Here is a 67,963-nt window from a genome sequence, read left to right as displayed (position 1 = left end):
CCACGGGGCAAGCTCTTTCTTTCCCCTTAGTTCCTTGTGCCCCTGCAGGGGAGCCCCAGGCCTGGGAGAGCCTGAGATCCTGAGGGCTGGGGAGAAGGGCCTGTCCCCCGCTTCCCCCACAAGCCTGAGGCTGACTGTGATGGGGGAATCCCCCAGCAGCCGCGCGGAGGCCTGAGCAAACGGAGGGTCTGCGGCTGGATCACACGACAGGATAACGCAATTTAGGAAGATTTTCCGAGTGGCTTCAGCTTGGCCACTTCCTCTTGCTTTTGCAGTACTGGGCCTCAAAGGTAGCCTCTTAGGCCAGGTTGGGAGAGAGGAGCTGGCAGGGCTCTGTGGACAACTCCCCGGCCCCCGTGGAGTACGCCCTCCTCCCCATCTCTGGGCCCTGGATCCCTTTCGCCCACCGAGAATAAACAGATTCCGTTATGTATGAAAAATACCAAAACCCCACCTCACGGAAAACACCGCACGGCCCTCCTGCTTCCCATTCCCCTCACAGCCACGTCCCAGGCACACAAACTGCAGCCACGCGAAGAACGTGAAACACTGTTTATTCTTTGTGGAAAGGTTGAACAAGGTCGAAAATGTCCTTAGAGGGCACTGACCCAGCCCCGCCCTGCAGGTTCCTGGGGTCGGACGCCTCTGCCCCACCCCCACCCCTCCCCATGCCCCTTGTTAACAAAAAGGAACGATTTGAAGGGAATTCATATATAATAATTATAATAAAAATATACATTAAACAAAACAAAAAACCCAAACAAGACAACTTTAGCCGAACTGCCAGCACCGTTCACCGCACTCCCCCCACCCCTGACATCCCTCTCCGCTCACTGCCCCCACGTCGTGGTCTCTCACTCTCCCAGGTCTCCGGGTACCAGGACCACCTTTGGCGGCCCAAGGAGACCTCAAATGGGTGGGCCGGGTGGGGAGGGGAGGGCAGGACACCTGTAGGAAGGGCTGGGGGGGCGTCGGGAAGCGAGGGGCTAACCTGACAAAACGCCCAGGCGCCCACCCCTTCCCGGAGGCTGGCGGAGGCAGGCTGATCCTTGGCTCCCTAGCTAGGTGGCTGCTCCCATCAAGGTCCCCGGTCGCCAGTCCCCCATGCGTGCCCTCTCTGCTCCTTTCTCTGGCTCCCTGCCTTCCCCTCCGTGCGGTCTGACTGAAGCCAGGGCACAAAATGGGAGCAGGTGCGCCCTTCTCGGGCCCTTCCTGAGAGCTCCAATAAAACGTGCCCTCCCCCGGGTACCACAGCCCACCATGTGGCGTCCCTGCCGGCCTGGCCTGCCCGGCCCCACCCCCGCCATCCACTCCTGCTGCACCTCCCTGGTTTGCCTTTTGGTCCTGTCCTGTCCTCTCTGACTGCTCTGCCCCTGGGTCCCTACCCCAGCTGCCTGCATTTGAGTGAGGTTCTTTCTCTGTGGCCCCCAGGCTCACCCCCAGGACTCCTGGGGCCCACCCCGGTAGCTGCACCCCCTGGTCTCAGCTCTTCCAACCTTGACATCCCCATCCGAGGCTAACGTTTGGGGGGGTAGGGCTGTCAAGGGTTTCTGCAGCCCCAGGTTAGTCCTTAATGGCTCAGGCTCCTTCCGTGGAAGTTCTCGGGGGCAGGTGGGGCAGAGGCGGATCTTGGTGGAGAGGACTGACCCTCTCTGAGCTTTCCTCCCAAGGTCTTAGGGTAGCTGAGCGGCCCTCGCCCCCTCACTCTCTCAGGGTCTCCCCCTCACAACAAGATTAGATTTCTTTCAGCCAGAAAGAGTGGTGGGAGGCTGCCAATTGGATACCCCCGGGGGCTCGCGGGGCTAGTGTGCCCAGAGACCCCTGAGGTCAGAGTTCAGAGGTTAAAGGTATGTCAGGGAATGGAAAAGGAGCAGATGACCCCATTTGACCTTTACCAGCGAGGTCTGAGGGTCCTGCCTTCAAGTGCAGAGCCCGGACATTCAGATGGGGCTGAACACACACCAAGCCGCAGGGGCCCCTGAGGGGCAGGGGCTGGGAGGCCGGCCCCTGCTCAGCCTCCGGGGGACCCATCTAGGGAAGAAGCAATGCCAGCGCGGAGTGGGGGGAGAGGCCAGTCATGGGACAGAGAAGAAGGGACGTGGGGGGGGGGGCTGGGGAGGGGGCTCGGGACCGGCGGGAGCAGCCCACCCACCACCACCTGCTGCCACTGGCCTTCAGAGGCAAAGTCCTCGTGGGAGGAGTGGGCGGGCGGCAGTGGGGGTCAGACCTTGTCCAGCAGGGAGCGCTGGCAATAGAGCAGCCGCTTGGGGGTCCCGTGGCGTCGGAAGAAGAAGACGGCGAGGCCCACCGCCAGCACCAGGAGCAGCAGCAGCACAGGCAGCACCACGGCGGCCGCGCTCACTGCTCCGCTGCCTTCCTCGTCTACCTCGATGATGATCACCTCCGTCTCCTCCTCAGTCCCCTCATCCGGCCGGCCCCCCGACGACGGGCAGCCCATCCAGTCCCGCAGGGCTGACTTGGGGTAGCCCGGCTCGACCTTCAGCTTCTGGTTGTTGAATTTCCAGTATTTGTTCCCCTTGTAGAAGTAAGTGAAGACTGCAAGGGTCGGCAAGAAGGCGGCGTGGCAGATGAGAGGCGCGCAGGCGGCAGCGTCCGGAGAAGAGCCAGAGAGAGAAGAAGAGCGGGAGAGAATCCGTCAGTGTGCGCGCCAGCTGAGGTAATCGCTTCGCTTTTCTGAGCGGCAGTTTCCTCAGCTGTCAAACCAGGTAACTCTAGCACCGGGTTGAGAGAGTGGTGGGTATTAAGGGGTCTGAAGCGTGGAAAGCACTTACTCAGTGCCTGGCACATGGCAAGGGCTCCCCTGTCCTCCTCATCATTATTTTCAACCCGCTGCTCTCCGTCTTTCCTCCTGCTCTCTCTTAACTCCCTGTTCAGGTCCTCCCCTCACAGACACCTCCTGTGCCCCTCTCACCTTCATCGCTGCCCATGAATGACCCTCTGGGAGACTCGGGGATTCCTTCCCAGACCTTGATGTTTTTGGGGTACTCGCTGTCCACTGCCCTGAGCTCCTCGTTGAAACGGTAGTACCTGGGGGAGAGGCAGGGAAGGGAAGTGGTTGGACACTGGGCATGTCCTCTGAGGGGAGTGGGACCCGGGACCGAATTCGCCGGTGAGCAAAGAGTGTCTGTGGACGGGGGCGGGGGGACAGGGGTTTTGAGTAATGAGGGCCTGCAGCTGAAAGCGGTGGAAGGTGGGGGTGGGAGGGAGGGCCCAGGCTGCGAGGAGCCACCAGCGGCCCTTAATGACAGTGCCTGGCAGCTGGGGCGGTGGCACAGGGCTGGGGGCAGGAGGCGTCAAATGAGCAGGTCTGAAATGGTGACCCGGTCATACCCCACTCACTCAGCACCCAATGGAGGCTGCCCGTTGCTAGGCAACAGCACAGGCTCAGCCAGCTTCTTCAGGGAAACATTTCACGGGGAAAGTAGGTCTTCCTCCAGAATTGAGGGGACCTGGTGGTGGTGTCTGAGGAGGAAGGCCTGGGGCCCAGGGATTGAGGCCTTACTTGTTTCCCCGAAAGAAATAGGTCTTTCCGTTGGGCATCCAGAAGAGAGCAGCATCGATCTTGTCGGTAGGCAGTCCTCGACCCAGCTCCTTAATGTGCTTGGGGTAGCCAGGCTCCAGGGAAGCTTCGTCAAACACCCAGTGCTTGTCTCCTGGGGAGGAGAGGGAAGGGCAGGATCTGATTCCACCTGAGCTCTACGGTCTTTGGAGGAGTCAGGTGGAATTTCCTCCTCCGGGGAGACCCTCCCCACACCCACCCTAAGACTAAGGCAGAATATCCGGTTACCTTTGAAGAAGACAAACTTGCCATCCTTCCTCTCGTAGGCAGTGTTGATGGATGCGGGCAGGCCCCGCCAGAATTGGCCGATGGGCATGGGGTATCCATCCATCACCTGGTTTTTCCTCACCCGCCAGAACCAGCGCTCCTGGGAGGCAGTTCATTACATCTTTAGCTTTGTCCTCCAGCTCAGTCCTCAAAACTGCCTCAGTCTTAGTATTTAGTCCTCCTGCTGCTGTTTCCACCCAGCCTCCCGGTCATGGAGCCCTTTTGTCCCCCACACCAGCCCACTTCTTCCTCTCACCTTGAAGACAAACATCTCCCCTCGGAGCATGGCCACGGTGTCAAAGTTGCCATCACAGATGTTGGGCCCATAGGTGGGGTTTTTGGGCTTATCAGGGACAGAGGGCCTGGAGGTGGTCCTGGGTTGAGGGGGCATCTTGGTGGGGGACCCTGACTCGCTCCCTGGGGCAGAGAACACGAGGGGCACTTCAGACTTGGTGGCAGAGTAGGAGGAAAGGACAGGCATATGGGCAGATTAACACCTTTGGAGAGGTGTGGCTGGGCCTTTGCAGGAGGCTGAAGCAATCAGCTGGGAAAGGACAGAAAAGGTGGGGTCTTTTAAAAGTGGGAGCGGATGGAGGCAGGGTCAGGTGGGGGGCCAGGGGGAGACTGTAGGGCATGAGGGAGGGGAAAATGCACAGGCCAGGGAGAACAGGAGAGGCTAAGGAGCAGATGTGGGCGTAGATTACTTGCCATAAAGTTGCTGGATGCCCCGGCGGTCATCATCGGGCAGCACGAAGTTCTCTGTGTCCATCCACTGGTAAAAGGGTGCCATGATGGCCGAGGGATCATTGGAATGCTCAAGGCCCAGGGCATGGCCCAGCTCGTGCACAGCCACCAGAAAGATGTCATTCCCTGGAGGGATGGGGATGGTTATGGTGGCAGCCTGGGTCCCTTCCCTCAGACTCCCTGCTTTTCCCCATCAGAAGCTTCAGGTTCACAACGAAGCCTGCCTGCCAAATTTCCCACCCAAAGTGACCAAATCCTGAGTTCCAGCCTCATATTTGGCAGAGGAGGCAAAAGCCAGCCAGCAACTCTTCTGGGTAGAGGCGAGAGACTGTTCTGGGACCGGATCCAAACCCCAGCAAGGATTGGGAAGCTGAGGTCCTATCTGGGCCTCAGTTTCTCCCGGGAGCCAGACATGACATTTGCCTGGAAAAGTGAGTGATGCAGATGCTTTGAAGTCTTTGACTGGGAAGTCAGTTATTGGGCGAGAGAAGGGACCAGATGTAAATAGCTCAAAACAGGATTCCTGCTTTCACTGGAAGTCAGACCGGGAGATGTTTGTGGTCCCCCAAAGCCCTGAGATTTGGGGGTCTGAGGCTTGGGGAGGAAGCTGGAGAACCCCCATACAAATGACTCTTCACTCTTCCACGGATAAGAGTCCCCAGGCTACCTCGCTCACCATTCAGATCCTCATTCCGGACAGTCCAGGGCTCGGCAGAGTCAAAGTGGGTGTCCCCTCCAATGTTGGGGCCTGGGAAGTAGGCATGGGCCAGGAAGCCGCCCTCGCCATCGAAAGGCGTGCTGTCACCGTGGAAACCCTCAGCAAAGAAGATCATGATGTCGGCCTGCTTCTCGTGGCCCTCACGGATGTAGGCATAGGGTACCTCTCGGAAGTGCAGCGGCGTGGCGCTCTCCCACACACGGAACGCCTTGCGGATGGCCTCAAATGTGGCATACTCCCCCACCTTGGGGGTGTAGTTCTGGATGCTGAGGTCCAGCCACGTGGGGAGAGGATGGGAGTGCGTTAGGACAACAAGGGGCAGAACTCCTTCCCTGTACTCTCCCAGGTCTGACTGAGCCGTCCAGCCACCTTTGTCTGACCCAGCTCTTCCCGCCGCCTCACGATGCCTCTGTCCCAAGAACTGAGGGCTTTCTGGCCCTGGGATATATCCTCTACCGGCTGCACCCCTCTCCAGGATGAGAGCCATTTTCCTCCCTACCCCCGACGATACGTCTCAGGAACAGGGGTAAGTAGGGAAGGGAGCCTCAGGGTCTCTAAGCACCACTGATAGGGAAGGGTGACCTGATGTGAGAAAGGCCACTTGCCCGTTGGACTCACCAGAAAGTGATCTCGTTATGCTGCCATTTGAGGCCCTGGATGGCATAGCGCTTCCTTCGAACATTGGCCTTGATCTCAGCCCCAAACTTGTCTGGAACACCACAGCGGGGGCGCCTCATGGCCCTGGGGTGTGAGGATTGTGGTCAGGAGAGCGTATGAAAGAGAAAGGTCTTCAGAGGAGAGGGGGAATGTCCGGCCCCAGGGTCAGTGTGGGGAAGAGACAAGGTCATGAGGTCTGGATGAACAGGAGAGGGTCGGAATCAGCTTGTGGGGATGAGGTATGGGGGTGGAATCAGGCATTCAGGTGGCAGCCTCTCTGGTACTCAAGTGTGGTGTCGGTGGGTGCCGGGCAGAATTCCTGCCAGGGTCTAGCACTTACTTCATGGTGTCTGCATCAGCCTTGCCTGTCACTCGCAGACCGTAGAACCTCTGCATGGCAGCGATGGCAGCTGAGAGTGACTGAGGCGAGCGCTGTGTGTGGGTACGCAGGTCCCCAGGGGGCAGGTAGCCATACTGCTGCAGCCAGGCCTGTAGGGAAAGGGATGTGGCTTGGAGCATCCCCACCTGGCCCGAGGGGAGCCTCTGTTTCCTCACGGCACCTGGAATGCACCCTTGGCTTGGTGTGGAAAGGGCAGTGAGCTCCCAGCCTGGCTCTGGCAGTGGGTCTGGAGGAACTCCCAGGCTGGACCCAAACTCTGGCCCGGGTCCTAGTATGGCTGATCCTCTTGGAGGGGTGGGGAGCCACAGCGCTGGGCTTTGGCTGTAACTCTTTTGATGGGAGCCCTGGTGGTTTAATTGAGTTCTAGGATGTCTTCTCAGAGCTGAGATTCCTTCTAGCGCTTTTCTCCTCTGTGTCAGTGTTCTTGTAAATACAGCGTGTCCCACCTGAGGCTGGGGTGTGCCCATGGTGGATGGAGAGGGGAGAGGCTGAGGGGCTCCACTTTGGGGCCTGGCATGAGGCTCTCCTGGGACAGGCATGCTGTGCCTCCGGGGTATACACAGCTGAGATCTTTTCAGAAAGGAGAACAGAAAAGGAGCTAGGGCTCCGGCTGGCTGCTGATAGGGGAAGCTGGGGCGTTTGGAGGTGGTGCGGATGTGATCCAGTCACAGAGTCAGGATCCTGCCACTGTCGCTATCCAAGCAGCATCTGACCTAGGGCTTGGGACCTAAAGACCCATTTAAGGTTCTCAGTAGAGGAAGTGGGAGATTGGGATGGTGGTTAGGATTAAGGTTAGTATTTTACTTAGTATTTTGGTGACTGCAGTTTATTTTAGGTATGATGTGAAATTGTTCATAATATAAAGGCTGGCATATTGTCTTAAAGTAAAGTTAGGTTTTTGGTGTTTCATTGAAAGGTACCCACATGGCAAAGCCCTGTTGAGGAAAAAATCAGCCTTTATTGTAAGAAAAATGGAGTCTTTTCCTAAAGCCTGAAAAGTAAAATGAGCCAAGTTTTATATGGAACATGAACATGCTCAGATCCTCCTATGGGGAGATGCTACTCGGATGGCTCTGGTCCCTGCTCCAGCCTTGCCTTCTTAAGGAGTCCAGAGGAGGCTGCAGGTTGCCTAGGGCGGGAGCTTGGAGTGCAGAGTGGTACTGCATCCCTTACCCCAGGTCATTAGGATGGCTCTCCATGTGGCCCTTCACCTCGAGGCCCAGGCCTTGACGGTGGTGCAGTGCTCTTGCACTGGGGCTGGGGTTGATTCAGGAGCAGCTGACTGGGGACCTGAGCCGGCAGGGGCAAGAATTGCAACATGGTTCTGGGAAGTGATCCCCTACAGCTGATGATGGGAGTTAGGGCCCGGGATGTAAACAACACAGCCTTTCCCCAGCCAACAGGCCTGGCCAGAACAACCCTAGCACCACCCGCTCTGAGAGCCCCTCCTCAGGGGAAGAAGGCGGGGAGCGAAGTTTAACCTCTGTTATACCAGAGGGGAGCAGAGCAGGAGGCTCCGGTCTTGGAGCCAGGAGGTTCTGCTCTCCTGGGAGCTCTAAACTTGCCCTGACCTGCGCTAACTGATGCCACAGCTAGTGCCTGCAGGAGGCCTGCTGTGGCCTGTGCCCAAGTATGCAGGAAACTCCCTTTGCCCCTGGCCTCACCTGTAGGGTAGTCACATCCCGGGCTTATGACCTCTGGTGGGGGAGCAGCTGCTTCAGCTTTGGGAAAGGAAGGGAGTAGCCCACTGCTGGAGCTGGAAGACTGAGGTCAGGCCCCCTCAACCCTCAGGGGGCAAAGCTCCTAGGGCAGGATGACAGGAGGGAGGGTGGCAGAGAGATGGGGAGAATCCACATCTGGGAGCTCTGGGATACATCCCTCTTCCTGATGAGTCTTTCAAGAAGGTGGATAGGTCTAAATATTCACGCCCACAACCTCCACCCCATATGCAGTAAAGAAAGGTGGAGACTTAGTCAAGAAAGGGACTTCTCTGGAGTCAAGAGAGCCACAAGTCCTGGAAAGGAAGTGCCCCCATTCCTCTCCTCCTCCCAGGCCTAGGCTCCGAGCAAAGGAAGAACCACAGAGGAGACTATGAGGTCGGAACCACAGAAGAGAGGACTCTTGTGTCTGCGGCTGAGTGGGAGAAGGGCCAAATGCCAGACTGGCCAAGGAGAGGAGAGGGCTGTCCCAGAGCTGGTGCAGGACCCTGGAGGTGTTGGGAGAAGGCCGGCTGTTTGAGGCCTGGGCCACCCCAGCTCTCCCTCCAGATTTGCCTGGAGAGGGAGCAACTCTGCAGGGTCCGAGAACTGAGTCGGCTGGCTTTGTCTTGAAAACTGAGTGGTACAAGGTATTCCTCTAGGGGAAAGTCAAGGACAAGGAACCCCTCCCACTCCTAGGCCCCACTTCACCGGCCTAGGAGTCCTGGAGGGGGTTGGGGGGAATCTCTGGCTCTTCTGCAGGCCCTGGATCCCAGCCTCTGGGCCTGCTCCTCCCTCCCCTCTGCCTCCCACCCCTCCATGGCCCAGAAGCAAATGATGGTTCTGGCACTGGGACTGCCCATGACCCGCTTAAAACAGAGCCAGGGCTGCCTCCCCTCCCCAAGGGGACCTAGTGGGGCAGGGGAGGGAAGGAAGGCAGGGCAGGCAAAGTTGGCAGCGGGAAGCCCCCAGATGCCCGGGCTCCTTTTGTTAGGCGCTCTCCCCTTCAGGCCTCTGATGAAGACTCCAGGCCTGGAAAGAGGATGCCTCCTCCTCCGCCTGGACCTTGTCAGGCTTAGCCCCTGGGCAGATTTTCACTCTCCGCGGTCACCTCCATTCCTAGGGCCACACTTTTCCTGTCAGTCTCAGGACAGAGAGAGTGTGTTCTTTCTGGAGATGTTTCCTCCCGGGGTGGGACCAGGGCCGGGACCAGGAGGGAGGAAGCCAAGTCCTGATCCCTTCCCCCTGCTCAGGGGCCCTTCCCGGCCCCTCCCGACCGCACCCAGGCCCTGGCCGAGCTGAGTGGGTTGGGATGGCCCAAAATAAGAAGCTGATCAAATCCGTCTCCCACCTTCACCCCAAAATAAAAGAGAGAGAGAGGAAAAACTTCCTCAGACAACTCCCACGCGGCTTCCTCCCGAGCCCGGTGGGCCAGCGTCGGGGAATGGGCGGGGGGCAACCGAGTCAGTCGAGACCTGCGCGGGAGCCCAGGGCCAAGCCCTCACCCCGCTCCCCGTACGACGCCCCCAGTCTCCCTGCAATTAACACAGAAAAGCAATTAACAAAAAGAGCCTAAAGGCGCCGAAGGGGGAGCAGGGAGCGGAGGCGGCAGCCCGGCCGAGGCCCCGGCTCACAAGGAGACCTTTGTGTGTCCGGAAACGCGGGCCAGGGCGCCAGCGCCGCGACCCTCGACGCCAGGGCTCCGGGCCGGGACACAGAGGGTCCTCTCGGGGAGGCGGGGGGTGGGGGTCGGGCCCGCTCCGCCGGCCACCCCCGACCGCACCTGGCAGCCGACGCGTCCGAGGAGGGCCGGGAGCGCCAGCGAGGCGGCGGCCGCAGCGTGGGGGGCCCGGGCCAAGGGGCGCCGTCCCCGGAGCCCTCCCGGCCGGCAGAGCGCCGGCGAGCGCGGGCGGGAGAGCGCCTGCGAACTGGAAAGTCGAAGAAACAACAAACTCTCGCACATGACAAGAAACCAGGACAGCGCGGGGTCTGAGCGGAGTCCAAATATTTATCAGGCTCCCGACCGGTTCCAGAGCTGAGCTCAGAGCCCAGGGGAACTAGGGAGGGGTGGGGAGTGGGCCCCGGCTGGAAAGTTCTTCCAAGGAAAGGAATGGCAAAGAAAGTCGGCGGCGCGCGCGCGCGCGTGGGGGTGGGGGTGGGGGTGGGGGTGGTAGTTGGAGGAGGCAAAAGTTGGATCGACTTGGAAGTTTGGAGATGAGGAGGGAAAGGAAAGGAAGGGGGACCCTGCAGGCCGGAGCAGCCGAGACGCCGAGAGCCCTCCTCTCCGAATGGGGGCTGTCCCCTCGGAGACCCCCGGGCTCGCCTCCCCGGCGGGCGCGACTCCGGGCAGGGCCGGAGGAGCTCACTTACTTCGGGGCTGAAGCTGCTTTGGGCAGAGCTGAGGGAGGCGAGCGCGGAGGCGAGCGCGAGCAGGGGGAGCAGCAGACTGCGGGCGGGTCGTGGGGCGAGAGACATGGTCCGCGACCGTCCGGGCAGCCGGGCCGTGCGGGCTCCGCGGCGGGGCCCAAGCCCTGGGGTCGCACCGCCACTCCCTCGGGGCGCCTTTTGTCTTCCGTAGGCACTGAATTTGGATTCCTAGAGCGCTGTCCGCTTGGAGATGAGGGGATTGTTCTTGAAAGCGCCTGTTTGCTCGTCCCCGCTTTCCCGTTTTTTGATCTTTCTTCTGCTTAGTCTGCGAACTGGATGGCGAGCCCTCTTTCGCTCTCTCCTCTGGTCCCTCCCTTCTCCCACAGGCTCCCTCCGCCCCCGCCCCTATGCCCTCCTTTCCCGGTGCGGACGTGGTTGTTTCAGTCTGAATCCAATTACAGCCAAGAGCAGGGTAAAAAAAAAAAACAACCCTTAAGTTGCCTTTCTGTGGTGGAGGCTGCCATCTGCAGGGGTTGAGGCCACAGCCGAGAGCGGGGGGCTTGGGGGGACTCAAGGGACGGGATGTGGGAGACTTTCTCCTTCTAAGCATATTTTGGGTGGCTTGATTCCTCTGCTTCCACCGTTCGTCTCACCTCCGTGGGAAGCACTGGGAAGCTCAGCGCCTGGGGCAAACACGGAGCTCAGAGCCTGGGATGGTGGGGGCATCTTCCTTGTCCACGAGACCCAGTGTGCGGGGTTGTCTGCTGGGGCCTGTGGCTCAATCGTATTGAAAATTGTGTCCCTTATTCTTGTCAGCCACCTCTGTCCCTCCCCTAACAAATAATAATAATAATTTTAAAAAGCAACAGGGGCTTCCCTGGTGGCGCAGTGGTTGGGAGTCCGCCTGTCGATGCAGGAGACATGGGTTCATGCCCCGGTCCGGGAAGATCCCACATGCCGCGGAGCGGCGGGGCCCGTGAGGCCAGGCCGTTGAGCCTGTGCTCCGCAAAGGGAGAGGCCACAACAGTGAGAGGCCCGCGTACCACAAAAAAAAAAAAAAAAAAAAAAGGCAACAATACCAAATGCCACCACCACACTGGATCTGGAGGTCCTGTCCCCGGAGAAAGACGAATGTGCCCCCTTTTTAATTGTCCTTTGCAATCTGCTGCCCCTTGAACTAGAACTGGCTGGGGAGGAAAGGAGTGCAAGGCCATGAAATCCGGGGAAAGGCAAATGAAGTTTGGTGAAACTGCAGAAAAGAGAGAATGGGAGTCAGGCCTACAGGGTTTAGTTCCCGCTCTATACCGGAAAAGGAGATAATCTCCTCCTTCAGGGGCTGACTAGACTCTGAGAACAAAAGGTGGAGGTATGAAGGGAAGGGGGAGGGCAGGCTAGAGCTGATGGTGGGAAAGGGAGACAGATAAGAGGCTGAGGGCTAGATCTGGAAAAGCAACACAACAGAGGCAGGAAAAGTGTGGGACACAGAAAACCCAACCATCAGCGAAATCTAAGCTCCAAGAACTGCATTGGTCAGCGAAGAGAGGAAGGAGGTTGGGTGGGGGGGCGCGGAGAAGAAGGGAGGGAAAGAAAGCAAGGGAAGGAATAAAGGAGGCTGGACAGAAATTATGTCAGGTAGGAAGTTCCAGAAATCCTAGAGATAAAAGAACTGTCACATTATTTGTGGCAGGAGAATGGAAGAAAAGCCCAGTGCTTGGTATTGTAATGGGAGCAAAGGTCCTTTTTCCCTCAGAATCCATGGGAGGAGCCATGATCAATAAAATGAAAGGTTTCCCTGGGGCCTGTGCAGCTAACAGATCTGTGGGAAGTATATGGTGGCTATTAGGTACCTATTCCACAGTCACTGTTTGGGGGCTGAGCACCGCAGGGCTCCCCTACACAAGTGGGGGTTGGGAAGTACAGGCCTCTCTCCAACCAACCTCTGGAATTCAGTCAGAGCCACAGAAACCTCAGGATCCCACTCTTTAGCAGAACATGCAACACCCAAGTCTGCTGTTCCCGTGTCAGCCTTCCCAGTGGGAGTATCCTCTAGGGCCATGTATCTGAAGTTTACAAAAACTGGTATCAGTTGCTTGCCAAAAAGTGGATCTCAGCTGGAAAGCCTTTTTCATCAAAACATTTATTAATGCGTAACTGCATGAGGCCTGAACTGTGTATGGGCTGTTAAAGGCTTGAGTGTGTGGCTAAAGCCAGGAAAACTGTTGCCCCCTTTTTCATGTTTGCAGAGCAGCAAAGTTGGGCCAGTCCTATGGCCTGCAAAAGAAGGGGTCAATACCCCAGAGCAAGAGTCTGCTGAACCGGAATGGAGCTGGGGTGAGGGCACTGTGCCCACACTTCCAGGCAGTGATCTTACAGCCTGTTCTTCCTGGTGTCCATCCTCTTTTGCCCTGAAGACAGATGGGGAACATAAAGGCTTTCTTCTGGCTGGGATGACACATCTAGGTGATAGAAAAGCAAGCCAGAGCCAGGCCGGGGGAGACAGGAGTTGCTTTTTATTGACTTGGTCGTGGGTTCTGCAGTAGAGCCCCTTTGGGTTTAAGAGCATTCTGCTGCTTCCTTTCTTCTTCCTGCAACTTCTCTTGCTGCCTGAGCTGCCATGCCTGTAATCCAGCATCCATTTCCTGTGACAGCAGTACAACTCGTCTCTGAAACAGACAGGAAAACAGTGTGGATAACATCTGGGGCTTGAGCTCTGCACCATATATCCTTTCATTCACAGATCAAAGTCAGAGGTTTCAGCTGGAAAATGACACCACTGACTGGGGAAGGGGTGGAACCAGGTCCTGGGCTGGGAAGCAGGAGGAAGGCAGCAAAATGGGTGTCTACTATTGGTTCCTGCCCTAGGAGTGCCCCACTCTATCCCCCCTTCTCCCGGTACTGTTAAAACCTCTGGCAGATAAAACCTCGGAGTGAGGGGTACATGTTAGCTTAGGTGCCAACTAAGACAAATTACAATTTAAATTTTCTCCCCCTGATTACACACAGTTTGCTCTGTGTGGGCTCTGGCCACTCACTGCAAACTTTTCCCTTTGGGCTTTTCTTCGAAGCTGGCCTTTCATTGGAGGAGCAGGGCGGCCATCTGCAGATAGAAGTGAGAGAAAAGGCAAGTGTTAGAGAAGGCCTGCAGGACCCTGGGAAAGCGGCTGTGATAGGAAAGAGGGAAGAACAAATCTTGAGCTCCTCTTTTCCATTTCACACCCACTGTAGCTTAATTCCCCTAGAACACTTCCCTCAATGGTGAGGTATGCCAGAACCACCAAGAATAAGCTCCTAGGAATGTTCCTACTCTATTTTACTTACCCCTCCCTCATTAGCCTAGAATTCAAGGTCCTTTGCAATGCTGAATCTCCTGTTTTATCTTCAGAAACCCTCCACTCAAGCAATGTGATTACTGTTCTACTTACCAGTGAGTCCTTGCTGAGTTCCATCTTACTCTATAATGAAACACCCTTTTCCTTTCCTTCCAGCCAAATTCTCATTCTTAGGCCCACCTCAAGCTCTACTTGTCCCAGAAATCCTTCTCTAACCTCTTCAACTCTGTCAGCTCTCTCTTCTGAAAGAAATGCATCTCCATCATTTAATATTCATCTCTCTGTTTGGGGACATTTATTGTACTACTAATTGTTTTTAGCCTTATTTAGCCACCTCAAATCCTTCTGGAAAGGGCCAGAGCACTGAAATATTATTACTTAATTTTTAAAATGTCCATGCTTTGTTTTTCCAGCTAGACTTTAAGTTCCTTGGGATTAGGGACTGTATCCCTTACTTTCACTGTAGTACAGTGTATACCCATAATAAAAATCTTATAAATGTCTGCTGACTTGCTGAAAAAATGCAGTACCTGATCTCAAGCAGTTTATAACAGAGATTAAAAGGATACTTACTTTCTACAAAGAAAGAAAGAAACAGTGAAAACTCTGTCCAAAAGTTTGAAGGCAAGACAAATAAGAGATAATATTCATCAGGAAAGGGAACCAATACTGTGTGTAACAGGTGCTTTACACTGGTTGTTTCATTTTATCCTTCCAAGAACCATCTGAGATAGGTATTCTTCTTTTACATTTGTGGAAACTGAGGAATACCATTAAGTAAGTTGCTAACCACAAAGTTAGCAAGTAGAGAAGCCTGGATTAAGAATCAATTCCGTGGGCTTCCCTGGTGGCACAGTGGTTAAGAATCCGCCTGCCAATGCAGGGGACACGGGTTCAATCCCTGGTCCGGGAAGATCCCACATGCCACGGAGCGACTAAGCCCGTGCGCCACAACTGCTGAGCCTGCGCTCTAGAGCCTGTGAGCCACAACTACTGAGCACGTGTGCCACAACTACTGAAGCCCAGGCGCCTAGAGCCCGTGCTCCCAACAAGAGAAGCCACCACAATGAGAAGCCCGTGCACCGCAACGAAGAGTAGCCCCTGCTCGCGGCAACTAAAGAAAGCCCGCACGCAGCAGCGAAGACCCAACGCAGCCAAAAATAAATAAGTAAAAATAAAATAAATTAAAAAAAATTCAATTCCAGAGTCTTCCCAATATTCCATACTACTTCAAGGAGCTCCTAGGCTTCCTACAGTAAATAACAAGTAGGAAAAAAATCTTCACCATCCTCCTCAGCCACCAAGTATCTGATTAAGATTCATACTCCTATAGAATCCAATACTCAGGTTTCTGTGCCGTTGAAGGGGGCCTGGCCTCTGCCCAGTTCTAGTCCTGGCTTTGCTATTATCTAGCTGTGTGCTCCTGAGCAATTTACTTCTGTAGGCCTCAATTTTACCACCTGTGAACTGGAGTCCCAATGCAGTGGGGAGTGGCTTCAACTTTTCTAAGGTTTTTCCTTTCTAGGGCGTTTTGTTTTGTTTTGTTTTAAGGTAAAGGAAGAAACTTTTCTGAAGAGAGCCCGTCATCCTCTGTCCTCACTCTTCTAAGCCTCTCTCTGAGACGCTCATTTAGGCAGCCTCTCAAAGAGCTCTACCTGCACTTGGTAACAAATTCTTAACAATGTACTCACCACATAGAAGGGCGGTTCTTCGTAACTTTAAAAAAACCACGTCCCTCTTAGACACATAAAGTCTTGTCCCTCCCGCGGGATGCCCACATCAGAGTTAGCTTCTGCTTATCCCCACAAGCCAAGAAGATCCTGTCTAGCTTTACTTTCCATAGGCGTAATTTAATTTATAAAATAGACAATAGGATTTCTTCCCCCCAACTCCAAATACAAAGTTCAATACGTGATCCGCTCACACACAAGCCGCACCTTGACACTCCCCCCAACCCCCCTCCGACCAGGGGCGTTCCCTCTGGGTGAAAATCTCCAAAGTATAGTAAACTGTCAGATCAGCGCTCACCCGCGTAAGACCAGTCTGGGAGCTCCGTAAGGGGCCCGTAGTCGGACGGATTGGCAGCAAGGCCCTGCCTGGGTGGAGAAAAACAGTTCCGTGAGGACTCAGCCCAGCTTCTGGCCCCTCAGTTCCCCCCAGACCGGCACTCACTGGAGTCGCCACTGACTGCCCGCCCGAGCCGCGGCGCCGCAGTGCAGCCTCCGGACACCTGCTGGGAAAACGGGAGAGTTGGGAGAGAAGCCGTGCAGCCAGCCCAGGCGTCCCGGGCCCGCCTCCACGAACCCCTGAGCCCCCGGACCCTACACCCGCTTACTAGAGAGCAGTAAACGCAAAGCAGCCATGCTGAGGTGCAGGAGCCGGAAAGTGGGCGTGGCCTCGTGGCCACGCGTGACGCTGCGCGGGAAGCCGGAAGTCGCCATCTTGAATCTGGTTTTCAATCAAGGGCCACGCCATCTTGGCTCATCGTACGGAAAAGAGGGACAAAACTGTGTCCAGGGATTTTTGGGCGAAAACGGTCGTTCAGCGTATGCATTCTCAGTGGTGGTTACAACCGTGCGGAAGTCGCGTGCGCCCAGACTAAACCGTTCCGAACTGTTTTCCCCCACTCCCCCCCATTGCCCAGCAGCGGTCTCTAGTCCTTTGAAATTTCTTCTATCAGTTGAGTAACATCCACGTGACCGCATTCTGTCTTCTGGCATCACTGTAACATATTTCCCCCAGCCTAAGAGTCAAATTTAGAGTGAATCAGAAAATTTGGGTTTCAGTTCTCGTTTATCAAACGAAATTGAAGAACTTGTATGTGATAAGCACTGTATTCGGTGTGGAGAGCAGAGCAGACGTCCCTATTCAGTTAGAGCTCCTAGTCTAGAGAGAGATGATGATAAATAATCATACACATTACTGTAATATTACAGCTGAGATGAGTGCTGGGAAGGGAGGTAGGTGCTGCTTGTGAGCATATGATGGGAACTTCATCTGGAGTAGGCTGTCTAATAAGGCTTTCTTGAGGAAGAGGTATTGGAGCTAAGATCTGATTCCATTTTTATAAGAGCTACCACCACACATTGTATAATATAATCCTCGCAAAAACCTTGTGAGGTAGGTAGTAGTAAGTGGCAAACCCAGATCCGTGGCTTCTTCCCTCTTTCTTTTATCACTCACAGACACACTTTTATTGTGCTTTGCAGGTATTGCATTTTTTACAAATTAAAGCTTTGTAGCAACCTTGCATAGAGCAAGTCTATATCAGTGCCAGATTTTCAAACAGCATTTGTTCTCTTTGTGCCTTTGTGTCACATTTTGGTAATGCTTGAAATATTTCAAGCTTTGGCATTATTATTTGTTATGGTGATCTGTGATCAGTGATCTTTGATGTTGCTATTGTAATTGTTTTGGCATTTTTTAGCAATAAGATTTTTCAAATAAGGTATGTCCTTTTTTTTAGACATAATGCTATTGCACCCTTAATAGACTATAATATAGTGTAAACATAATTTTACATGTACTGAGAAACTAAAAAATTCCTGTGACTCACTTTATTGTGATATTTGCTTTATTGTGGTGGTTTAGCTCCGAGGTATGCCTGTACTTGCCTTGGGGAAGTCATTTATCCCTAATTTCTTCATTGAAGAAAAAGCTTAAAATATATCACATTTATGAAAACATTTTAAGAATGATAAGGTAAGTGAAAGTGCTTTATAATTGGTGAAGCGCCTACAAAAGTTGCCATTACTCTTGTGCTAGGCTAGACACTTAAATACATGCTGACTGGGGGAACCTGAGGGAGTGGTGTAATGGCCTATCTGGAAGTTTATCGTTTCCTTCTGCAAGACTGGGAAGTTTTTCCACAGGAGGTGGCTCTGAACTGTGCTTTGAAAGAGGGGAAGGGTGGGTCCTGGTTTAAGAAGTAAAAGCAGCTGTTTTGATAACAATAAGAATGGTATAGGGGAGGGCTGAACTAGAAGAAGGGATGGGAATAAAAGAACCTTGGATATAAGCCAAGGGATGGACCCAAAAAACTAAGCAAGGGAAGTAAGACAATAGACTACCATTACCATTTTACATTTGTACACTTAATTTTCAGTTATCAAAACACTTCTGTATAAATGATACAAAACACTTCTTTATAAATTTTCATAATAAACCCATAAAGTGGATAAGACAGATCAGGAAGCAATCACTGTAGAGATAGCTTGTAATTTTCAGAGATCAGGAAATTGAACCAAAATGTGGCTGTGGATTTACTGTTTTACAGTTGCAGTAATGACTGAGTAACACCTTTCCCAGGCTAGGCTCCATGTGCCTTTGTCTGGTTCTGAGATAGACGGCTGAGGCAGACAGCACTGCAATCCCATTACATAATTTACAGTTGGAGGATCATGTAGTAGGAGCCAAGGGCTGGAAAAATAAAGTCGGTGTCAACATTCAAGATTCGTAGGAAAGATGACAAGCTGGCACTACTATCAACACTATATAAAGGAGTTGAACCAGCAACACTCCTCTATCTTTTAGTAGCTCACACACTATGGGTGCAAAATCATAAAAAAGGCCACATGCATTAAGGGGAACAAATAATGTGGACAGTATGAACTCCACATGCAGAACTGAACACATGCACTAATTTAATAGCTGTGGGAGTCAAGGAGCGAGAGCTGGAGGACTTTGGGGCAGATGGGAATCTTGATCTGGAAAAGTAGGAAAACTGGGAGGGGAAAGGTCTTTGGAAGGAAGATGAGTTCAGCCTTTGATGTGGTTAGAGTGATGTGGCAGGGGGGACAATCCATGGGTTGGAAATCCATGGGTTGGAAATATGGGTTAGGATTTTGAGAGGGAGAGAGAAAGAGAACTCCAGTGCTGACAGCTAACATCATCAGCATTCTCAGGGACCTCATGGAACACTGTTGCAGGGGAGTGGGTCTGGCACTAGGACAGCACTCCTCAATGACTTCATCAGACTCTAAGCCACAGGAAAGCGGTTTCATCATCCCCTAACTGAATGTCTTTCAGCCTCTGGACTTCATCTGGCAAAGGCTAGAGTAACAATGGTGGGAAGCATCCGGAATCTGAGCTTCATGTCTTTCCTCTGTTACTTAAACTCCTTTGCCTCTCCAGGGCATCACAGCCTGCATTTGGCTTTAACACATTGTTGTCCATTCATGTTTTCGTCCAACATGTTTATTCAAATATCCTTCTGTGAGGTCTGTATACAGTAATTTTTGTACAAGTGCACTGGGAAAGTTGGTGCTTTTTAAACTGTTGTGATGAATAATGATGATGTTGGAGAAAGAACGTTAAGTGAAGGTGACTCTGGGTAGCTAATTCCACCTCATTTTGCAACCTCTTCCCATTTTTGCATACCGTGACTAAATTCTAAGGTTGAAGAAGAGCGAACTATTTGGGAAGTGTCTTATTTCCTGTTCCTTCATTGGCTTCCACCTTAGGACGGCTCAAAAAAGATCAAAATCACTGTCACCCCAAATCACTGTCACTCCATGCAAGAACTGTGGGAACTGACAGCTATAAACCACCCACTCACACAATACATTGCTTTGCATATTATTTCCTTATTACTTACATAATTTATTGTATCATATTCCTTTTCTTTTCCCATGGCTGTCAAATCCCTGCTCAATCAGTACAGGCTAAATTCTGTGTTAAATGACCCAGCTTCAGGATGGGTAAATTATGACCTCGGGCTACACTCTTTTTTTCTTGCCTGGTAGCTGGGAAGTCTCTTAAGCTGTGTGCCTTTCCACCAGACTGGTCTTGAACGTAGGTGGTTCTCTATGAATCTCTGCAGAGAGGCTTTAAAAGATGCCAAAGCTGGACTGTCCATAAAGTCTACTAAAGGAAATTGTATTATTTACAAGTCATCTTTTAGGTTTAATACGTGGTGAAACATTTTCACATCCCTTTCCTTGAACTAGCCCAGCAACCTCCTCTTTTATTGGTCCACTCTACCACTAAGACTCTTCAGATGAAAGGTGCGGTGGGGACTCCAGCCTCCCGGACACCCTCAGCCCGGACATTTTTGGTTAAGTGCTGCCTCCTGGCGGCGGCCCTACGGCCCGACACCTTCCCGGCCCGGTGGAGACCACTTTTTAAAAATTTATTTATTTATGGCTGTGTTGGGTCTTCGTTTCTGTGCGAGGGCTTTCTCTAGTTGTGGCAAGCGGGGGCCACTCTTCATCGCGGTGCGCGGGCCTCTCACTATCGCGGCTCCAGACGCGCAGGCTCAGTAGTTGTGGCTCACGGGCCCAGTTGTTCCGCGGCATGTGGGATCCTCCGAGACAAGGGCTTGAACCCGTGTCCCCCGCATTGGCAGGCAGATTCTCAACCACTGCGCCACCAAAGAAGCCCAAGAGACCACTTTCTTTAATTTGGGATCTCGAAGCTGACGCAACAGCTTCCCCGAGGGGGCGGAGAGTTGAGTCGCCCTTCCGGGAGACCCCTCCCCTGGCTCCAAGCGGGCGCCGCTCCCTCCCCTCCCCCACGGGGCTTTGCGATCCATAGTCCCTCCCGAGTTTCAGCCGAGAGCGTCTCGGGGCTGGAGGCGGGGTTGCCTGGGTTCGGGGCCCTTGCCCAGACCCCCGTCGGGCCCGCCAGCTCGAGCTGGATTGGGAGGGAGGGAAGAGGAAGCTGAGCGTTCCTGGGGCGGAGGACGCGTCTAAGGTTATCCGCGGTCATTTTCATTTCCCAGGGGCAGCGCAGCTGTGCCTGAGCCAGGACAGGGCAGGGGAGCGGCTTGCGGGACTTCTCGGTTCTCGGACCTTTGCGATCTTCGCCTACACCCACCACAAGCCCTCTCTTCTAGCGCTTCCTGGAGCCCGGGGGGGAGGGGCGAGGACTGCTTGGCCAGGTGGAGGGAACGAAGGGGTCCGGGTGAGGTGGGGTCCTGGTGCCCCAGGGCAGGGCCCGCCTCGGCCGCCGCAGCCAGACCTGGACTTCGGAGGCGACCGAGCCTCCCCGAGGGGCTTTGGAGGCGGGCGGTGGCTGGGTCGGGGTGCGAAGGAGAGATCTTCGGGCCGCAGACACGGATCCGGGGGCCGAGAGAAAGAGGGAAGTAACGGGAAACGGCGGGGACGACGTCAGGGGGCCGGGCCGGGTGAGCTAGGCTGGGAGTGGGGGGCAGGGCGGGAGAAACGGGCAAAGGTGAGCGCTGCGCGCGGACGGGGCGGGGGCGGAAGGGGGATGGGGCGGGGCGAGGAACGCAGCGGGGGCGGGTCTGGGAAGGGTTCCCGCTGAAGGGCGTGCGGTTCCACTTTCCTCGAACCCGCATGCATTTGCGTGAACCTGAGCGTTCGCCTCCCTCTGCCTTCGCCCCCTCTTCCCTTTCACCCTTTCTTCGCGGACGTCGCGCCTTGCGCTCGCCGCACCCAGACCGGCCACCTGAGCCTGGGTGTGGGGCAGGGCAGCCGGGAGCTTCCAAGCCGGGGAAGGCGCGTTAGATGAGGGGCTTCTTGTTTTTGTTTTCCCGCTGAGGAAGCAGAAAGTCCCTTTCAAATCATTCTAGACCGCCAAGTAAAACTGTAAAACCTATACTCTTTTCCTTCCCTTCAACCCATTACTATCAAAAAGAATAAATATCCCCCCCCAATACTCGTTGATTAGGAGCCAGAGCAGCTGCAGCATAGGTGGGCCTGAAGGGCAAGTTCAGGACATTCCCGGAGCGCAACTGGGAAATCAGTCTAGGAGAAAGGGCATTGTTCATTCATTTATGCTTCCAGCAAACATTTGTTTGTCTGCACGGGCCCTGCGTTGGGGATACCAGTGAGTAAAGCTCTGGTGGTGCTGCATGCTAGTGGGGGAGGTGACAGCAAACAAACAAACTCCAGGTGATAGTGGGTGCCTTTGAAGAAAAGTCCGGCCCGGCCCGTGAAGGCGATGGAGATTGACAGAGGGAAGAAGTTACTCCTTCCAAGACTCCTCAGGGAAGGTCTCTGATAGAGTGGTGCTTAAGTACAGACCTGAATGGAGTGAGTGAGGGAATGAACAATAACATGGGGGAGAATGTTCCAGGCGGAAGGAACAGCCATTGCAGAAGCCCTGAGGTGGCAGGGAGCATGCTTGTGTGGCAACAGCAAGGAGGCCAGTGTGGCTGGAGTGGAGGGAGAGGGAGCAGGGGCCAGTGCCAACAGGGGCAGCTTTAGGGCTGTCTTCCTAGGAACTTCCCTCATTTACAACTTGGATTTGAGCCCAGAGTGGGATTAAGGGGCAGGCCAGCTGGGCAAGCAGCCTGGGTCTAAAAGGGCGCTAAATTATCCTTAGGGTAATTCAGACGTTTGGAGCCAATGAACTCAGACTTCTGTCTCTTGGTGAACTGTAAATTGGCTCCCCTCCACTGACAGAATCCTTGACGACTGCTCACCTAGACCACCTGTCTCTAGAATAATTCTGCAGCACGCAGGTACAGGTACAAGTTGCAGGGTTAGACCAGCCAGCTGATAGTTGCCTAAAGGCAGTGGTCACAGCTGGAATTCTGAAAATGTGCTACACGCTGTGAAGTGCCACTCCCTGAGATTTATGCCATTGTTTACATTCAGAATGATTTGATATGCCTACCAAAAACTGTCTGCTTCAGAAAACTGCATGTAATGAATTCATGCATTAAGCTCTAATTTTGAAGAGAAAGAATGAGGCTTCCAGTTTTTATTCCGAGAAAATCGGTATTCCCCCACTTCTGCTACATAATCATTCAACAGATATTTAAATAATGCTGGTTTGAGGGGGTGCCAACTCATTGGCTTGCCCAGGGTGCCAGGGCTTGCTCTGGTCCACTTGGCCGGCTCTTACCTGGCAATACACGCATCACGTGAACCACCTGGGGACCTGAGATGTGAGCGGGCTTGCTTAGTGTTTGGGTGTGTGCGTGGCTATAACCCCACAACTGGCCTTCCTTGGCATGTAGTGGCTTACATAGGGGCTGAAATGGCACTGAGGCTCTTGAGATGGGACCGCAGAGTTCCAACGCCCTAACCATGGATCCTATGCCCTCCACAGGGCCAAGGATAGTATGTGAGTGGGAGGTGAGTAGGGAATGGAATGAGCGGGGAGGGGAGTTGTAAAGGGCATCAGGAGAGCACTGTAGGTCCTAGGTCACTGGGAGAACTCAAGAGCTCAGTAAATGCAGGACAACCAGGAAGTTCAGGGGCTGAAGTAGAGGGGAGGAGGACCCGAGGCTCCAAGTGGAGAAGGTGCCTGGAGGCGGGCAGGCGTCGAGGTCCTCTGGGTCTGAACAGGCTGTCCCAGATCCAACCCGTTCCCTGGCCCCTCCCTGCTGCCGGCCAGAGTCACACATGTGTTTTCCTGTTTTCCATATTGGTCCCCGGAGTCACACTCTGCCTTTTCTGCTCTTCAGAGTCAACAGCTGCTGGAGCGTGAGCCTTACCCCGGGTTCGCTTTCCCAGCACCTGCCCCTCCTCCGGAGCGCTGGTAGCTCCTCCTCCTCGCACCTGCCCGAAGATCTCAGGACAGGTAAGAGATGGGAGAGGAGGGACAGTGGGCGAGAGGGGAAGTGCCAGAGGAGGATGGAGAGAGTCCTGAGAATTGGCTGACCCGGAGACCCAAGAGCCTCTTATTTTCCCAGCCCCAGCCCTCCCCATGCAGAGCCCTCTGCCCAGAGACTTCAGCGCTGCATTCGTGGAGGCCCTGGCCACAGAAGTAAACACTTTCTTTCTTGGTGCACTTTTTTTTTTTTAAAGGGACTGTCATAGCTACAGTGGAATATAGAAAAACAAATGGAGAATGGGGGAGGGAGTAACTGAGCTCCCAGCTTGGGGAGATGGGGGAATCCATCTGTAGCAGAGTGTGTCTGTTTTCTGTTCCTGATATTCGGGGAGGCAGCACAGCCCAGTGGGAGCTAGGAAGGCAGGACGTGGGTGTCTGGGGGAGAAAGTGTCTTTTCACCTTAGCTCCCTGAGCTTGACTGAGGAACCAAGACGCTGAACTGTACCCTGGTCCCTGGAGAAAGAGTGTTTTGGTTTTGCCATATTCACAGGTGGGGTCAGGGTGCGGGGCTCCCCTGCCTGCTGGGGCCCTGCTCCCTGTGTTCCCTGAACCCCTGAATCTGAAACTTTTCCTGTAGGATGAGTGTGTTGTCCAGTAATCTCCACTAGGTCCTCAGAGAGGTATGCACCTCAGACAGGAAGGAGACGGGGTGCTGCGTATCTGGAACGCTGTTATCTCCTGGGATTCCAGGCTCTGCAAGTTTCTCTTGTAAAGCCTGGGGTGGGAGAGCACTTCAGGATAGGTCCTGCTGGTCCCAGGCTGCCTGAATGGTGGAGGCATGACCCCGAGAGCTGGGGTCTCAGGAAGGAATGCGAGCCGCCAAGGATGGTGCCTTCCTGCCCACGGAGCTGGTGCTGGGCAGTGGGTGAGAAAAGAGGGGGCATATTTTCTCTGAAGTCAGCCTCCTCTGTCCAGTTTGAGTGGGTCTACTGAAGAGTAGGCTAGGAAAGGGATTTCATTCATATAGATAAGCACTTCCTGGTGAGACCACTAGGGTGTGCTGTTTGCTGGAGTGTGGGTTTCACCCCAGTGGGTTTTTGTCTCAAGATTCCATGATGAGGATTTCACCTTTCAGATACCACCAGCCAGAAAATAAACCCTGCACACATCTCTCCCCACTTAACCTTACAGTTTCCCCTTCATTTATCCGCCCTTCACTCCTTTTCCCTATGCCCCATTAGGACACATGCCCACCCTTGGTGCCAGGGAATTTGATCTTAAAAGGCTTGGCATGATGATGTGTTTCCGTGTGTTTTTGTTTGCTTTAGAAGTGGGAGCAGCACTGCCAAGAGGACTTGTAATCGTTTCTCATTCCTGCAAAGGGATGAGAAAGGGGAGGAGCAGCCAGGAAGGAGATGGATGGGCTTTGTTGGAGCCTTTGGCCTAGACTTTATTTTATTTTAAATTTATTTATTTTATTTATTATTTATTTTTGGCGACGTTGGGTCTTCATTGCTGCGCGCGAGCTTTCTCTAGTTGCGGTGAGCGGGGGCTACTCTTCGTTGCGGTGCGTGGGCTTCAGTAGTTGTGGCTCGCAGGCTCCAGAGCGCAGGCTCGGTAGTTGCGGCACACGGGCTTAGTTGCTCCGCGGCATGTGGGATCTTCCCGGACCAGGACTTGTCCCCTTCATTGGCAGGCGGATTCTTAACCACTGCGCCACCAGGGAAGTCCCCTAGCCTAGACTTTAGACTGAAGGACAGCAGAGACTTTCTTTTAATCTAATCACATCCTCCCCCAGGTAGTTCATTAGAGAGCCATCTAAAGGGCTTTCTTGCCTAAGAGGAGGGCTAGAGACTGGGCAGGTCAGAGGGGGTGGGGAGGTTGGAGAGAGAGCACAGAGCTTGAGCTTTGTTGGCTAACCTACCTGCCTCCCTTGCTATGGCATCCTGGCAGGTGACTTACTTAGTGTCTGCCTTAAGGGGCTGCTGGGGTGATTAAATGAGATAAGACATGTAGGTGTTTAGCAATATGTCTGGCTTGATTAAGTGCTCAATAAATGACAGTTATTATTATTATTATTATTTTTTGTGGTACGCAGCCCTCTCACTGTTGTGGACTCTCCCATTGTGGAGCACAGGCTCCGGACGCACAGGCTTAGTGGCCATGGCTCACGGGCCCAGCCGCTCCGCGGCATGTGGGATCTTCCTGGACCTGGGCACAAACCCGTGTCCCCTTCATCGCCAGGCGGACTCTCAACCACTGCGCCACCAGGGAAGCCCGACAATTACTATTATTATAGGAACGTTTAAGGGGGAGCTGCGAGAAAAAAGGACAGTCTTCTGGATGGATTTCAGAAGTTTTTGTGAGAGTGGCTTGGGAAACATGATCTCTGGAAAGGCTAACATCAGGGTCCACCTCTTGGGTGAAAAAAAAAAAAGTTTAAGGGACTAGAAGGAGAGGTTGTAGGGTAAAGATAAGCACCCCCCTTACCCCAGGGCTTTTTAGATCTTTGTTCTCTGGTAGTTGAATAACCAAAGGGGGTTTGAAAGGGCACGAGAAGGAACAGGAAGACAGTTGGATTTCAGAACGAGTAGGGTGTATTTCTGTTGGTAAAGGAGACCCAGAATACCGGAGTTAAGTAGACTCTAAAAACAGAATATATGCTTTCCCCAAATTGCTCAACTTCCTCTGTCTGTTCTGGGCCTGTCCAGCATAGCTCAGTGAAATCTTATTTCCCCATAGTTTTAGGAAATTGGAGTAAACTTGTATTTGGGGAAGGTGTTTATAGGAATTTATGCTTAGCCCATAGATCCTGGTATGTTTTCTTAAGGATGAAAGGGCCTGTGAGTTGGGCATGGATGCAGCGAGAGGTTTCAGTCTCATTCTTGACCTTGTTTTCTTGGAAGCAGCTTGAGGATCAGCCTTGGGGACATGGCGCAAGTTTCGGGCGGCCACCTCTCACTCTGTGTGGGGAAGTGTGCAGAGTTCTCTTAGGATACCCGATCACGAGTTGGACTGTACTTACACTTCCTCTAATCTGCATGTGAATAAGCCTCTGTGGCACAATGTGCAACCTTCCTGCCTTTCTTATCAGGGTGAGAGAGAAGTGGGGCTAAGCTGGGGCCTGGAGAGAGAGAGGGCTGTGCATTCTGTCTCAGCTGCAGCCCTGTCCTCAGCTAATTTGCTGGGGGACAGCTTCCCCAGGGCTGCAGCAACTGCACCCACCCAGCTGACCGTCAGTCCTTTCTTCTGGGCCCCCCGTCCTGGAGCAGAGCTGACAAAGGAGATTCCTGAGAGAGGGCGTTCTTATCACAGAAAGTGCTGAGCCAAGAGCTCCTAGCCTTCCCCTTGCAGACGTGAAGGGCCAGTGAACCTTGGACCCAGACAGTTACTTAACACCCCTCTCCCCCTCCCTCTGTCCCTCCGCCCTTCTTGACTTCTTGATATGACTTAAATCCTTAAGCATTTGCCCGGCCTTTCCTTTTACTGCTGGCGGAAAGGCAGGAGTGGTCAGATCACAGCTCCCAGAGGCTGTGTCTCTGTGTGGCCGCTGCCTCGGGGACCTGCTTCCACCCAGGGCCAGGGAGTGAGTGTGCTTCCCACCCTCTCCCTCGGCCCCGCTCATCTTGCCCACTCTCCCTTTGCTGCTCTGCAGTGTCCAATCGCTTCCTTTCCTGAGTGCCTCTAGCCCTAGGATCCGTCCACTTGCTTGGCCAGCCTGGCCTGACCTCCTCTCAGCACCTCCTGCTCCGTGATGCCCAGCATTTGCTACCCCGCTGCAGCTGTTTCCTTGCCTCTGCTTTGGTGCTGTCTCTCCAGCAGCAACTCCCGGGTGGGGAGTGCTCATCAGCTGCCTCCAGTCATCTCTAGGTTGGGCTGCACATTTGGATCACTGATCTCTCATCCATACTTTGTTTTGGGTGATGCAACTATGTAGGGATTTGATGGCCGGAGACCTACAACACTAGGGCCTGGGAATGGCATCTGGGAAAGGAAAAGCACGGAAAAGAGGAGGCCTGCCTTCTTTGTGGGTGGGGCTGGGCTGCTTGGGCTTTGCTGGGGCTGAAGAGTTCAGCTGAGGGTTGTTAAGGGATAATCCCTGAACAGGGGGATGGTTGTGAGTTTCCAGCAAGAGCTCTCCGAAGCCTTTAGGTTTGCCAGAGCCAGGGTCCTTGGGGGAAAAGGGCAGTGTTGTGAGGAGAACCCACAGACTAGCTGCTTGCAAGGTTGGTTCCCAAGGTTGCATCTCATCACAGGTGACAGGTGAGACTGAAATTGGAGGGAAGACAGACTTTTTTTGGGTATGGCTGAAAAGCACAGGCTCAAATCTTTATGGTTACACGTGGGAACTGCCAAATGGTTTGTCTTCCTGTCTCCAGTGAGCTCAGATAGAACCGGGATTTAGTTTTCTATCATGTAAATCAGGTGGGCAGTGCCAGTCTAATGATGAGAAACATGTTTTCTCTCTGGGGAATGAGTGCCGTCCTTTAAAGACTCGAGTTGGTGAGCCAGATGGAGAAGAGGTTCATGGGAGGTGGGAGGTGAGAGAGAGGTCTCTGAAATGGTGGGCGTGGGTGGCTTGCCCACTCTAGCCCCTGAGGAGGAGAGTTCTCTGTGTAATTGCCAACCTGCTATATATCTTCACCTTTCTTCCTTAGAGGGCAATGCCAGGAAGCTGGTGAAGGCTTTCTTCTCCTCCTCCACCATGGTCGACGGTGTTAAGTATGAAGTGGCCTCCCAGCATGAGAGGGACGCCTCCCCTTTGGCCGATGAAGCCAGCCCCAGGTCGGAGCAGGTAAAACTGAAGAAGGAGATCTCGCTGCTGAACGGCGTGTGCCTGATTGTGGGGAACATGATTGGCTCGGGCATCTTTGTCTCCCCCAAAGGCGTGCTCATATACAGCGCCTCCTTTGGCCTCTCCCTGGTCATCTGGGCTGTCGGGGGCCTCTTCTCCGTCTTTGGGGCCCTTTGTTATGCGGAATTGGGCACCACCATTAAGAAATCTGGGGCCAGCTACGCCTACATCCTCGAGGCCTTCGGGGGACTCCTTGCCTTCATCCGACTCTGGACCTCCCTCCTCATCATCGAGCCCACCAGCCAGGCCGTCATTGCCATCACCTTTGCCAACTACATGGTGCAGCCCATCTTCCCGAACTGCTTAGCCCCCTATGCTGCTGGCCGCCTGCTGGCTGCTGCCTGCATCTGTAAGTGGGGCTGGGCAGGAGGGGTGGGGTGGAGCGTGGGGCAGAGGCCAGCACGTGAGTCTGCTTAGTCGGTAAGAAGGAGATGGAAAGGAATGCCTCTGACAGACACTTTACTGTTGTTGTTAAATTAATGTACGCTAAGTGTGAAAATTCAAACAGCATCAAGAGTGTCCAAAAAAAAAAATCCTTTCTCCCAGCTTCCCGCAGTAAACATCATTAGCAGTCTCTACCTTTGCTGACTTTTTTCTTCTTCTTTCAAGGGATGTAGTTTTGCTCTGTTTTACAAAAATGGGATCATAGTACACATATAATTCTACAGTTTGGGTTTTTTCCCAGAATTTATCAGTGATGTTCTTTTCGATTTACAGATCTACTTTAAAACAATGCTTCATGTTATTCCATGTTAATTTTAAGGATGTATTGTATGTTTAACTAATTAGGCCTCTGTTAATTGGCCATTTCAGTTGGTTCCAGTTTTTCAGTCTTACGGATAACACTCCAGTGAATATCCTATTGCATTTGCATGAGTTTTTCTGTGGGCTAGATTCTTTTTTAAAAAAATTTATTTCATTGAAGTTTAGTTAATTTACAATGTTGTGTTAATTTCTGTTGTACAGCAAAGTGATTCAGTTATACTTATATATACATTCTTTTTCATATTCTTTTCCATTATGATTTATCACAGGATATTGAATATAGTTCCCTGTGCTCTACAGTAGGACCTTGCTGTTTAGCCATTGTATAGATAATAGTTTGCGTCTGCTAATCCCAAACTCCCAGTCCATCCCTCCCCTCCCCGCTCCCCCTTGGCAACCGCAAGTCTGTTCTCTATGTCTGTGAGTCTGTTTCTATTTCATAGATAAGTCATTTGTGTCATATTTTATTTATTTATTTATTTTCAATTTTTAAAAATTTTTGGCTGCATTGGGTCTTAGTTGCAGCACGTGGGATCTTCAGTGAGGCACGCGGGATCTTTTGTTGCTATGCGTGGGCTCTTCGTTGCGGCGTGTGGGCTTCTCTCTAGTTGTGGCGTACAGGCTGCAGGGCACGTGAGCTCTGTAGTTGTGGTGCGCGGGGTCCAGAGTGTGTGGGCTCTGTAGTTTGCGGCACATGGGCTCCAGTTGAGGTGCGCGAGCTCAGTAGTTGTGGTGCACGGGCTTAGTTGCCCCGTGGCATGTGGGATCTTAGTTCCCTGACCAGGGATTGAACCCACGTCCCCTGCATAGTAAGGCGGGTTCTTTACCACTGGACCACCAGGGAAGTCCCTGTGTCATATTTTGGATTCCACATATAAGTGATATCATATCTTATTTGTCTTTCTCTGTCTGACTTCACTTAGTATGATAATCTCTCGGTCCATCCATGTTGCTGCAGAACTCATGATTTTGTTCTTTTTTATGGCTGAGAAATATTCCACCGTATACATGTACCACGTCTTCTTTATCCATTTATCTGTCGATGGACATTTAGGTTGTTTTCATATCTTGGCTCTTGTAAATAGTGCTGCTATGAACATAGGGGTTCATGTATCTCTTTGAATTTCAGTTTTGTCCAGATATCTGCCCAGGAGTGGGATTGCTGGATGATATGGCAACTCTGTTTTTAGTTTTTTTGAGGAACCTCCATACTGTTTTCCATAGTAGCTGCACCAATTTACCTTCTTTGTGGCCTAGATTCTTAAAACTGTCATTTCAATCTACCTTGCCTTTTTCTCCATCTCATAAATAAAATATTATTTAAATTTGTACGTTCAGCAAAGCTACTTTGGAGGTGCTGAGAGGCTGGTCCTCTGCAGCCCCTTCCCTCAGCTGCCTCTGTTCTAGAAAAGTGCCCTTGCAGATGAGAGACCCTGGGACCTTGGAGACCCCACCCCACCCCCACCCCCCCACCCCCGCTGTGGAGAAGCTGAGCGGTCCTGTCAGTTTCAGGGGCAGCTGTTGGGGACAGGCATTTTGCACCAGGTACAATTGCTTGCTGGATCAACGCTCTCAATCAGCCTCACGTGCTCTTTCCTTTCAGGTTCTCCACTGCCTCATTTTACTCTCAGCTTCCTCTCTAGGCTCCCGCTTTTGACTGTTGTGCAGAGAGCCGGCTGTCCTCTGTAGGCTCCTCCTGTGTTTCGTGTGCCCGTGTGTGGGCTCGGACTCATGTCAGTGTGTGGGGCTGTTTGTCATGCTGGCAACGGTCAGGGAGGTACAAAGGCACTGCCCTGGATTGCAGGAAGTGGGTTTTCCCTTGAGGTCTTAAATGCGATCTGTAGTTTCTCTGGCATCATTTACAGATGAGCTGGTGGGCTGACTTTCTGATGAAGCTAATTTTAGGATCTGTTGGTCTCGGGGTCCCCTCAAACGTGGGCATATACTTATGTATCTTGTGTAGAGTAAGGATTATTCCACTTAAGTAAAATTTCCAAGAGGGCTGCATCCCTTTAAGCACCAGAATTCTATTTTAGCCATCTTGGTTGAAATCTCTTTAAAACCAGTGATATGTCTGCTTGCCCTCATAACTTGACTTTTTTTTTTTTTTTTTGGTGACTCAGGGTCACCACCGTACATGTCGAAGCTTGTATAACTGAGGCCCCTGGTCTGGGGATGAATGTTTGCTTCCTCAGTGGCCTCAGACAGCTGGCCTGACTTCAGTGCCTCAGGTTTTATTCTTTCATGATTTTGATGTGTGTTGTCTCTGACAGCTATTGTTCCTTGATTCTGGCATTGGGCCTGCCTTCATCAGTCTTTTTAATTTGCTGCTTCTAATTTGGGAATAGAGACGTACTCAAACTCTTGTGCACCCAAGTACACGTACACACACGTGTGCACCCTCCTAAGAATACATGCAGAGTAGCCACAGTTACGATTAGTCTGGAGAGCTCCCCAGTTAATAAAAGACAGAGTTTCGTGCTGGATTTATGGCATATATTTGAGACAAGCCTGATAGAATGAAAAGCATACCAGACTTGTGTTTGAGGCTGGGCTCAATAACTGTGGGTAGTGACTGTTACTTCCAGACTCCTGTGAGCATATGAGATTCAGTGAAAACCGTAAATCATGACTCAAGTGTAATGTATTAATGATTATGATTAAAATTGCTCTCTCTCGGTTGCTTATAGGACTTTGTTCTATCTCTAATAACCTTCAGAGGGACATAGAGATCTGGAAGAAGGTTCAGAAGGGCAACCGAGATTGTAAGTAAGAATTTAGGGGCATATGATTCATGAGTTTCTTCCTTCAGCTCTTGTTTAATGAGCAACCAGTACAACTCAGATGCTAAGATATTCTGTCCAGATAGGATCTAGGCAGTAATAGCTCATTTATCTAACCGTAACCCTTCAGGAGAAAACCAAGAAGTAGGGAGAGGAAGAGGTTTACGAGCAGCTAGGAAAGAGGCACCCTAGGAGCAAGCGAGCCGACTTTCCTCTTGTGGGGAGGAGCGCTTAGGACGACAGTAGAGGGACTGTGATGTCTGAACTGAATTTTGAATAGAAACATAGCCGTCTCCTCAGACACTTCTCACAGAGGAGACTGCGTGTGAGAGTGCAGGGTACAAAAAGGCGCAGAACCGGTCCAAGAATTCCAGGTAGTTGGTATGGCTGGAATGTGGGTAGGAGAGGAATGAGAAGGGAGAGACTGGAAATGTAGCCCCAGGGCCAGCTCCGCAGGGGTTTATATGGTGCCAGAACAGGTTAGACTTTATCTTGAGAGCACGCAGAAGCTATTGACTTTAAGTGGTGACATGAAATCACATTTGCTTTGAAGAACTCTGGCTTTGTGGAGACTGTTTTTAGAAAAAAGTGAGAGACAGAAGGTAAGGGCACCAGGTTAGGGAGCTGCAACCTGAAGGGTAGTGATGGCCTGCACCGTGGGCAGTGCCTTTGGAAGGGAGATGAAGGGATGGATAAGGAAATAGTCATAAGGTGGGATTTCTAGGACTTCTGGGTGTGGAGGGCATGGGAGCTCTCAGAGGTGATGCTAAGGATTCAGGCTTGGACACATGGGGGGTGATGGGGTTGCCTTCTGAAATAGGGAAGGTGGGCTGAGTGACGAGGTAGAGGGGGCACCTGGGGCTTCTGCTGGGATGCTCATGTGCCCTTCCAAGAGCTGTGCCTTCCTAGGGTCATCATGACCCAGAGTCGGTCATTCTCCCACCAACTGAGTCACACTTAGCTAAAAAAGAGGTACATGTTGATGTCAGTCTATTAATGTACATGGTGAGCATACATGTGTGATTTCTTTTTTAAAATTATTTTTATTTATTTTTATTTTTTGGCCGCGCCGTGCTGCATGTGGGATCTTAGTTCCCCAACCAGCGATCAATCCCGTGCCCGCTGCGTTGGAAGCGCGGAGTCTTAACTACTGGACCGCCAGGGAAGTCCCTCATGTATGATTTCTAATGAGCAGAAGGGCGTGTGTGCGCTATCAAGACACCCCCTTCCTAGTACCATAGTCACTGGGGAGCCCATCTAGCAATCAGGGAATTCCTTGCAGGCCGTGGAGCCAGAACAAAGGAAGGAAGTTTTGACTATTTGAGGAAAATTTACTGAATGCGGTGGGTTCTCTAAAGTATGAGGCTGAAAGGTAGAGCCCTTCTTGCAGGGAACTCATGGTTAGTGGAGAAGAAGGGCAAAAATAGACAGTGAAACATTGTATGTGGTGAGTGCTGGGAGGGGCTTGAGGGCGGCTAATTCAGGAGGTGAGGGCTGCACTCAGTACCCAACAGTGAAGGATGGAGAGGAGTCAAGGGGAGGCGGTGAAGAAGCCACTCACCACAGCCTACAGAGCCCACGCTGTCGGAGGCTCGGACACATCTCATCCCTCTCAACCTCACTCTCTCCGCTACAGCTCCGGGCCTCTCCTTCTTGCTTTTCTTCCAATTTGCCTGGCACACTCCCGCTTCAGGGGCTTTGTACTTATTGTTCTTTCTGCCGGGAAGGCTTTTTCCCCAGATGCCTTCAGAGCTTATTCCTTTACTCCATTCAAGTCTTTGCACAGATATTGCCTTACCGGAGACCTATCCCATCTAAAGTGGTCGCTCGCAGTCTCCCAGCCGGTTTTGTTTCTCTCTATAGACTTCTTACCACCTGACATTAATTCTTTACTTGTTTATTATCTATCTTTGCCTCTAGAGTATCATCATGAAAGTAAGGACTTTGTTTTGCTCACTGCTGAGCCTCTGGCACCTAGAACAGTGCCTGGCGTCCACTAGGTATTCAGTAAATATCTGTTGAATGAAGAAGGCGTAAGGAATTCTAGGCACAGGGAAAGGCAATGTAAAGCCACAAAGGTGAGAAGCAGTGTGGGGTGCGGGCTGTGCGTGGGGGAATGTGGGATGTGAGGGGACAAGGGGAGGCAAGGGGTTAGCGCACGAGGCCAAACCTTCCTAGAGGGTTTAGATTTTCTCCTGAAGCCTATAAGGAGCCATTGCAGGATTGGAAGGAGGGAGCAGGGCAGCTGGGGTGGGACCTAAGAGCAAGTCTGGAGGCAGAGACACGGGTTAGATAGCTTTCTTACCGATCTAGGTAGGAAACGACAAAAGCCTGAACTGCTGTTTTCCCAGCACTGGTCATTGTTGTTGTGGAGCTGTGTGTGTGTGTGTGTGTGTGTGTGTGTGTGTGTGTGTGTATACAGGATGGGCAACCCAGTCCAAGATTACAGTGGATCATGATGAGTGTTGTGACTTGTGAGGCACAGGAAGCCCAGGAGGAAACCTGAATAGCCTAGGGGTTTGGAAGCTCTCCATAAGGAAGGTGACACCTGAATGAAGAAGAATTAACCGAGTAGAGAGGGAAGAGGAGCATCTCAGGCAGCAAGAACGAATGCGTGAAAACTTGAAGACAAGAAAGGACATCTTTGAGACACTGAAAGGAGCTCAGGTATTGCGTTTAAGGTAGGAAATGTTGAGAGTTGGCCTGCAGAGGTAGATGGAGGTCACAGGATAGGTTGTTCAGGGCTTTATAAAAACTGTTCTAGTTATTATTGCTGTGTAACAAATCACACAAAACTAAGTGTTTTCAAACAGTCATTTTATTCTTTCGTGGTTTCTATGGCTTAGGAATTTGGGAAGGGCTAAGTGGGGCAGTTCTGGCTCAGGGTCTTATGTGGTTGTAGTCAGATGGTGGCAGGAGCTGAAACAGGCGGAAGCTGAAGCAGATGCAGACTAGATGGGCATCTTTTTCTCAAGTCGCGTCAGGGCTTTTCCATGTGGTCTCTCCATATGGACTATATTGAGCTTTCTCACATAATGGCAGCCTCAGCACAATCAGACCGTTTACTTGGTGGCTGAAGGCTTCAAGAATGAGTATCCGAGCAAGCAAAGTGAAAGCTGCATTGCCTCTTATGACCTAGCTTCTGAAGTCACATGGTATTACTCCTGCAGTAGTATATAGGTAGAAACATTCACAGAAGACCATCCAGTTTTAAGAGAAGAGGCACGGACCCTACCTCTTGATGGGCAAAGTCACATTGTATGAAAAGCATGTGGGATGGGAGATATTGTCAAGATATCTTTGGAAAATATAACCTACAGCACATGCTATATTAAGGAGTTTGGTGGGCTTCTTCTAAGGCAATGAAAAACCTCTTTGGGCTTTCAAAGTAGGGGAGTGATATTTGTGATTTAGATTTTAAATAATTTGTGATTTTTAGGAAGATTATTCTGACTTTGCAGGACCAAAAGCAGTGGAACCAGTTAGGTAGCTGTTGCCATGATCCTGGTGAGAGATGCTGGTGGCTTGGACTAGAGTCATGTTTTGGGGATGAAGATACTGGTTAAGACTTGGACACCAGTTAGATATGGGTAGAGACTGTCAATGATGATAAGATACTGAGCTTTGGCATCTGGCTTGGGCAACTGGGTGAATGGTGATGCCATTTACTTATAGGGGGAACATTGCAAGAAATTGATGGGATCAGTTTGTGCCTGGTGATGTAGAGTAGGTGGTTAGATATTCCTATGTATCTGGAATCATGACAGTTGGGCTGGTGATATACGTTTGGGAATCATCAGTGTATAGTAGTTGAAATCACAGTAGCAGATGAGATGATCCTGGGATAGGATATAGAAAGGGAAGAGAAAAGGGCTTTGGGTAGCATTCTTGGAATTCTTAGAATTGTAAGAATCTTTAGAGTACCAAAGTGGAGGGAGAGGTATTCTGCAAAAAAGTTGGAGGAGCAGCATCCAGAGAAATAGGGAAACGTGGAGAGGGTGAGTGGAAGAGAGCAGTCTGAGGAGTCCGTGGGCAGCAGTGTCCAGTCTGCTAAGAGGTCAAGCTAGATAGGACTGAGTGGAGTTGTTTGGATTTATCAACATGAAGATCACTGGTGACTTTGGAGAGGGAAATTTCAGGGCAGTGAGGGCAGAGTCAGATTTCAGAGAGATCGTTTATTTATCCAGCATGATTTATTGAGTATCAACTCTGCCTAGTTCTGGGTTAGGCCCTGGGGATACAAGGATAACTGCTACCCAATCTCTACCCTCACATAGCTCACAGTTGATGGGAGGGACAGATATGTAAAGTGTTCTGAGGAAAGAAAGGCAGTGCACCCGAGGGAGGGGGGTTTACACTCAAAAGCAGCCTTTCTCGGAAGAACTGTTAAATAAAATATGGAATGGAACATCGTTGGAATTGACAAGAAGGAGGTCAAGGGGAACTTTGGCAGGCTTTTCACTGGAGTAGTGGAGCAGATGTCAGACTGCATTGTGGAGAAAGGGCAGGGAAGGGAATACAGATGTGCTTTCTAGAAGATGGACTCTGGAGGCAAGGAAGGCGGTTGTTAGTGGAAGGGACCAAAGCTGAGGGGGGAGTTTATGGGAAAGACTTAAGCCCGCCTTAGGTTTGTTTGGGGGTGCGTTTCTGGAAAACTTGGATGAAATATTCATACCCTACAATGAAGTCTTCCCCATGGTTGGAATGCTTGGGATCCTGGAGTCAGCATTTCTGTCCCTGGAACAGTCCAGGGCGCATCCTCATCCATTTGAGAGGCAGCGGTGCATGGTGGTGAGGAGCACGGCATCAGGCAGGTTAAATTCATTAGTCTCAGTTTCCTCATCTGTAGAATAGGACTCTACCTCACAGAAGCGTGATCTATATTTCTACCACACTTTCACCCTTTCCTATTCATCAGTGACAATTTCGGGAGAGCATATACAGTTTCTACTTCTGTCCGAGTGGCCTACGTTTCCTTTACAGGTGTAGTCCTCCTTTAGAACTGCTGATGAACTAACTACAGCCCTAGATAGGCTAGTATTGCTAATAGACCTTGAAATCATTTACGGATTATTGTTTAGGTAAATTTTTTGTATGCATGGGTGACTTCACTCATTGCATGGCCAGGGTAATCACATGCTGCCCTCTCCACCAGGAGTTCCACCTCCCTTCCCCCCACCCCAGCATTAGCCTCTGTACACTCAGTGCAGGTAACAGTGGTCCTGGTGCCCACCTGCACCCACTTCACTCCCCCAGACTGGATGGGTTGTCTCTCAGTGACTTTCATAACACCTGATTCTTGTAATCGCCCCAGTTTCCTTTTCTGGGAAGGCTGGGGACTGGGTCTTAATCAGAGTCTGCACAGGGTCTGGAACACAGTGGGTTCAAGCTCAATACATGCTTATTGGATGGATGGATGGATGGAAGAATGAATGGATGAATGGATGAATTCTGAGTTCTGAAGGAATCTTGCTGTCCCGTTCAGGGCTCTATAAATGGTTACTTTTCCCAGCCAGAGGGGGTGTGTATTCAGCCCCTCCTGAAGCTGATTACTCTGGCTTCTCAGAGCTCTTTGAGGATTGCTCCAGTTCTCTGCAGCCAGGAAGCCCTGTTACCACAGGGGGAGATAGTCCCACTCCCCGGCCCCATTTGCATGCAAATGGGGGGCATATAGTGTAGTGGAATGTGTACAAGCTTTTGAGCTGGCCACTGGCTGAGTGGCCTCAGTTTTCTCAATTGTAAGTTGAAGATAATAAACCTACTCTGTCAGATTAAATTAGATTATGTATGTAAGAATGTCAGCGACCCTGGGCTTCCCTGGTGGCGCAGTGGTTGAGAGTCCGCCTGCCGATGCAGGGGACGCGCGTTCGTGCCGCGGAGCGGCTAAGCCCGTGAGCCATGGCCGCTGAGCCTGCGCGTCCGGAGCCTGTGCTCCGCGACGGGAGAGGCCACAACAGTGAGAGGCGCGCGTACCGCAAAAAAAAAAAGAATGTCAGTGACCCTGTGACCCAGTTTTTTTGGTCTAGATTTCCACCTTTTGTTAATGGGATGTTGTATCTCCTGTGTATTCGGTCTGCCTGCTGTACCAGTCGGCCAGCAGCACACATGCGGGCCCCCTGTGAACAGACTACTCTTTAGGGGTCAGGCGGTCTCGGCATCCCTGACGCTTGACCCTCGTGGTTTGCGTGTTGTAGGTGCTTTTCAGTGAATGTCGGCTGGAGGAGTGAACAGAAGGTACAGCTCCAGATTCAGCTTGGCCGAGAAAGGCATTGCACCTCTTGGCTCTCAGGGTGTTGGGGGCTGAGGGCCACTGTGGGGCCCGGGCAGAGGGGAGGGCGGCTGCTCGAGCCGCTCGTGGACGCTGTAGGACTTCAGACCTCTGAGAGTTTTGGCCACTGTCCTTGGGCAGCTTTTCCTGGTACCGGAAGACTTCGTGTCCTTGTGGCTAACGAGGTGGAACAGCCAGATGCTGGGCCCCCAACTGCCTTTTGCCCTTTGAACTTTCTACTTGGAAGCTAGTTGCCTCTTCCAGAGGGATTATCCATTTTAAGCTGGGGGTGAGGAAGCTTACATTTCTTTTTTTTAAATAATAAATTTATATTATTTATTGTTTATTTTTGGCTGCGTTGGGTCTCCGTTGTTGCACACGGGCTTTCTCTAGTTGCGGTGAGTAGGGGCTACTCTTTGTTGCGGTGCACGGGCTTCTCATCGCGGTGGCTTCTCCTATTGCAGAGCTCGGGCTCTAGGCTCACAGGCTTCAGTAGTTGTGGCGTACGGGCTTCAGTAGTTGCGGTGTGTGGGCTTCAGTAGTTGTGGCGCGCGGGCTTAGTTGCTTGGCGGCGTGTGGGATCTTCCCTGACCAGGGCTCGAACCCGTGTCCCCTGCATTGGCAGGCAGATTCTTAACCACTGCGCCACCAGGGAAGCCCAGGAAGCTTACATTTCATGTTCCACATTCACAGCAGCAAGGGGACTAGAGTCAGAGCGCTGAGGTCTTTCTGGTATGGGGTCAACGTGAACTTTGGGACAAACTCTTCACCAGCAGGGAGGGAGGTGGAGCTTTGTGCTGGCCTGATCCCCAAAGCTTTTCAGGGGTTCACCCTTGGTCTCTTCCTTTTTCTATTCTCTTTCTCTCTGCCTCAGAAGAGGCTAAGGGAACAGCCTAGAGGAAGCTGGGGAAGGAGCTAGGGACAGTGGGTCCCAACCTCGGCTGACCATTGGAGTCACCTAGCGGGTTTAAAAAAAACACTTGGGACTTCCCTGGTGGCGCAGTGGATAAGACTCTGTGCTCCCAATGCAGGGGTTAGGGTTCAATCCCTGGCCAGAGAACTAGATCCCACATGCATGCCGCAACTAAGGAGCCCACCTGCTGCAACTAAGACCCGGCATAACCAAATAAATAAATAAATATTAAAAAAAAAATACTCCTGGCCCCTTCCTCTCCCTCTCTTTTCCCCCAGCCAAATAACTCTGAATCACTGGGCAGAAGAATGGACATAAACTTGGAGAACAAGACTTGAGGAAGCAGAAAGTTCCTGCTGAGGAGAACTGATGGTGTCCTTGGGAAGAGAGGTTCTCAATTGTCACCATGCTTTAGAATCACCCAGGGAACTTTAAAAACATGCCGATGCCTGGGCTCTACCCCAGAGCTTGACTTCATTGTCCTGGGTGGGGCCCGAGCACTGACCTTTGTTAAAGCTTGTAGAGCGATGCTAGTGTGGAAACAGGAATGCTGAGTTAAGTGAGGGTTTGGGCTTGCTCCGATCAAGGTGGTTCTCTAAGTGATGATTTTGTTTTGTGATGACCTAAGGTAGCCCAGAGCAGGCAGATCGTCAGGCTCCCCTGGGGAGCCCCGTCTCAGACCTCCTGAACCAGAACTTCAGGGGTGGAGCCCCAGAGCTGTAGGCTCACACTCCTCAGGGGATCCTCAGGCTCAGTCAGCCTTGGGGACCCATTTCTGAGAACCTGAACTGGACCTAGCTGAGCAAACCAGTAAGGATCCTGTTACCAAGGACTCGCTGGCTTTGAGACGGGAGCCGATGGAGCGGTTAATCATGGGTGAGCGTCCTGGTGAAAAGTGCTTGCTTTGCTCCCTCCTGTGGGGCAGACCCACAGCAACTGAAGTGCTGGCTAGGCTCCAGAAGGCAGGGTGGGAAGATCTGATCCAGTGACCCACAGGGCTTATGCTCTGTGTGTCTTCTTGCCGGATGCTCTCACCCATGAAGCCTGAGTAAGCAACATGGTTGTGTAGCCTGAAAAGGTGAAAGTGTTTGAGGACCAGCTGCTATCTGAGACATAAAACAGCACCTAGGAAGGGTGGGAGAAATAATCGATCAAGGAATCAAGAAGAAAAAGTGATTTTTTTTTTTGCGGTACGCGGGCCTCTCACTGTTGTTGTGGCCTCTCCCGTTGCGGAGCACAGGCTCCGGACGCGCAGGCTCAGAGGCCATGGCTCACGGGCTTAGCCGCTCCGCGGCATGTGGGATCTTCCCGGACCGGGCACGAACCCGCGTCCCCTGCATCGGCAGGCGGACTCTCAACCACTGCGCCACCAGGGAAGCCCAGAAAAAGTGATTTTTAAGATGTAGAGAGTATCCTAAACCAGCATTCAACAACAAAAAACAAAACAAGCAGTAAAGAAAACAAGGAAAAACTTGAAATGTCTGGCTTTAGGCAAAAGAGCTGAGGCTTTTTCGGAGAGCTTAAATCTGGTCCTTCTGAGGGAACAGCCTCGGTAGAGTATTCTGGAGACATCTGGGTATTCGCAGGCCTGAGCATACCAGTTAAGGGGCTGGACTACTCCCCAGCAGTGTGACTCTGACTATGCATAGACTAGCCTAATGCAGAGACGGGTGGTTTTTCTTGAGTAACATGTGACAAAGAGCTTGCTCCCCCCGATTAAGCCCACAGGCCGCTGTCCTTCTGCTGATTGCTGGGGGATGAATGACGTCACCAGTCAGAAGACACATGAGATGTGTCACTGGTGACTTTGAAGTTCACGATAGCGAATGGAGTGGCAGGTGGAATCTTCATCTCTTTGTCACTTGAAGTCTGTGTATGTGAAAGAAAAAAGAGAACACAGAACTGAGTCCTGGAATGTAAATGCTAGGATACCAGAGGATACACTCTGGTGACGGATGGAGCAGATGTTATAGAGATTGGAAGAGATGCATTTAATAAAGCTTTAAACTGAAATTTTAGAGGAAGGGGAGAAATACACAAATAAAAGTATACATCTGGGTAGTTTGGAGGCTATGAGGTATTATAGAGAAAGAAGAATAAAGTTGGAAAAATTGCTCAGTAATGCATTTGGAGAAGCTAGAAGATTGGGAGTGATGCTTTAGGATTCATCAGCATTCAATGAGGCTAATAAACACATGTGCTTTTTACATTTACTGCAAGGAGGAAAGAATTTATTTGACTAGAATATGACAGTGACAGAGTATACCTTGTTTGGGCTTCTCTGGTGGTGCAGTGGTTGAGAATCTGCCTGCCAATGCAGGGGACACGGGTTCGAGCCCTGGTCTGGGAAGATCCCACATGCCGCGGAGCAACTAAGCCTGTGCGCCACAACTACTGAGCCTGAGCTCTAGAGCCCGCGAGCCACAACTACTGAGCCCATGTGCCACAACTACTGAAACCCGTGCACCTAGCGCCTGTGCTCAACAAGCGAAGTCCGTGCACTGCAACAAAGAGTAGCCCCTGCTCGCCACAACTAAAGAAAGCCCGTGCGCAGCAGCGAAGACCCAACACAGCCAAAAAAAAAAAAAGTATACCTTGTTTAAAAGTGATGGATTTGCTAGAAAAGCTGAGATAGATATATAGTATATCAAAGAGAGATGTACTTGTATGAGGATCTGCTATAATAAGGGATGCCTGCTCCCTCTGGGCAAGGTTACTTTTTGATTCTTTTGATTGCAGTGAGAGGGAAATTTCAGGACCAAGACACAGAGACCTGTCAAAGGATTTTACCTCCCCTTTCTCTCTTTCCCAACAAACGTAATGGACAGTACTACCCAGTACTGCCTCCAGCTTTTTGCCTGCAGGAGGGCTGCTTTTCACAACTAAACAGGAGAAGTCTCTTCCTTCCTCATTACAGATACGTGGCCCATCTCTTAGAAAGGACACCAAGGCCCTGGCCTCTGTTAATCCCATCTGCTTACCTTGGGAAGAAGAATTATTACATAGTGCTATCAGAGGGCTCTCAGATACCAGTTAGGGATTTTCCCTGAAGATCTCCCATAGTAAAGTACATGGAAATAAACCCCCACCCTAAGGGAAGAAGCATGGTGAAGAGAACACGAAGATAAAAGCAAAAAGAAGTAGGAATGATGTAACTGTGGGCATTTACTGCACACTCTCAGATCAGAAGAATAAGTGTTTTGCTTTCCTCATAAAAATCATAAAATTTGTACAGAAGGGAAATATGGTAGCAATGGAAGCTTCAATTCCCTGAGCATCTTTTGCTAAAATCAGTTGCATTCTATTAGAAGCAGTACCTCTCTACATTAAAAAAATGGTTTATTATGGAAGATTTCAAACATATACAAAAGTAGAGCAAATTGCACAGTGAACTCCCAGGGTTCAAGCACCAGCATCAATGATTATCAATACTGTTTTATCCACACCTATGCTCCAGCCACCCCTTCCTCACCCACACTAGATTATTTAAATCAAGTCCAAGACATCAAACCATTTAATCCATAAAGGCTTCAATATGTATCTCTAAAGGATAAAGATTTATTATTATTATTATTTGACATAACCAGGGGCAATGTGGAATCCTTGTGAGGAAGTGATTATGCCTTCTCAGAGTTTATGTCCCCGAAAAAGAAATTCTGGATTTCCTCCAAAATGTACTCTAAATTTTAGGCAAAGAGATTGCAGAAAAGTTCAGGGCAAAGAATTACAATTTTACAGCCAGGGATTTAAAAACAGAAAAAAGACCAGGGGTTTCTTCAAAATGAAATTCTTTTCTTTTTTTTTTAATATTTGTTTATTTATTTTGGCTGCACCAGGTCTTAGTTGTGGCATGCGGGCTCATAGTTGCAGCATGCGGACTTTTTAGTTGCGGCTTGCATGCGGGATCTAGTTCCCCGACCACGGATCGAACCTGGGCCCCCCTGCATTGGGAGTGCGGAGTCTTACCCACTGGACCACCAGGGAAGTCCCTTCAAGATGAAATTCTGATAAAATAATTAAATTATCTTATTTAGGAAGAACAGGAGAATCATCTGAAGAAAGTGATGTGATTGAACACATTTTTTTTTAAACTAATTGATTTTTTAAAATTTATTTATTTAATTAATTTATTTTTAAATTTTTGGCTGTGTTGGGTCTTCATTGTTATGGGCTTTCTCTAGTTGCAGTGAGCGGGGACTACTCTTCTTTGCAGTGTGTGGGCTTCTCTTTGTGGTGGCTTTTCTTGCTGCGGAGGATGGGCTCTAAGCACGCGGGCTTCAGTAGTTGTGGCGCACGGGCTTAGTTTCTCTGTGGCATGTGAGATCTTCCCAGACCAGGGCTCGAACCCGTGTCCCCTGCATTGGCAGGCAGATTCTTTTTTTCTTTGTGGCCTCCCCCGTTGCAGAGCACAGGCTCCGGACGCGCAGGCTCAGCGGCCGTGGCTCACGGGCCCAGCCGCTCTGCGGCATGTGGGATCTTCCCAGACCGGGGCACGATCCCGTGTCCCCTGCATCGGCAGGTGGACTCTCAATCACTGCGCCACCAGGGAAGCCCCACGTTGATTTTTGATGAGCTCAGATTTTTAGAAACGATAAGCAAGAGATAATGAGAGGTGACGTAATCAAGACTAAATAAATAAAGGAGTGACCCAGACCTGCAAAGAGAGTGTCCTGAATGTTAATGCCCAGCATAAACTAAGACCTGAAGAAGAGACTAAGGCCAACAAAAGTTTCCGAGAGCAATGTTCAGAGTGAGAACAGCAGGGGCGAGGCTGGATGCTCTGGGGGCAGTTAGATCTATGATAATAGATGGTGGAAAGGAGAGGCCACAGTCCCACTTTTCCTCTAACTTTACCTGCAGAAAGATTGCTCACCTAAGAAAGGGTTCAATAAAAACCCAACAGGCCGATAGATCTAGGCCAACAAAAAACCAAAAAGACCAAGAGAGTTGAGGAGATAGTAATAAAGCGTGTCATTGCTTTAAATGTTTTTAACTATGCGCCACAACTACTGAAGCCCGCGTGCTTAGAGCCCATGCTCCGCAGCAAGAAAAGCCACCACAAAGAGAAGCCCACACACTGCAAAGAAGAGTAGTTAAAAACATGTAACTACTTGCAAACAAATGGAAAGAATTTATAATTAGTTGAGATGACAGAATGACTACTAGGCATCTCCAGGACCTTGGAGAACAGGAAGGGTATAAAAAGGAAACTGTTGAGTGACGTATTAGTTTCCTATTGCTGCTGTAGCAAATTACAACCAATTCAGTGGTTTAAAACAACACAAATTTATTATTTCACAGTTCTGTAGGTCAGAAGTCTGAAAAGGGTCTCACCGGGCTATCATCAAAGTGTCAGCATTGCCATGTTCCTTTCTGGAGGCTCTAGGGGAGAATCCATTTTCTTGCCTTTTGTAGCTTCTAGGGGCTCATGGCCCCCTTCCATCTTCAAAGCCAGCAGTAGCTAGTAAAGTCTTTCTCACTTCAAAAGTCTTTCACACTGATTCTTCTGTTTCTCAGGGCCACTGTGCCTACCACAAGTGATAACCTGGCTTTCCAAGAAAGAGAAGGAGGGATTTCCCCGGTGGCGCAGTGGTTAAGAATCCGCCTGCTAATGCAGGGGACACGGGTTCGAGCCCTGGTCCGGGAAGATCCCACATGCCGCAGAGCAACTAAGCCCGTGTGCCACAACTACTGAGCCTGTGCTCTAGAGCCCGTGAGCCACAACTACTGAGCCCGAGTGCCACAACTACTGAAGCCCACGTGCCTAGAGCCCATGCTCCACAACAAGAGAAGCCACCACAATGAGAAGCCCGCACACCTCAATGAAGAGCAGCCCCCACTCGCCACAACTAGAGAAAGCCCATGGGCAGCAACGAAGATCCAACGTAGCCAAAAATCAAAAAAGTAAATAAATTAAAAAAAAAAAAAAAAGAAGGAGGTGGATTCTGAGCATTCTGCACTGGTAATCTGAGGTTGATTCCTCCCCAAATTCTAGGCTCACCTCTTTTTACTTATTTATTTATTTATTTGTTTGTTTGTTTGTTTCGCTGCACCAGGTCTTAGTTGCGGCAGGCGAGATCTTTCGTTGCAGCATGTGGGATCCAGTTCCCTGACCAGGGATCGAACCTGGGCCCCCTGCATTGGGAGCACAGAGTCTTAACCACTGGACCACCAGGGAAGTCCCTAGGCTCACCTCTTAAACCTGGTTAGCAAAGTGTGAAGGGAAGAAAGGAGGATCTCTAGTAACCTGTATAGATTTGCTAAAAACAAGCTAACCTCCTTTTTTGTTCAATTTTAATTTTTTATTCAAGTGTAATATACGAAAGGAACTGTGCACATGTCATAAGTGTACAGCTTGATGAATTTTCAAACTGAACACACATGTGTAACCAGCATCCACATCAAAAAGGCAGCCCCCTGAACCTCTCCTGTGTTTCTCCCAGTCACTCCCCTGTGCCCCCCATGCACACGCTAAGGGAAATCACTGTTCTGACTTCTAGTAGCATAGATTAATTTAGCTTGTTTTTATGTAAATGGATATAAAGGATATGTACTCTTTTGTGTTTGGCTTGTTCACTTAATATGTTTGTGACATTCATCCATAATTTTGTTTGTAGCTGTAGATGGTTCATTCTCATTGCTGTATAGTATCCCATTGTCTTCATTTAGCCATTCTATCGTTGATTGGCATTTGGGTTGTTTCAAATTTTTGACTATTACCATGGTATAGCTATGAACATTCTAGCATAAATATGTACTAATTTCATTTGAATCATTATTTGATAGCATCATTAGATTTCTAGAGCAGAGACATGTGTATACAGATTTCAGAGAGGTTCTTGGCAAACTCTTGTGATATTCTTGTTGACAAGGTAGAAAAAGGTGGACTAGATTAAAAAAATAGTTTGGTGGATTCCTGGTTGACGTTGTGGAATAATGACAGCAGAGAGGAAGAGCTATAGTGATAGACTACAGGGCTCTGCCTATCCTAGTCAACATTTTTATAAGTGACTTCAGTGAAGATCCAGAGGTTTGCGAATCAGATTTGCAGATTTCACAAAACTGAAGGCATTTGAACTGATTAAAATGAAGGGGAAAATCCATTTCTGGTAAATGGGAATGATGCCTAAAAATTCAGAGAGGAAAGTTACTAGGAATAAATGTGAAGCCCCATATTTGGGATTTAAAAAAAAAATCACTTTTAATAGGCCCAAACACAGGGAGAGGGAAAAGCTCATCAGTTTGGGAGAAAAAAAGGAGTTACAGTTGGCGAGTTCAAACTGAGACTCCGTAGCCTGCAACAATATTTGGAGTTTTCTGTGTGGGTCTCAGTTTCCAGGGAGACACTGACAAAGTGCAGTTAATACAGAGGAGTGAACTGGGCTGGTGAGTGGGAAACCATATTTATCACACAAGATGTTGAAGAAAATAGGTCTTTGGACTGAAGAGGGAAGACTCAAGGGGAACGGGATGTCAGTCTTTAATGTTAAGAAGGGCTTATCATGATGTGCGAGAGGCTTCAGCTTGATGCTTTGTGGCTCCAGAGGAGCGGTCCAGGACAATTAGCTAGCAGTTGCGAGGGAGAAGTTTTTGGCTGGGTGGGAGGAAGAGCTATTGGTCTCTTTTACAAAGGGCATGAGTGGCCTAATAAATTACTGAGGTTTTTACAGTCCCTGGGAATTTGAAGGAGAAAATGGCTTAAATAGCAGCCTAAGTTGTGTGTTATATTGTATGTATTTAAAACTAATGGTGCTGGGAGAATTGTAGGCTGAATGTTCTTTTTCAGGGACTGTTTAGTTTGAGCATCTAAACTAAATCTGGGCGTCTGATCCTGAATGGGCCTGAAAGCTTTGTTCACTTCTGGATCAAGCCAGGCATCTGCTCTCCTTGCTTTTAGTTCTAGAGCTGACGCTGGGCCTTAGTGCTGGAACTAGCCTCCTCCTCCGGGGGCCCATGGAAGCTGGGTTTCGTGACCCTTCAGGAGCATCTCTTTAGGTGATTATAGGAGTGACTTCTTCTCAGCTGCTTCTTCCTCCAAAGCAGGGGTCAAAGCAGGAATGGAGGTGCACCTGAGTCAAGGGTCTGAGGTGATTTTCAGCCCATCTTTCTGTGGTCTTGGCCCAGTGTTGTGTGGAGATTGAATTGCACCTAGAGGTAGGAGGGTAGGGCATCTCTGTCCTTGAGGTTAACTTGCAGTTGCCTCCATATTATTCTAACCCCATGTCCTACCCCCACCCCCTTCCCTGCCTCTGAAGCAGGAGGTCAGGCTTCACTTCAAGAACAGTGCACTTGGCTGGGCTCTGGGGCCACCGGTCAGCTGTATCCGCTGGGGGTGGGGACAGAGAGCCCAGTCAGCACTGCTGCCTGCCATGCCCATTTCCTGCTCCCACGGCCAAGGGGCCCTGGAGGAAGCTGAGTGCTGGGGAAGATGAGGGCCAGCGCTCTTTCCAGAGGATTCCCTTCTTCGTTCAAACCGAACCTCCTGTGCTCAATACAGAGAGCAGATCAGGGCAAGATGGTGGGTCAGTGGCTGAGAACAAAGGCTCAGGAGCGGGGGAGGAGGAAAACACTGGTGGGTAAGAGGAAGGACACAGATGGATGGATATGGAAGTAGACTAGAGAAGCTGTAGGGATTAAAATGTAAACAATCCATGTATTTTCTTTTCAGAATTTGTTGTAGTAAAGGATAAGGAGTTGGCTCTTCCCTGTCCACATCCTTGGACAGAGCTGAGAACAAAAACATGTGGCATGTGGCTACAGACTGACTCTGAACCAGAACCAGTATCTTAATTCTCAAGCCTATCCCAGTTTAGTGTTGTCCCCCTGGTGACCCTGAGGGCTACCCATGAATTTTATTTATTTATTTATTTATTTTTGGCTGCATTGGGTCTTCGTTGCTGTGCGCAGGCTTCTCATTTCGGTGGCTTCTCTTGTTGCAGAGCATGGGCTCTAGGCGTGCGGGCTTCAGCAGTTGTGGCACACGGGCTCAGTAGTTGTGGCTCGTGGGCTCTAGAGCGCAGGTTCAGTAGTTGTGGCGCACGGGCTTAGTTGCTCTGTGTCATGTGGGATCTTCCCGGACCAGGGCTTGAACCCGTGTCCCCTGCATTGTCAGGCGGATTCTTAACCACTGCACCACCAGGGAAGTCCACCCATGAATTTTAATTAGGGGACCCCATTCCCTTGTGAATATGGTAGCTCCAGTTGTCCCAGATGCTTCTAATCCAACCTGGCTTGAGTTATATTAGTAAGTCAGCAGCAGAGCCTGAGGGTGAGGGGTGGAGGTTACCGGATGGAGAGAAGAGGCAGGAGGCAGAAGCCCAGTGGGGAGTAAAGGATGGGTGACTGGCTGAGGAGGGTCAGCAGATCTGAAAGATTTGCCCTTTTTGTGGGATGCCTGTGGAGACTCCATGCTTGTGTCTTTATTAACGTAACACTACGTTGGCCTGGAGTTATGGGTGCATTTTTGCCCAGCCCTGTGATAAGGTTTGGTTGTTCATTGGCTTGCTTATTAGGCAGAAAGGCAAGTGTGTGTTTGGGACAGGAATGCCCCCTTTCTGGAAGAGAGGAAAAGAACTTGGGCAGTAAGGGATGGGGAGACAGAAGGTGAGACAGCTGTTCCGAGGGGCTGCTCTTTCCTGCCTCTCAGGATGAAGTAGCCTCTGGGCCAGAGGGTGATGAGACCAGGACACAACAAAATAGAAGGACTGGGGACACTGAGGGCCACACCACTGCCAGAACTGAGACAGGGAGTACTTGGGACTGAGTTGGTGGCCTAAAGCAGGCAAGCCCAGCACTTTCTCCTCTGGTAAGGCAGGCTGGCTCTGATCTTGTGTTCGCAGCCCTTGGGAGAAGGGCTGTTAAGCCCTCCTTCTAGTGCTCCAGTTGCTGAGCTGGGAAGGAGGGAGCAGTGAAACGATCCACTTTGCCACAGCGGGGAAGGTACAGGGTATGTGGCTGCCTGCTTGTTTAAGAGGTTGGTGGGGGATTGAGGAACATTCTGCTGAATTTCAGAATTGTTTCTTTTGATTTTCTTCCCCTCTTGAATTTCTTCTTCTGAAGCAGCAGATTATAGCTTTTTTTTGGGGTGGGGTAGTGGGTTTCTCTGAGATTCTGGTGAAAGTTATGGACCCTTTTCTTAGAACAATGCATATTCTTTGGACATATGTACATAACACTTTACAAAGAATTTCAGGCCTGTGGAAGCCCTAGGTTAAGAACCCTGGCTCTAAGGGCAATCCATGAATTTTGCTGAAGCTCATCCAAGTAAAGGGATTGCCTCTACCCCAGGATAGAAGGACTTGAGGAATGTTTGTGGCTTTGACTTTTGCATTGTCCCGTCAGGAAAAATGCCCCATCCCCCTTCTGTAGGAACCTCAGTTCCAAGAGTCTTTCCAAGCATGAAAACAAGCAGCTGAGCTGGCCGGCAGTAGCAGGAAGTCTGGCCTCCAGCCTAATCCTGGCCACACATCCTGACCTGCTAGCCCAGACGTTGGATAAGTCACAACAGGACTCATCAAGGTTAACAGTAATCCCACAGTATCAGAGTGCTGGGTCCTGGAGCCCATATAAGGGGACACAGGGCTGGAGAGGGGGAAAGACCATGACTTTTCAGAGCCAACAGCTGGAACGCATCCCTAATCCTGTTCCGCTACCAGTTGCCTCCTATTGCTGTGACCACTTTCGTGTGTAAGCAAATCCAGTCGCTTTGTTTTGTGTCTCTTGTATAAGTGCTGAGGGCGTGTGTGTGTGTGTGTGTGTGTGTGTGTGTGTGTGTGTGTGTGTGTGTGTGTGTGTGTGGTGCTGTGTACACAGGTGCTCAGCAACTGCCTTTGAACGATAATGGTGAGGGCATTCTGGGCAGAGTTTTCCAGTGAAGAGCAGGTCAGAGCCCAAACAGTTCTGTCTTTGGCCAAAGGGTCTATTTTGGTGACTGGTACTAGAAAAATTGCTTGGGGGTCTAAGGCCCTCTGGACAGTGGGGTCAGTCACCAATCAGTATTATTTTTCTTTCAGGTCTCTTAACCTTCATTAACTGTGCCTACGTCAAGTGGGGAACCCTGGTACAAGATGTTTTCACCTATGCAAAAGTATTGGCGCTGATCGCCGTCATCATCGCAGGCATTGTTAGACTTGGCCAGGGTAAGAAACAAGAGTGACAGCAACTAATGTTTGTTAAGCATTTTCCATACGCCACACTCCTCTAAGTGACCTCTGTGCGTGATTTCATTTAATGGGTACTATTATTATTCCCATGTTGTTTATTTTTTTGGCCATGCCCCAAGGCTTGCAGGATCTTAGTTCCCCCACCGTGGTTGAACCCATGCCCCCTGCCATGCAAGCACGGAGTCCTAACCACTGGACCGCCAGGGAAGTCCCTGAAGTCCCTAGCTTAAGTAGTGGAGCTGAAATCTGTACCCGGGCAGACTGAGCCCAAAGCCTGTCCTGTCACTTCTCTGCATGCTGCCTCCCAGAGGAGGTTGATCTGGGCAAAAAGGAGCCATATCCCAGGAGCCGGCTTTTGCAGATTGTCGAGCCCAATGCTGTAGCTGACTGTTCTCCCCTTGGGAGCGGACAAGGGCAGAAATGAACCTCTCGTACCCACTCCTCTCCCAGTTTCCAGGTGTGAACACCTACCCTGCAACTACTCTGTTGACTGGGCATACTGAGCCCTGCCCTTCCTCCACTCCGTATCAGCTGTCTGGGTTAGGAAGGGGGCAGACAGAAGCGCCTCACCCCTGCTCCCCAGCCCTCGGCTCTGTCGTGGATCCTTACTCTAGAGAGCCACCGGGGTCCCCCCGTCAAGATCCCTGCGCTGCTGCCTGCGCTCTGGCCCATTACTGTAGACGTCTCTCTAATGCTCCCCATTCTTTCACTGGTACCCTTGCTGCCAAGGTGTTGTAAGCCACACACATTCTATTACCGTCACATTCTTCCTCTCCTTTACTGGATCACCTTGTAGTTGGGGTGTGGGCCACTAATCCTTCTGCCTTTTCCATATTCTCTGGGTTCCAGGAGCCTCGACCCACTTTGAAAATTCCTTCGAGGGTTCATCATTTTCAATGGGCAACATTGCTCTGGCACTGTACTCGGCTCTGTTCTCCTACTCGGGCTGGGATACCCTCAATTACGTCACCGAAGAGATCAAGAATCCTGAGAGGTAGGTACCTCACCATCAACTTTCCATGGCAATGATAGCAATCATTTATTGAGCTCCTACTGTGTGCCAGACAGCATACCACAACTGGTTGATTTTATCAGTGTCATTTTAATAGACTGGAGGCCAGAGGCCCAGAGAAGTAACTTGTCCATGATCACAGTAGCAGAGCTAAGAGGTGAACTTTCTCATGTGTTAAAAAAAAATTTTTCTTCACAGGCCTTTTCTCATTTGTTCATGCATTTCTGCATTAATCAAAGCAAGTTGTACCATGTGCTCGTGTGTGCTTTTTAAAAAATTTTTAATTAAAATAAAAAAAACATTTTCCTTGGGGGCTTCTCTGGTGGCACAGTGGTTGAGAGTCCGCCTGCCGATGCAGGGGACACGGGTTCGTGCCCCGGTCCGGGAAGATCCCACATGCCGCGGAGCGGCTGGGCCCGTGAGCCATGGCCGCTGAGCCCGCACCTCTGGAGCGGGAGAGGCCACAACAGTGAGAGGCCCGCGTACCGCAAAAAAAACACAACAAACAACAGAACATTTTCCTTGATAGATTTTTCACCCACCCTTATTCCCATATATCTAACTTTGGTCATAGACTACCAGAAACCTTCCTTTCCCTTCTGATCCCTTCCTTGTTTCTCAAATTCATACGGACTTAGAATTGTGGTATTGTTTGTTTCAGGACACCATCTTTACTCTGAATTGCTCTGTAGTCACGCAGAGTAAAAAGAACTCTGGGCAGAGAGTCAAAGGGCCTGGACCTGTCTTTCCACTGATTTGTTGGATGACCTTGAGGGAATCCCCTGCCATCTCTGCCTGCTCCTTATCTGTAATTGAGAGGGTTGAATTATACGATCTCTAGAGCTTTTCCTGGCTCTGAAATTCAATGATTCTAGGACCTAACATTTGCCAGGGAGTGAGGTTTCTATAAATTTCTAAGTCAAAATAAAAATAATAAACACCTTTTGGCTTTGAGAGAGTATTCCTGATACACATCTAGTGCTGCAACCCTGGGAGCAGATAATAGCAGATCGAGGCCTGGGTGGTGCTTCCACCTACCGGAAAGAAACTGAATGACATGAGTATTTGCCCCTCTCCTTTTTTTCTCCATCTCACTGTGAAGAACGTTTATAAAGATCATGGCTTTATTGGGCCAGAGGGACCTTGAGAAGTCTTTATGTTTTTCTCTTGGCCTCTGGTTAGGATGGCACTCAAAGCTCTCAAACTGAGTAAGCGGGTGGGGTGAACATATTTCCCAGATTGCTTGTTCAGATACACATATTGTTCTTTCTACTGAGGACCGATATTATTCTCTGGAGAGGTTAGATTTCAGTTTCCCTCTATAATTTCTTCTTTCATATTTAACCTTAATACAAATTTTTCAGTGTTGACAGTCTTAGAGGAGGAATCCTGATACTAGAGGAATCCTGATACTTTAGTATCAGTAATCCTGATACTAGAGTAAAACAAACAAAACTTTCCTGTGCTATTATCATGCTGTGACACAGTCATCTATTAATCCTTTTTCCTTTTTTTGTGGAGGCCTTTCTCTGAATGTGATGTTCCTTTCCCTGATGCTCTTTGGTTCTTGAGTTCAGTGCTTAAGCCACTATCCTATCCTATCCTAGGCAACTTCAAAGGCAAAAGCCCTGGGGAAATGCCACCGGAGGCCCCATCCCCGGATTAGTGGGGCAGAGTCTGAGAATGAAAGGACAGTGGGGAGGAGACTGTGGGGCTAATATATCCACTATTCTGTTTGGCTGCAGGAATCTGCCCCTCTCCATTGGCATTTCCATGCCCATTGTCACCATCATCTACATCTTAACCAATGTGGCCTATTACACCGTGCTCGACATGAGAGACATCCTGGCCAGCGAGGCTGTTGCTGTGGTAAAGGATTTTCACTAGCAGAAGGGTGAGGGTGTGTTTGTGGGCTTTGGGTATCGTGCTGCTCTTCAAAAAGTCCCAGAAAGCAGGTAGTCCTTGAAAAGAGTATGCCTAGAGTGCTGGGCTTGCGAGGTCCTGTTAGCCCTGCTGTGGAAGAAGGGTTGGGTTGCTAGTAGGGGGCACCAGGGGCCATGCTTGTCCTTGCCTTCCATCCCCGTTAGGTCCTGCTAATGACTCTTTTCCATCCCTTTCCCTTAGACATTTGCAGACCAGATTTTTGGAATGTTCAACTGGACCATTCCAGTGGCGGTTGCGTTATCCTGCTTTGGTGGCCTCAATGCCTCCATTGTGGCTGCGTCTAGGTATGAGTGTCACCTTTTACTGAGGGGTAAAGTGAAGAGCTATGGCAGGGCAGGGCAGGACTTACAGGACCCTGACTTTAGTCACCGTGATCCCCAAGTGACAGTCACAACCCTTTGGCCTTGTTCGCATCAGCAGCCTCCAGTTCTTACAAATCTTCAGCATTGAACTCCATTCCAAAATATTGAAACCCTTTTGAAGGAGGGGATGCCAGAGAGGGAGGGCCTTGTGGCACAAGGACCAGGCCACACCCACGCCCCACAAGTTTCTCAGCCTCTCCTATCTTACCCAAAATAGGCTTTTCTTTGTGGGCTCAAGAGAAGGCCACCTCCCTGATGCCATCTGCATGATTCATGTTGAGCGGTTCACACCAGTGCCGGCTCTGCTCTTCAATGTAAGTGGTCTCAAGACTGGGGCTGAAAGCCAGATTGTGGGGGAACTTTAGTAACAGCAGATAAAACAGTTCTTAGCTCCCCAGAAGCTCTAAAGAAGATTCTAATAGAAATGGACCATCCATTGTGGGCAAGGCACTGTGCTATAACCGCTGCAGGGTTGGGTTTCTTTTAAAATTTATTTTGGCTGTGCTGGGTCTTTGTTGCGGCATGCGGACCCTTGGTTGTGGCATGCATGTGGGATCTAGTTCCCCGACCAGGGATCGAACCCAGGCCCCCTGATTGGGAGCGTGGAGTCTTACCCACGGGACCACCAGGGAAGTCCCTGCTGCAGTGGTTCTTGAGAGAATCCATATTCTCTAAGGAATGGTGACCTCCTCTGGCCCAGGATGAGGCATAAAGTTCACGGAATACACTCTAACGACTGCCGTGGCAGACAGTGATGTAGTGTTCAAGGGAAGAAATGGTCACTCTGTGGGGGTAGAGGGTGAACGAGGAAAGACTTCCTGGAGAAAGTGAATTTGAAGTGGATTTTTAAGGTTAGGGTTGCAAATGGTAGTGATGGATGGGCTTTAGGTTGAGAGAAACAGCATCAGAATGTCCGGAGGTTAAGCAGTATGGAGTTGGGTAGCAGAAGGTAAAAGCTGGAATTGTATGTTGGAGCCATTCTGGAGAGGCTCTGGGGCAAAAGCTATTTGAGGAACTGTTTTGAGCTGTGCTGTACAGAGGATTAACCTGGCAAGGGTTTGAAGAATGGGCTGAAAAAAGCTACTGACTTAATAGGAAAGGAGCAAGGTGTTGAAACTAAGGTGGTAAACGGGGTGGGAACAGAAAAGGACAGTTGGGGAGACTGAGGACTTGACAAGGGGGTGGATTTGTGGGAGATAAAGGGGACTGGCAAGTGCCTTGCGTGACAAGCCTTGAGGGGAGCCGATATGGGCTTGTGCCTGCAGGGTCTCATGGCGCTGATCTACTTGAGTGTGGAGGACATCTTCCAGCTCATTAACTACTACAGCTTCAGCTACTGGTTCTTCGTGGGGCTCTCTATCGTGGGTCAGCTTTATCTGCGCTGGAAGGAGCCTGATAGGCCTCGTCCTCTCAAGGTAGGACCTCTCCATCCCAGCTCTGCTGCACCCACTCCAGGGGATTCTTACATTTATTCAGAAACCTTTGCCTGGAACTTGAGGGTGGTTCCGAGTTGAGAGGAAGGGGATGACAAGAACACTCAGTGCTCTGCTGTTCACAGGAGGTGGGGTTGTCCTGGCTGTCCACCCTGAGCTGTCTAACCTCCACTTGTTTCTTCTGTGCCCTTAGCTCAGCCTTTTCTTCCCCATTGTCTTCTGCTTCTGCACCATCTTCCTGGTGGCTGTCCCACTCTACAGTGATACCATCAACTCCCTCATCGGCATTGGCATTGCCCTCTCAGGCTTGCCCTTTTACTTCTTCATCATCAGAGTGCCAGAACACAAACGACCTCTTTGCCTCCGCAGGATTGTGGGTAAGCCTTGGATCCTCAAGTCGGCTCAGGTATTGTACAGCCTGGTTTTTTTTTTTTTTTTGCCATAGCTCCCACCTGTTGTTGAGGCTTAACTGTAATTGTCCCCTTGGGCCCAGCCCCATTCAGTGCCACCTGAACTCAGCCCAGTTGACCTCTTCTCAGTTTTGACTCAAACTTCTCTTTGTTAGCATCTGCTACGTGGTATCTCCAGGTCCTATGTATGTCAGTTGCTGCAGAGATGGATTTGGAAGATGGAGGAGAGATGCCCAAGCAACAAGATCCCAAGTCTAACTAGACACCACAAGAAATCCTGAGATGTGGGAAGCAGGGGCCTCATCTCCTACTGGCTGGAGCGAAGGAAGCTGAAAAGCTCACTTCTTTGGAGGCGTCTGTCCAGAAGCCTCTTAGGCAGCTTCAACCACCTCCGAACTTGCTTTCTGAGATGGAGAGTAATTTATTTGTTTTGCTACATATTGTTCCGTATTTCTTTTAAAGGGACAATAAAGCAGACTGTGATGGGGAGCATGCCAGGTGTGGGCTTGGATGTTCCAGTGGCCATTCCACTCACCTCCAGTGTGCCTGCCCACTCCTCTTTCCCACTGAAAGACCCAATAATGCTCCAAACTTCCCGTCTCCTTTAGAGAGACGTGAAACTGTCAAAGGTGCTAGACAATAAAAGGGTATGTTCCTGAGCTCTGAATGGCTTCATTTTTATATAGTGTCTCAAGGACAGCTCCCATTAGCCTGGCAGGAAGACTAAAAACAATCTTATGGGGCTTCCCTGGTGGCGCAGTGGTTGAGAGTCCGCCTGCCGATGCAGGGGACACGGGTTCGTGCCCCGGTCCGGGAAGATCCCACATGCCGTGGAGCGGCTGGGCCCGTGAGCCATGGCCGCTGAGCCTGTGCTCCGCCACGGGAGAGGCCACAACAGTGAGGCCCGTGTACCGCAAAAAACAAACAAACCAACCAACCAAAAAAACCAATCTTATGCTTGAAAGAATCTGAGTATTTCTTCTCTCTCGAGCCAGTTGCTGAAGGCTGATGCAACCAGTCTCTACACAAGAGAACACCTAAGCTGCTGTAGCAAAATGCTAGGTTGTTCGATAAAAGCTTTATCAACTTCCATTCCTCTTAATTATCACTAAAAACTTAAGCATATCTACTTCTTGAAGGATATTTTATAGGTAATCTTGGGGTAAATGAATGTGGTTCCTCCAGATACAGTTTCCACTTACCACGCATACCTCTGCCCACAAAGCAAGTACGGATGGGACAACACATCTAAGCCCTTAATGCCAGGTTACAACACTGAGACGCCTCCTAAAAGCATGGGCCAACGAGAACAATCACCACCCAACCTATTCTTTTCTCTGAAGCACTCAGTCCATTTCCCTGTTTAATAAGTGTCAGGGAGCAGCATGCAGTACAGAAGTTTACTAACTCAGATGATGGGAAGATCACTTGGCTCCCCAGTGTTCTTTGACACTTAGGTGGAAGAGTCTGTAGTGGAATCCACTTTTAAAATGAACATCAACATGTCCCACAGTTTCTAGGTCTGGGGCAAGGACCCAGCATCAGTTCTCGTTCTAAGGCTGAGTCTCTGAAGAGAGAGAGTGTTCCTGCCAGTATGAGCAGGGAAGAGAATTCAGCCAAGTGTGTCACTCCAGGGATGCTTTGACTTTGGTTTGTTGCTGCTGCTATTGGGGGTGTTGGGAGGTCCATTCTTTCCATGCTGTAGCAGAGGGTTGTGGGTAAAGGTCTGTCGTAAGGGACCTGGGGGAAGAAGAGAAAACCAATCTCGATGAACAAAGGAAAGGAAGAAACAAATGACAGAATTTAGCCTGCAAGGGTTACTTACCCCTGGCTGCTAGCTCCAAGTGATTCTTCATGCGTCGTTCACGCTCCTGTAGCTGATGTGCTATTTCGGCATTCTTCCAGCCTGTGTAAAAAGGAGTAAGGCAGTTGGTCCCGTACCCACTTCTAGGCCACTCTCCCCGGGTCCTATTCATGGAGGACAGGCCCTTACCTCTTTTGAAGCTATTTATGAAGCCTTCCTGGGGAGGTAATTTGTCTGAGTCATGCACAACACGCTGGGGGATTTTAAGTACAGTGCGTACAGCTGGAATACGGAGGCAGGCCACCTGGCCCAGGGAAAACATGTTGGAGGAGAGCCAGTACATGAACACTGCCTGAATGAGAAGGAAGAGAAGGTACTCAGAAGCTGCGTCCCTGGTCAGCTTGCCGGGAGACTTGGAGCCAGCCCCTAAGACATTACCTACCGAGGGGAAATGGATAGTTATGGGTAAGACTGCCAGGGGCATCAATCTGATAAAATTTCTCATCCACTGAAGGTCAGAACTTTGCATGCCAGTTTCAGCACCTAGCTGCAAAAAAAAAAAAAAAAAAAAAAAAGAGGCAGGGGGAGAAGAGTAAATGCATGGCAATTTTAGTTGAACGTGGCTCAGATTTCTTACCCATCAACTCTATTTCTCCAGGGAGTGAAGAATGACCATTCTATACAACTACTTTCCCCTCACTCCCCATTCCGCAGGCCTGGCAACTCGGCGAAACTGGGCTTACCTCAAGGACACCCCACATCGTAGCAGTGACCACCAGAGGTAATATGTAAGTGGGGTCAGATAGTGTGAGATCCTGGAACCACCAGAGGCCACCTGTCTGCATGCTGGGCACGGGAAGGTTAGCCATTTCTCTCAAGGCAATGAAGAAGGAGATGAAGATCGGGGCCTATGACACAGGATAAACAGTGTCAGGACCCTTTAGTAGAAGGGACATTTTAATTACTCCATTACTGAAACCCACGTAGCATAGTATCACCACCACATGCTTTTTTGGGCGTCTAGGGCATGGGAAACACAGAGGAGTAACCTGATTGATTGTGATGAAGTTAAAGAAGGGAAATGTTTTTTGCTCACCTGAGTCAGAGGTAGAATGAGCGGTCTAAAGAGTTTAATATCATGCTTTTTCTGGTAGAACGTCATCTCCGAGGAGGCCCTGTAAACTGTGAAGGGAGTGGAGGCTAACAGTTGAGCTAACAGCTAGGTTGGAGGAGGTGACCATCCTCATCACCTGGCCCATGAGACTTCTAACTGACCCTGGCCAGTCACTGGAAGCATTAAGCCTAAGAAGCAGGTAAATCTTAGAACTTGCCCAACTGTAGCAACTCCTGATTTAGGCTGTTCCCCCCACCTGAGCTGAATGTCAGGGAAAGCGCAAATGTGGTCCTCACCCATGCTCATCCTGCAACTGACTCACATTCAGTGTGGTTTCCTGTCAACTTGGCCTCTCTGATTCGAGCGGAAAACTTCTGAATCTCTGGCAAGTGGTTGTGGATGTTAGCTGCCTCTCGCTGGCCCTTCACGATGAGAGGAAACACCAGGCAGCGGGCAAGGACTGTACCTGGAAAACACGAACTAAGACTGGAGTGAAATTCAAGCCATTCTGCAGCTAGAAGGCTGAAGGTTTTTAGGTCCTCACTGAAAGGGTCTCTTAGCCCAGACTTTTCCACCCTGTGACTCGTGCCCAAAGGGCCCCAAAACAAAGGGTACGGGTATGACTTAGTTCCTTCGAGGCTCAGTCTTCTGCTTTGACGTCAAAAGTCTGGCATTAACTTCTCTAGGCAAATGACCAGGAATCTTGTTTCCTTGAACAAAACGGTGACAGAAGCCACTTTTGTAGATCAATGGTTTCCAAACTTTTCTATGATCAATGGACTCCTTTTTTCCCCAACTCTAAGTGTAACCCCAATATACGTAACAAAATCAAGCTGCCCTGGGTGAGGAGGTAGTCTGACTATAGGATTGTTCAAGCTTTGGCCTTTGCTTTGCTCAGAAGCACTTTTACAGAACTCTGGGGCTCACAGGAATGAAGTTTGAAAGCCACTGTCCTAGAAATGCCTGCAGCAGGAGGTAATCTGGTGGCCTACTGCTTTAGCTCCCTCCTATTTCTTTTCTTACACGTCACATTTCTTGATCATTTCAACAAATATTTATTTAGTTGATGGTATCTGTGGGTAAGCAAGTGGGCCTGGGCTGAGAAGAGACCAGGTGAAGATACAGGTTTAGGCTTTATCAACATTATGATGAATGGTGTGAAGTGGACAGAGAAGGGAGCTAAGGATGGAACCTGGAATCCCAGCACTAAAGGGGCAGGTAGAGTACTGAGCAATGGAGATGGGAGGGTGTGGTCAGAAAGACAGGAAGAAAATCTACAAAGATTGTCGCAAAAGCCAAGGGACGGGGCTTCCCTGGTGGCACAGTGGTTAAGAATCTGCATGCCAATGCATGGGACACGGGTTCGAGCCCTGGTCTGTGAAGATCCCACATACCGCGGAGCAACTAAGCCTGTGCGCCACAACTACTGAGCCTGCACTCCAGAGCCCGTGAGCCACAGCTACTAAGCCTGCACTCCAGAGCCCGTGAGCCACAACTACTGAGCCCGCGCGCCACAACTACTGAAGCCTGCGCACCTCAACGAAGAGTAGCCCCGCTCGCCGCAACTAGAGAAAGCCCGCGTGGAGCAATGAAGACCCAACAGAGCCAAAAATAAATAAAGTTCTAACCCTAAGCCCCCATTTCCTCTACTGTTGTACAAGATATATCCCCCTTACATGCAGCAATGGCCCCCCACCAAGGTAGGCCTAGGTTAACATGCATAAATTCCAGTAAGCTCTGGATCAGTCCCACTGGGGTGTATGACCCCAGCCCAAGCTCAGTGAAGCTCTGTTCTGCAGCAGCCAGGATGATATCTGCAGTGTCTCCAGAAGCCACCTCAGGTACTGCTGTAGGTGGGGGAGTTGCAGGAATGACCGGAGGGGCCTGAACCTGTGGGGAAAAAGGAGGAAAAAAAAAAAAAAAAAAAAGCCAGGCGTTATATTCGGGGAGGGGGGGGACACACACATAGAAACTGAGGTCCCTCTTATGATAACCAATACTGGGGTACTCTCTCGATTCCCTGTTTCTCGTTCTCCCAGGGTAGCCTACACTGTCATAAAATTCAAAGCTTAAAAAAGAACATTTTATGTCAGGAAGTCAATTAAAAAATACATTATTTTCCTGGATTTTGTAATGCTTGTGGTATCTGTCAGCTTTTAAAAACCATTAATTTGTAAAGATTTCTTATTCTAAATAAATATTCCCACTCACATTTTTTAAGAAAGGATATTTTATTTACCCCTCTAGGCAGAAAGATAAGTTACTCAAAATAAGACTTCATGACTCTCCTTCATGCTGGAAAGTTATTTCTTGTGCATTTTCCAAACTTCAGTCATTCGAGTATCACTGGCACGATTCTGCATACACTGAAACTATTATAATTTTTCTTTAAACAACTCAGTTTTTAAGATCAAAAGTATCGGGCTTCCCTGGTGGCGCAGTGGTTGCGCGTCCGCCTGCCGATGCAGGGGAACCGGGTTAAAAAAAAAAAAAAAAAAAAAAAATATACAAGTTATAATCAGAGATATACAATTTAAATTGTGTCAACTGAAAAATAAAATGCACGACCTAAAAGTTGAGAACTGTGTGTTATTTGGGGCATTACTGAGGACTTAAGCGCAGGACACAGCCTCTCAGCTCTGAGGGATGTTCCGAAGAGGTAAGGGAGGAGCCAGGATGTATAGGAGTTTTTGCAAACAAACAAAACAAACAAAAAAACAACCCCAAAAGCCAGGTAGTCAAACACCAAAAACTTACTGCTAATTAAATAAAAACCAGATGTCTCAAGTTAATGAATTTAGTGCTTTTCTATGTATGCAAAGACACCAGAATTTGGGTTTACTGAAATCATTCCTTTGATTTGTACCTTAACTATCTAGGGCCAGTATTCTGTTTCTCCATCCTGACTTCCCTCAGGGTGCACTGTTGGGGGGTGACTGCAGTGGCTGATGGCCCCAACATCCTTTGTTTAGTGATAAGGCGGGTGACATTCTTTGTCCTCAGCACCTCCTTCTAGGTTATAAACTGGACCAACAATTGGGAGGCATTTCATGACCAATTCTGTCCCATGGCACTAGGAAGGCTGATTCGTAGCTCAGGCAAAGATTCTGCTGATAGGCTACTCAATTTGCTAATTTTTGGATCAGGCCCTGTTGATAATCTAAAATTCTCTGGATCTCCTGGATGAAGAGTGTTGCCTGCCGTATCAGTAAATAAAGGATGCTACAGCCATCAAGCCATCAGCCACCCTCAACTGTATACCCAGAGGGGATTCAGGATGGAGAAAAACAATACTGGTGCTATACAGTTAAGGTGCATATCAAAGGAATGATTTCAACAAGCCTAGACTCTTAAATCATTCCACACATAGAAAAGTGCTAAACTCTTTCACTTGAGATGTCTGTTTTTTTTTTTTTTTTTTTTTTTTTTTTTTTGTGGTGTGCGGGCCTCCCCCTGCTGTGGCCTCTTCGGTTGCGGAGCACAGGCTCCGGACGCGCAGGCCCAGCGGCCATGGCCCACGGGCCCAGCCGCTCCGCGGCATGCGGGATCCTCCCAGACCGGGGCGCGAACCCGGTTCCCCTGCATCGGCAGGCGGACGCGCAACCACTGCGCCACCAGGGAAGCCCAAGATGTCTGGCTTTTAACACTAATCTTTTGATGTTCTGACTACCTGGTTTTTTTTGCAAAATTCCTACATATCCTGGCTCCTCCCTTACTTCTTCGGAGTAGTCCCTCAGAGCTATCTCAGAGGATGTCTTCTGGCTTAAGTCCTCGGCGAGACCACCGAATAAAACATAATTCTCAACTTTTAGGTTGTGCATTTTTTTTCAGTCAACAATTTTGGTGACCACGAAGAGACCCAGAGCAGAACTCTATCCTTTGCCCGAACTCTAAGAGGATCTAGGGCCTGGTACCAGCAGAGGCCTCTTGGGCCTGTCTGCCTCCTTGGAGAGTCCAGACGAATTTGGGTGATTCTTGAATCTCCTGATTATTGGTTGATGATCCTGAGTTTTATCTGGCAGTGTCTAACTGCCCAGTTGAAAGCTACTGGGGAAACCAGATGGAAAGACTGGGAGTTGCTCAGCTGAGACAACAAGGAGTCTGGACTGGGTGATTAGGTGAGAGGCTGGCCTAACGTCTTTGCCTCCAATTAAACACTCTCGCCAAGTCTATGTATGTACAAAACTTATACTTACAAGTACTCACTTAATTGGGAATTAAAGGAAATCTTGCCCTGAAAATAGCCCATATGGGGCTTTTTTTTTTCGCTGCATCTCACGGCATGCGGAACTTCCGGGACCAGGGATCAAACCCGCACCCCCGTAGTAGAAGGGAGGAAGGACCACCAGGGAAGCCCTGGGGCTCTTTTACTGCATACGCAGTTAAGTTAGAGAAAGCAGCTTGATAAACCATCTTTTCAGAATTCTGACCTTAAAGAAATAAAAGCCCTTCTGGGGGAACGTGCAAGTCTCTCCCAGTGTCTGAGATGTAAATGTTCTACTTGATCTTCTTAAGTGTGCGAGTGCGCTTGAGTATGTGTGTTGTGTTTTGTGAGAACTTGGTCTCTGCCATCCAGAAGGTACATATATATTGCAGCCAACTGAACAGACTGAGATTCTGAGCAGTCTTTTTCTGGACTGTGCGAACTCTCAGGGGCTTTTTGCCATTTTAAATTTTAACTTTTGCTGCGTCAGCCTGTACAACAAAGCCCTTTACTTTCTTGGGCTATTTTTGGGAGTAAACCTTCTGTATCTTGGTTAGGTGGCATCCTTCGCACTCTCTTGTGGGGATGCTTCTTTCGTCCTATTGGTCTGAATCACAATTAAGATATCTCATTAATGGCCAGACGACAGGTCTTTTAAATTGGAAAAACTCTAAATTGGTAAATCTTTAGAGAGTCTCATTATAAACAGCTGTTTTATTGGGACCCATGGAAAAACCAAATTAGAAGGTGGAAAAATATATATAATGGTTAACCTAAGAGCTCCTTTAGTTTAAACCAAACAAAAAACTGGTTTGGGAAGCCTTATTCCTGGTCTCTGCTTCCCCTCAATGGGTGTTATAGATGCTAAAAAAAAAAAAAAAAAAAAATCAATAATGTTAATTAGGTTCATTAACAGGGAAATAAGAAAAAACTGAAGGGAAGGTCTAGAAACTTTTCTCCAACAAGGTGGAAATTTTTAAGGGACTTGTCCCAAAAGATAAGAAGTCTTTAGATGGTTTTTAAGAAATGGAATAAATGAAATGGACGTTAATGGGACTAAAACAAAAGGTTTTGGTACAATACTACCTAAAGTTGGATGGGCTTTAGCCCCCTTTAGGGATTCCCATTGATCTTCAACATTAAGGGGCCCCAAACAAGTCTGCTCTATTTATCCCAATTAAAAAAAAAATGTATGTTTAAAAGGCTGGAAGAAAATTTCATTGAGATATCTGACCAACAATTACTTGGGGCAACATATAGGCCAATTAATCAAATTAAAAGATTGACAGGGATTTCCCTGGTGGTCCAGTGGCTAAGACTCCGCACTCCCAGTGCAGGGGGCCCGGGTTCCATCCCTGGTCAGGGAACTAGATCCCACGTGCTGCAACGAAGATCTCGCGTGTGGCAACATAAATAAATATTTTTTTAAAAAAGATTTACAAAGGGTCTGAGTCCCTTGGCTCAGCCCCTTACTGGGAACCCCAGTGCCTTTTATTTTTTAAAAATATTTATGTATTTATTTGGCTGCATCAGGTCTTGGTTGCAACACGCAGGATCTGCGTTACGGTGCACGGGCTTCTCTCTAGCTGTCGTGCGTTGGCTCAGTAGCTGTGGCTTGCGGGCTCTCTAGTTGTGGCACACGGGCTTAGTTGCCACATGGCATGTAGGATCTTAGTTCCCCGACCAAGGATCGAACCCGCGTCCCCTGCACTGGAAGGCGGATTCTCAACCACTGGACCACGAGGGAAGCCCCCCAGTGCCTTTTATACAAAAATACTATTTTATATGGTCAGCATAAAAAGAAAGGCTTCTGCACTCCTTATAAGACCAAGGTTTGTTGATGGGGTCCTAATAGAAACTAAAGTTAAAGGTATAAAAGTTGAAAGAATGGAGACAAAAGTTTATAAACATTGGTACTAAATGAGCTTTATATAAGATGGTTACATGTCTTTTGCCTAATTATATTATGGGAAAGACATGTTTTACTGGGGAATGCTTCCTTGCCTGATATAACACAGGGCATATAAATCTGCCCCTCAGGAAATATAATTAAACACACTAAAGTAAACCAACAGGGTTACCTGGGCCTGCACAACATAAATTAAAAACTGGGAGCAATATTCAAGGACTAATAAAAATAATAATAGAGATTTTGCTCTGGATTTAACTTGTGAACTTAGAAAGTGGACTTTTGTTGAATGTCTTATGCAAGCTTTTAAAGGCATGGTTAAGTTAAACCCTAAAATTCTAGAACACAGAACTCATGAATTTCAGTTTAGTTGGAAATCTTCTCAGTGATATAAAAAAGCAAATAAAGAAAATACAGTTGGGCAAATCAAGCTTTTAATATCATTTAAGCAGCAAACCAGTTCTTTGGAGAATTAAAAGCAACTGTCTTTGTCTTGCAAATCTCTACAAATCAAAAATATAAATACAGCTCACAATGACTTGAGGCTGAGCCTAATTAGCTCAATCAGGTAAAATCTGAAACCAAGGAAAAAAGAGAAAAAGGACTTTTAAAACTCAAACTGCTAGAAAGGCTCCCTCACTCAAAATCTAGTTCATACCCTTTAAATGATCTGTATTTGTTTTTGAAATCTTTTGTCACTTTGGTTAAGTGAATAAGTATTGTTTCACAGTGACCTATAATCCTATGCGACCATGTGTTTTGAAACCTTTTTGATATTTTTGACAAGCTTACAAGTAACAAATTCTAACTAAAGTAATTTTAACCTCCAGCTAACTGGGATGCTTCAAAGAAACCCGGAGGCATCTCAGAGACAAATTTAAACGTTGGCTTATTTGGTATGTTTAAATTACTTAAGAAATATTGACAACTGATTGGAGACAAACCTTAGGTTATATTGTATGGGTAAACGTCATTAATATAGCTATTCCAAAATTTATATGGAATCCTAAAATTCCTGGTGTAATATTATCAGTCATAATTTAGTTATTATCTTTTTTTTTTTTTTTTGGCGGTACAAGGGCCTCTCACTGTTGTGGCCTCTCCTGTTGCGGAGCGCAGGCTCCGGACGCGCAGGCTCAGTGGCCATGGCTCACGGGCCCAGCCGCTCCGCGGCATATGGGATGTTCCCGGACCGGGGCACGAACCCATGTCCCCTGCATCGGCAGGCAGATTCTCAACCACTGCGCCACCAGGGAAGCCCTAGTTATTATCTTAAAATGCTGTACATCACAGAAATATCCAAGTTTCTTGTCAATTACACTGTAATCAGATTTTTTTTTTTTTTCTCGTGGTACGCGGGCCTCTCTCTGTGTGGCCTCTCCCGTTGCAGAGCACAGGCTCCGGACGCACAGGCTCAGTGGCCATGGCTCACAGGCCCAGCCGCTCCGCGGCATGTGGGATCTTCCCGGACCGGGGCACAAACCCGTGTCCCCTGCATCGGCAGGCGGACTCTCAACCACTGCGCCACCAGGGAAGCCCAAGATTTTTTTCTTTTTAACATCTTTATTGGAGTATAATTGCTTTACAATGGTGTGTTACTTTCTGCTTTATAACAAAGTGAATCAGCTATACATATATATATATCCCCATATCTCCTCCCTCTTGCGTCTACCTCCCACCCTCCCTATCCTACCCCTCTAGGTGGTCACAAAGCACAGAGCTGATCTGTGTTATGTGGCTGCTTCCCACTAGCTATCTATTGTAACCAGATCTTTAACCACGCCATTTTAAGTCTTTTGTGGTTTATAGACAACCACTGTTTTACTCTGGAGCTTTTATAAAATGAAGATCTTCAAGAAGATTCATAAAAAGAACTTTCTGGGACTTCCCCGGCGGTCCAGTGGTTAAGACTCCGTGCTTGCACTGCAGGGGGCGCAGGTTCGATCTCTGGTCAGGGAACTAAGATCCCATACGATATGTGGCATGGCCAAAATAAATAAATAAATAAAAAGAACTTTTTGACAAATGTAAGTTTTTGATAACTTTTAGATCATACCACTGACTTGGGTAAGAAATTACAAAACTCTAATGAAAAACTTGATGACTTCATCCAGATCAACAGCAATTAATTACATGGAACTGAATGAACTAATATGATTTACAATTTTCTGAAATATACTGGCTTTTAATCTTTGTTTTCCAGGAAACCTTTCTTCTTAGGCTATGATCTAAAGCAAGTTGATAAAGTATACATTTGTAAACAAAGATGAAACATTTATCTTTCTACCTGATCCATCCAGAATTTGGCTTCTCCAGCTGGCTCTCTCCTGTGGACTTGATGGCTTTTTTTTTTTTTTTTTTTTTTTGGCGGTACGCGGGCCTCTCACTGTTGTGGCCTCTCCCGTTGCGGAGCACAGGCTCAGCGGCCATGTGGCTCACTGGCCTAGCCGGTCCGTGGCATGTGGGATTTTCCCGGACCGGGGCACAAACCCGTGTCCCCTGCATTGGAAGGAGGACTCTCAACCACTGCGCCACCAGGGAAGCCCCTGTTTTTTTTAAAAAATAAATTTATTTTTGGCTGCATTGGGTCTTCATTGCTGTGCATGGGCTTTCTCTAGTTGTGGCGAGCGGGGGCTACTCTTTGTTGTGGTGCACGAGCTTCTCATTGAGGAGGCTCTAGGTGCGTGGGCTTCAGTAGTTGTGGCACGTGGGCTGAGCAGCTGTGGCTCACAGGCTCTAGTGCGCAGGCTCAGTAGCTGTGGCGCACGGGCTTAGTTGCTCCGTGGCATGTGGGATCTTCCTGGACCAGGGCTCAAACCCATGTCTCCTGCATTGACAGGTGGATTCTTAACCACTGGGCCACCAGGGAAGTCCTGACTTGATGGTTTATTGTGACCAGATTACAACAATTTATACTAATCATTATTTTAATTTGTTCTCTTTGTTTCCAAATTGTTTATGCCTTGTGTTTCTCTCTGCTGTACCACGATCTGATTAACATTACTAGCTATAATACGTATCCTGTCTATTTTATTATTTCTTTTGGCCACGTCGTGTGGCATGCAGGATCTTAGTTCCCCGACCAAGGATCAAACCCGTGTCCCCTGCACTGGAAGCACAGAGTCTTAACCACTGGACCACCAGGGAAGTCCTCCTGTCTATTTTATAAGATTCCCCTGTATTACACAATGTGTAACCATGGCTAAAAGTCTTGAGACAGTTGACCATATATGTAACTCTACATAGAATAACTGTAATAATGCAACTCTAGATATGGGAAGAAGCAACAAGGGAAAACATTTCCTGGATCCTAACAGATGAGTAAGACAGGTGATCCAGAGAATTTTAGATTATTAACAGGGCCTAATCCAAAAATCAACACATTGGCTTATAAACAGAATCTTCCCCTGATCTAGGAATGTGTCTTCCTAGCAATGTGGGACAAAACTGGTCATGGAATGCCTCCCAAAAACATTGATCTAATTTATGACCAAGAGGAGGCACTGAGGACAAAGAATATTGCCTGTCGTATCAGTAAACAAAGGATGCTGGGGCTATCAGCCACTGCAGCCACCTGCAAGGGTGCACCCCGAGGGGATTCAGGATGGAGAAAAACAGAATACTGGCCCTAGATAGTTAAGGTGCATATCAAAGGAATGATTTCAATAAGGACCCCCTCCCCAAAAAAGCCCAGACTCCTGCATCTTTTGTTACATAGAAAAGTACTTAAACTCATTAACTTGATACATCTGGTTTTTCTTTAATTAAGAGTAATCTTTCAATGTTCCGACTACTTGT

General features: G+C 49.5%; 4 protein-coding genes and 1 non-coding gene across 9 annotated transcripts; 1 reads left to right on the top strand and 4 right to left on the bottom strand.

Moving 5' to 3' along the window:
• Nucleotides 1-538: 538 nt before the first annotated feature.
• MMP14 (matrix metallopeptidase 14) lies at nt 539-10,808 on the bottom strand. The gene is made up of 10 exons (XM_055082882.1): nt 10,434-10,808; nt 6,307-6,455; nt 5,928-6,050; nt 5,268-5,575; nt 4,552-4,717; nt 4,104-4,260; nt 3,809-3,947; nt 3,524-3,674; nt 2,933-3,048; nt 539-2,556 (listed from the first exon to the last, which is right to left on the bottom strand). The coding sequence occupies exons 1-10, from the start codon at nt 10,536-10,538 to the stop codon at nt 2,222-2,224; spliced, it is 1,749 nt and encodes a 582-aa protein (XP_054938857.1). The 5' UTR covers nt 10,539-10,808; the 3' UTR covers nt 539-2,221.
• A 1,738-nt stretch (nt 10,809-12,546) lies between these two features.
• MRPL52 (mitochondrial ribosomal protein L52) lies at nt 12,547-16,349 on the bottom strand. Of its 4 annotated transcripts, none has more exons than XM_055082883.1 (5): nt 16,095-16,184; nt 15,932-15,992; nt 15,788-15,855; nt 13,463-13,527; nt 12,547-13,093 (listed from the first exon to the last, which is right to left on the bottom strand). In XM_055082883.1, the coding sequence occupies exons 1-5, from the start codon at nt 16,120-16,122 to the stop codon at nt 12,941-12,943; spliced, it is 375 nt and encodes a 124-aa protein (XP_054938858.1). In that variant the 5' UTR covers nt 16,123-16,184; the 3' UTR covers nt 12,547-12,940. The 4 variants fall into 4 exon arrangements, with proteins under 4 accessions (XP_054938858.1, XP_007100543.3, XP_054938859.1 ...); XM_007100481.4 differs by having other exon boundaries at nt 15,932-15,989; nt 16,095-16,153; XM_055082884.1 differs by having other exon boundaries at nt 12,984-13,093; nt 13,456-13,527; nt 15,932-15,989; nt 16,095-16,332.
• Nucleotides 16,350-22,999: 6,650 nt separating this feature from the next.
• Nucleotides 23,000-55,793, top strand: SLC7A7 (solute carrier family 7 member 7). The gene is made up of 10 exons (XM_007100482.4): nt 23,000-23,254; nt 27,886-28,431; nt 49,824-49,949; nt 50,823-50,967; nt 52,731-52,854; nt 53,110-53,213; nt 53,509-53,605; nt 54,557-54,706; nt 54,918-55,101; nt 55,290-55,793. Exons 1-10 carry the CDS (start codon nt 23,077-23,079, stop codon nt 55,394-55,396), a joined length of 1,761 nt encoding a protein of 586 aa, XP_007100544.2. The 5' UTR covers nt 23,000-23,076; the 3' UTR covers nt 55,397-55,793.
• TRNAG-CCC (transfer RNA glycine (anticodon CCC)) lies at nt 44,917-44,989 on the bottom strand. The gene has a single exon. It is a non-coding gene; the product is annotated as a tRNA-Gly (tRNA).
• A 468-nt stretch (nt 55,794-56,261) lies between the features above and the next one.
• Nucleotides 56,262-58,443, bottom strand: LOC102991147 (OXA1L mitochondrial inner membrane protein). Of its 2 annotated transcripts, none has more exons than XM_055082881.1 (6): nt 58,375-58,443; nt 57,682-57,846; nt 57,381-57,485; nt 57,128-57,290; nt 56,960-57,040; nt 56,262-56,874 (listed from the first exon to the last, which is right to left on the bottom strand). In XM_055082881.1, the coding sequence occupies exons 2-6, from the start codon at nt 57,805-57,807 to the stop codon at nt 56,747-56,749; spliced, it is 603 nt and encodes a 200-aa protein (XP_054938856.1). In that variant the 5' UTR covers nt 57,808-57,846; nt 58,375-58,443; the 3' UTR covers nt 56,262-56,746. The 2 variants fall into 2 exon arrangements, with proteins under 2 accessions (XP_054938856.1, XP_054938855.1); XM_055082880.1 differs by lacking the exon at nt 58,375-58,443 and adding an exon at nt 58,035-58,331.
• Nucleotides 58,444-67,963: the final 9,520 nt, after the last annotated feature.

This window comes from Physeter macrocephalus, unplaced genomic scaffold (genome assembly GCF_002837175.3).
Source record: "Physeter macrocephalus isolate SW-GA unplaced genomic scaffold, ASM283717v5 random_340, whole genome shotgun sequence".
In the NCBI taxonomy this organism is placed as follows: domain Eukaryota; kingdom Metazoa; phylum Chordata; class Mammalia; order Artiodactyla; family Physeteridae; genus Physeter; species Physeter macrocephalus.
This window is presented reverse-complemented; position numbering and strand designations above follow the sequence as displayed.

Excerpts from the sequence above, each read along its gene's own strand:
- MRPL52 (XM_055082884.1), bottom strand. The coding sequence starts at position 16,200 with ATGGCGACTTCCGGCTTCCCGCGCAGCGTCACGCGTGGCCACGAGGCC. Across the intron at positions 15,990-16,094 it reads TTTGCGTTTACTGCTCTCTA|GTGTCCGGAGGCTGCACTGC; the intron begins GTAAGCGGGTGT and ends TTTTCCCAGCAG. Across the intron at positions 13,528-15,787 it reads CCCAGACTGGTCTTACGCGG|ATGGCCGCCCTGCTCCTCCA; the intron begins GTGAGCGCTGAT and ends TTCTATCTGCAG.
- SLC7A7 (XM_007100482.4), top strand. The coding sequence starts at position 23,077 with ATGTGTTTTCCTGTTTTCCATATTGGTCCCCGGAGTCACACTCTGCCT. Across the intron at positions 52,855-53,109 it reads CCAGCGAGGCTGTTGCTGTG|ACATTTGCAGACCAGATTTT; the intron begins GTAAAGGATTTT and ends CCTTTCCCTTAG. Across the intron at positions 54,707-54,917 it reads ATAGGCCTCGTCCTCTCAAG|CTCAGCCTTTTCTTCCCCAT; the intron begins GTAGGACCTCTC and ends CTGTGCCCTTAG.
- LOC102991147 (XM_055082880.1), bottom strand. The coding sequence starts at position 58,100 with ATGACGTTCTACCAGAAAAAGCATGATATTAAACTCTTTAGACCGCTC. Across the intron at positions 57,847-58,034 it reads TCATTCTACCTCTGACTCAG|GCCCCGATCTTCATCTCCTT; the intron begins GTGAGCAAAAAA and ends CCTGTGTCATAG. Across the intron at positions 57,041-57,127 it reads CATAAATAGCTTCAAAAGAG|GCTGGAAGAATGCCGAAATA; the intron begins GTAAGGGCCTGT and ends CTTTTTACACAG.
- MMP14 (XM_055082882.1), bottom strand. The coding sequence starts at position 10,538 with ATGTCTCTCGCCCCACGACCCGCCCGCAGTCTGCTGCTCCCCCTGCTC. Across the intron at positions 6,051-6,306 it reads GCTGATGCAGACACCATGAA|GGCCATGAGGCGCCCCCGCT; the intron begins GTAAGTGCTAGA and ends CTCACACCCCAG. Across the intron at positions 2,557-2,932 it reads ATTCATGGGCAGCGATGAAG|TCTTCACTTACTTCTACAAG; the intron begins GTGAGAGGGGCA and ends CGACCCTTGCAG.